At 38.4% G+C, this 72,089-nt stretch overlaps 1 protein-coding gene across 1 annotated transcript; it reads right to left on the reverse strand.

The window, feature by feature from the left end:
- Window positions 1-20,280: 20,280 nt before the first annotated feature.
- brinp3a.2 (bone morphogenetic protein/retinoic acid inducible neural-specific 3a, tandem duplicate 2) lies at window positions 20,281-50,458 on the reverse strand. Its single transcript, XM_026998807.2, has 8 exons — window positions 49,911-50,458; window positions 39,994-40,298; window positions 31,042-31,232; window positions 29,694-29,884; window positions 26,679-26,784; window positions 23,729-23,965; window positions 22,720-22,942; window positions 20,281-21,873 (listed from the first exon to the last, which is right to left on the reverse strand). Exons 2-8 carry the CDS (start codon window positions 40,188-40,190, stop codon window positions 20,757-20,759), a joined length of 2,262 nt encoding a protein of 753 aa, XP_026854608.2. The 5' UTR covers window positions 40,191-40,298; window positions 49,911-50,458; the 3' UTR covers window positions 20,281-20,756.
- Window positions 50,459-72,089: the final 21,631 nt, after the last annotated feature.

Genomic DNA, 72,089 nt, shown 5'->3' on the forward strand with positions numbered 1-72,089 from the left:
AAAAGCAATACAAACCACAAGCATAATGTAAACAGAGTAAGGTCAAAACAAAATTAACAGGCAGACAATACAGACAGGAATGAGGCAAAACACAGAGTGGAACCACTCAAAAACTAAAACAGAAACAGCCACATTGATATGCTCCCAATTTTGCAGTCCTGTCCAGGCCAGGGATCAGGAGTAGTAACAACAGCTTCTCCAATTGAGACACCCACACAAGGTTTAGGTGGAAATAATACAATGATGTGATAAATGTATGTACAACACACAGGCAACTAAATACAATAGCAAAGTGGAACTTTACAAATGTAACAATAATGCACAAACCAAACACACATTCTAATTGGAATGAAGCCAAGTAAACAAAAGAACATAAAAATAGCAACTACCCTGGTCTTGTTTTTAAATATCTTGCCTAATCCTAAACTAGAGCACAAAACAAAAACTAACTGTAAATCTAAACAATACAAAAAATACCTGCATACCTATTGTGTCTAAACACATTTGTACAAACCTATGTAGCAAAAATGCATAATTTTTGCATAAAAACAATTAACTAGTACCTGTGAAGACTGAAGGTTTATTAACTGTAACATGGGTGGAGTGGATAGCGAACAAATGTGCAAAGTACCAGTGCCTTGGACTTGAGAATGAGCAGAATCCAAAACAGGGGAAGACATAGTGAAAGCAATAAACAGGACAATAAATAAATAAAGTTTAATAACAGAAACCAGGAATAAACAAAAAGGATAAGAGGCCAATTCAGGACGACTATAGATTAAGAAAGAAACCTACAAGAGTACTGAGATAACAGAGCAGACAGGAGAACAGAAACAACTTAACGAGCATGAACTGGGAGGGCAATACAGACAAAGAAGGCAGCATCAACTAAAACACCAATAGAAATCATGTAGGACTAAACAAGAGATATTTCTAAGCAACAAGAAAATGACAATAGTAAACAGAAAGAGTAACAACTTGGAACATAGAAAACAAATACAGTGTAACCAGAAGCGAGGCAGAGTCAGAATATTGAAGATACATAGACCTAGAAATGGAAATCACCAACAAACCTGAGATGCAGTAATATACAAAGCTAACAAGACTATAAACAAGGGGCAGGTGAAAACAATGATGGGCATAGAAAACAAACAAGGGGTGGAGAAAACGAAACTAAGGACTGGAACACACGGAAGAGAAACCAGGGAAACAGGAGAAGCTCTGGTCCACAAACATGACAATACCCCCCCCACCCCCACCCCTTAACGTACGACTCCCGAAGCACGTAACAAACCAAATCACGGCAACCTGGGAAAAAGCCTGGAGCAGGAACAGAAGGGACACCAACAGGAACCAAACAGGCAAGACGAGGAGCAGGGACAGGACCCAGATGAGACAAAGGAACAGATAAAGAAACAGTAGACCCCAAAGAAGACACAGAAACTGGGGCAACAGGAGAAGGCATAGGACCAGGGACAAGGCCCCTGACAGGCACAGGGGTAGGGGCAGAAGGAGGAACCGAACATGGGGCATGACGGGACAAGGGAGTGGGACAGAAAACATGGTTGGGACTGGATCCAGGCACAGAGACAAGAGAGGAAAGAAGAGAAGAAGTTTTAGACTCGGGTATAGCTGTGGGAACAGGGATAGGGGCAGAGGCAAAGACAGAGGAAATTATTCAGACTACAACAAGATGCATAACAGGCATGGCTACAGAGACAGGAACAGGTAGGGTAATGCTAAGGCCACAAGGCAGGGTCACAGATTTCATGGAGTTTACATAAACAGGCACAGACACTTGGACAGGCACGAGGATAAATGCAGGAAAAGGAGCTGGCAAAACCGGAACTGGGGACACAGATGAAGATGTCACTAGGGCAGAACTGGGGGCTGGCACAGCAGTCTCTGGGAGCAGAGTCTCAAAGTTGGAGGGGAGTGAAGGTTTGAAACATATCACCCAGAACTTGTAAAACACAGTAAGAATAGTGGTGTTGCCCAGTGAAAGGGATAGGTAACATAGTCAGTGATGTGGGACCAGGGATGTTATGGGACAGGCAAGAGGACTACTTTATTGGCTGGTAGAGTCCTAGGTATTTTTGACTGAGGACCGATTGAGCAGAGTGAAATGAGTGGATGTTCCTGGCCATGGTTTCCTACCAGAACCTATGGGGCAGGAGCTGTAGGGTATTAAACACACCTGGGTGTCCTGCTGAGAGAGAGTGAGAGGAGTGGACCAAGTGTGACGAATGTCATGAAAATGGAATGTTGTCTATATAACTGACAGCAAAATGACTAGACACATCTCTAATGTCATGACAGGATGTCAGGAGATTCCCAGGATATAAAAGGGTTTTGCTTCTGCAGCCAAGGACTGCAGCACACAAAGGGATGATGGGATGTGGTCACATAGAAAGCATGTCCTCCTTGTGGGTTGCATTACACTGGAGGGTGATAGGTTCAGTGTGGTGTATAATGTGTCCAGAGCCCAAGGGATTTCCCATCCAGTGACTGGACAATCAAGCAGAGCTGCATGAGGACAACAGGATTACTGAGGTACATACTTCGCCCCACAACACACATAGAACCAGATCATGAGACCTGTGACAGGGAGATCAGTAACTCCCCACTGGCATTAGCTTCGCAGGGATGATAAAAACAGATCTAAAATATACAACAAAATGTTCTAAGTCTGGTTAGTCCCTTGCTCAACAGGGACATGACCAGCAGAATGTATGAAGCATTAGAACAGAGGTTGGTGTGTGAAGTATGAGCATTGTGGCAAAAATCCACAACAGCCTGTAGGATTACTGTTGTACCCATCAGGTAAAGCCAGCCAGAGAGGGGAAACAGTACTGACTGAAAAAGAGACAAGAGGAAAAGGGAGCAGCCTTGCCTCACCTGGAGTGAGAAGCAAGAGATGGCATGTCAGCTCAGTAATCAAAGGGATGAGTGCAGCTACCTGTCATGTCTGTTTAGTGACCTTGTCAACATTACTGTCCAGTGACTTAAGCTGCCTAAGCATCTGCCTAAGCATCTGTTTCTGTGCCACTATGGTATCCAACAAGGAGCTAGAACCTACTGATTCCATAGGGTGGTGAAATGTTTTGTCTGCGCTACTGAGCAGTAGAAGTGGTTATGGAAAATAGTGTGTTTAATGAAAAATGCAGACAAATCAGAAGAACAGTTCAAAATGAAAGTCATAAACAGGCAAAGATCAAAAACAAACAGAGGAGAATTACAGGGAGGCAAGACAAAAAACTAAGTAAAAACTCAGAACACTAAACCAACACACAGGGAATAACATCTTATAATATGCATATACCTAGCAAGACTTTTCAACGACAAGTTAAACAGAGGGGTTTAAATACACTTGGGATTAACAAAGGAACAAGTGGAACTAATGGACAGGGGAATTAGAACAAACAAGGTCAACAGGATGATCATGGGAAATGGTGTCCAAAATCGACTTGTTGGGGGGAGCAGATGTGACTCTGCTACTAGGGTCTGTCTGGTAGAAGTTTTGCAGCATCTAACCATAGTAAGTTATCTGATTATTTCTTTAAAATGTGTATGACAAAATATCATGCAAATAAATGTATTTTTCTATACTTTCCTTATAAATTTACATTTTTCCAACACAACTTACAATTATAACTGACTACAAATTAAGCAATTGGAGGTTAGGGGTCCAACAATACCAACTGGGTGAGACTTGAACCAAGAACCTGCCAATTACAAGTCAAGTAACATAACCACTGAGCTACCAGTGCCCATAAATATAGCTGTGATCTCTTGCATGCTGCTGTAATCTAGTTCTTGATTGCTTTCAACAGACATAGCCACTGGAATAGTTCACTTAGCATGCTGCAAAGACAAGCAAGACACCATCTTCTAAAGACATTTTATGGCCCCTGATGAAATTTTCACATGGATACAGTGCCCAGGACAATCACTAAGACTTTTTTTTCAAGAGAGCATTTTTTAAAGATAGCTATTAGGATGAGAGTTCAGGCAATATTCTTAAAATTAATCACTATAGTTGCTTTAATTTTACCCACTTTTTGTGAAACTAACAGAGCAATGTTAAATCAGAATCAAAATCAACTTTATTCAAAATTCACCTTTATTCTTTATATTTATGTACTAGGAATTTTGAAATTTGTTGATACCATTGCAGTTCAGTAAATAAGTACTGAATAATAATTAGTGCATAAAGTTCTATGCAGGCAAATGGTATTTGCTATGAGTGATTGACACAAAAGGCATAAGGCATGAGGAGGTCATATTGTTATGATTAGTCAATACTAAAACCACAATGAAGTCATTTAAATATGAATATAACTACAAGAATTGTAGATGTATTGAGAAGAGCTACTACTTTGAGATAGAAGCTGTTTTGGTGTCTTGTGGTTTTGAGTAAAGCACTTTATGAAATCAGACAGGGGCTAAGACAGGTACAAGCTAGCAAACTAACTAGCAAGCTAATTAACATTAGGCAACCAGCTAGTAAGTTACATAGACAGCTGTGAACTCAAAATATAGCTCATTTTGTTGCTTTGTCGCTTTTGTTTCTTATCTCTAACAATTTATGTATTTTCAAAAAGGAAGTAGCCGACCTGTGTGCCTTGCTCTAACTTTACCTGGTAAACTACTCTAGAGGCACACTACCACTTCAGACTAGTTATGTATGTTATGAATTACTAGTTATGTATGTTATGAATTCATAATCTGACATCAATGTGTACTGTTAAATTAGAGTTAGAAAATAAAGATTCTAAGCAGGTTACCTATTCTAGTTACCTATTCACAATGAATTATAAAAATCAAACAAAATTGAGCTAACTTTGCCTTACCATAATTCAAAATTTGCAAAATGTAATATTTTAGCAATTGTTTTTTGTTTTTTTTTAATAAAGGTAATTGCAGTAGCCGAGTAGTGATTTAGCAATTATGTCAACAAAAATATGGATTATTTTATTATATTTTAATGCTTATAAGTTGTTAAAGTTCCTTGTCCTATGCAAAAAATAATATTCCATAACCGCCCATTAATATAAGTCATTGGTGGTCAAAATATAATGATAATAAAAAGTCTATTTGAATCCAGCATTCTTAGCTATTAGGGCTATTATGCATTTGCAACATGAGCTTCATATACTTTAGCTCCATTACTTAGAGCATCATTTGTCTTAAGTGTCAGATACACTTGGCATTAAGTGTCTTAAGTGTAAGTCTGTGTATTGCTGTGGTAGAGGTGGTCAGGTTCAGCAAAAGCCTTTAGACTCAATGTTGCAATCATTTAGTGTCACTGTAGATTAAAAAAAAATCTTTTAAAATCTTTGCCTGATGAAAATAAATTGTTGCTTTAGTCATTCTAGAACTATTGTTTCAGAACGTGAGCAAGCAGAAAAAAAAAGAGTTAATTGCATCAGTTTTTGATGACAGTCACGTCTTCTCACTGGCTTATACTAGCTCATGGCTTCTCATTGGCTCATTTGTTAACTCAGTTCTGTGATGAAGTAGTTGTGATTCAAATTGCTTAAAGATTAAAGTAAATTGTTTTTTATTTGATGACTGTAAGTAATTAATCCTGCACCATCATGTATGGTGTTTTTTATTTTATGTTCTTCAGTTATATTGTTTTCTCGTTTTGCTACTAGGTTTGTATTAGTTATAGATCCATTGCAATATTGTTGTTTGCATGAGCTCACTCTTATCTCACTCTCTCACTCTTATCTCACTCTCTCACTCTTAATGTTTGGCTCTGCTCTTTTTAATTTTTTTTATTTTTGTATTTATTTTGTAAAGGCAGGACATAACCATTGTTGGAAAACCATGGACAAAAATACTTCTAATAGGACCTTGTTTTTCACTGGCAAAACAACAGTGTAACTCCGACACGGGTAAAATAATTCGATCATAGTCAATATCAGTTTTCTATATTTTGGAGGCAAATGAATTTATAAATTAATTTTCTAAATGCATTATTCATCACTGTCCTAGTTTTTGTTATTTATATAAGCAAAAGAAAAATACTGGTTAGAAAATAAACCTAGTGAAGGAAAATCCTTTACAACAGTAATGTATTCATTGGCCATACTGAGAGTAATAATTGCTATTTGTTTTGTTCCCTGTCACTAATTTGTAATCAGCTTTTCCCAATCACTCTGTTTTTTTCTGACTAGTGTGATATAAACCCAAAAACTCAAAAATGGCATGTCCCGCTTATTACTTAACAGGCCTACCTATCGTTTGTTTCCCATGACAGAAAAAATATACCTTTAGTAAAATTATTTTTCATGTAACTTATCACTGACCTCACACATATTGCCTGGAGCGCATGCTCTAATTTATGATCTAAACCATCATTATGTCCTAATACATACTGAAATGTCACAATACTGTACCCCCAGGGCCAATCAACCCATCTCTTCAATTTGAATTCAACTGAGCAATTCCAGTGCGCTCAAGAGAGACCATATATATTATACACATGGACACACACTCACAAGAGCATCTAAAATGTGTGCCTAGGTGATGAATGTCTTCACATTGTTTTTAGAGGCAAATTGTTTCATTGAGTTGCCCTACCTCAGCCCTTCCATTTTCTACAGGGAAAGCGGAGCATGGCCAAAAACCTAAAGGAGCTCATCCCAGGCAAAGTAGTGGCAATTTTATATATTATTCTTGTACAATGCAGGTATGTTTTATGTGGTATCTTGCTAAAAAATGTGTAGGGCTTTTTGAGAAAAATCCCCAAATCAGATCTGAGTTATCCAGAAAGTGACATATTCATCTAATTTGATATCTCACTACATTTTTTGGTGTGCTCTTTTCAGGAGTTCTTCCACATAATTGAATGACTGCAAATTCACACCCATATCAAATGTTGCTTGTCACGATCTAAATCTATTGTTATGGTAATATGGTCAATGCAAGTCATTCATGTACATGATAACTATTTTGTGTTATCTACAATAATCTGGAAGATCACTGATTAAAAACATATTTAGTAATCATCATCATTGATAATAATAGACAGCCATTCATACCTCACAACATGTTTTCAATGTTCCAAACAATGTGCTCCATGGGTAACTTGATTATTCTTTATAATACTGCCCATCCCAATGGCTTTGTCACTTGTGGTCAAATAAAATAATATTTAGAAAGGTGTACACAATTACAATAATTAAGTGATTGAATTTCACAAGAACTGCTTACTTTAAAGTCATCTGGTCAGCTCTAAAAATATTTTCTGCTATATTCTATATTCTAGGGGCCCACACTCCATAGACATCTTTATATATATATATATATATATATATATATATATATATATATATATATATATATATAGAGAGAGAGAGAGAGAGAGAGAGAGAGAGAGAGAGAGAGAGAGAGAGAGAATGAGAGCTTTACCATCTAACAACTAAAGCATAGAGGTATTATGAATATGAACATGCACCATGAAACTGATATTATCTGAAGTGTATTTTTCAATCTGGCTCACACATCTTATTAATTTCTATTTTTCTTAATCGATAAGGTATCCATATTTAACTAAAGCAGCACAGGGTTACTTCTTCCAGCAATACTGTCTTCATATTTCTATAAATCTAAAGGCAGTGATTCATTCGGTTTATCATAGTTTGGCTGAAGTTAAGGGTCAAAGTATCGCAATGTGCATATTACACCCTTCTGAATAAAAGCTATATTACTTATAAAATATATTGTTTTTAAGTAATTATTGGTTTGTTTCGACTTTCAACTGACTTGTGTGATGTTAAAAAGGTGTGGATTCAATTATTTTATTCAAGAAAATCAAAGTCCAGAAAACCTTTAGCACTGTTTCATCCTTGGAGGTTACAAGTTTGTTATTCATGCTCTTGTGCTTATAGGTTTTGTTGCTACCCACACAAGGTCACTCTAAAAGAAACCTGTGAGATGCGGAGATGTGACTCATTGTTACAACATGGATGATCTGATTGGCCAACGGGAAAATCAACTTATCTTTAAATACCTGTGTTACTAATTTGTTGGTCCCCTGTGGTGTCTTGGTCAGTAGTTACAACCCAGCCATGATAGACGCAGCTCTGTAGGGCTCTGAGTTTGTACATCACTGTCATTTGTAGGCTTTCTTTGAGATAGGGTGTTATGAGCTTAAATGTACCCTTTTTCTGTCCCAGGTTCTTTAAATAGGGCCCATCCCAATGGGTTTGTCAAATGTTGCCAAATAAAATAATAAAGTTAGTACTTCACTGTCTAACTAGGTTTTTAGATAGGGCCTTACGAGTGTGTACTTGACAATTAGAGGCTTTAGTCACAGGACCTTGAGTGGTTATATGTAATGCTTCCTAAATAGGAACTTTGAGCTATTACAGACAGCTTCAGAATAGATCAAGATTCATAGATATATGACTCTCATGAACATTGTGAATATTCTTTTTTTTAATTTTGGAGTTATAGAGGTGGGTGCCGTGTTTCTTTGGCCTTTGTTATACTTCTGTTTTTGTGATAGTGAGTTAGGGTTGGAGTGTTGTATTTTATTTATTTTGTTTTAGGGAAATTAGTGATTGAACTGGCTTTAGTTCATTTTTTGTTGTTGTGTTGGCATAAAGCCTATCCTGAAGAAATAGTCCTGTTTGGTTTATATATATATATATAATGTGTATGTGTGCGTGTGTGTGTGTGTTTGTTGCAACACACAAATAACAATACATCATTGAAACCCAGTAGAGTTTCCGTCTTCATGTTTTTTTATGTTGTGCCCTTGTTGTCCTGGAATATCGAGTTCATGAACAGTGTCTGTGTGATCGGGTCGTAACATAAACTGGTGGCTCACCTGTTTGTCTTGGTCTTTGTGTTTTTTGCTTGGCTGTTCTCGTTTTCTCCATGTTTTCACCATGTTCGATTCAGTTTTCACCATGTTCGATTTAGATGTGTTTATTCCTGCGCCTTCTATGGAGCAGTTTGACATGTGCTGCAAGGTGGATTTGTTGCTGATTGCTGACTTTTTCAGTATTCGAGTAAACCTTCTCTACAAAAGTTGAAATCAATTCAGATGTATATAGACAATTGGTGGACAATGAGGTGTTACCTGAGTGTGCTTGTGCTGTGTCTGAGAGTGTGGGAGAGGCTGAGGAATGGCTTTTACCTGTGGAGGAAGTGGAGCGGACGCCATTTGGCTAGCAACCTCAGTTTCGGGAGTTGGAAGTTGATTTGTATTCCGATGCTTTTGAGCATGTAGCTACCATTTTGAAGTGGCTGAGAACAGTGTGGACCCTTCTGCTCTAGTGCACATTAGTCAATAAGGCTCAGGAGGTATTCTCTGCTTTACCTATTGATAAAAGCCTACATTACAATGTGGTCAAGGCTTCTGTTTTGCATGCTTATGAGTTAGTTCCAGAAGCTTATCACTAGAACTTTAGAGCCCATTCGAAAACAGCCAACCAGACTTATGTTGAGTTTGCATGGGACATTAGTGGCTTGTTCAATAAATGGTGTAAAATAACTACCTTCAAACAGCTTAGAGAACTGATACTTTTAGAAAATTTTAACAGGGATCTGCTGGGAAAAAACAAAAACAAACAAACCTTGTCTTACATCTAAATGAGCAAAAGTTTGAATGTCTTTCTGAGACTGCTGTTGCCATAGTATGCGTTAACTCATAGAGTTGTTTTTCCATCTGTTGTATGAGCAGATTGAGTTTGACAATTAGTCCCCAATGATAATCACCGTGTTATGAGTGAGAAACCTAGTAATGATTGAGGAAGTACAAAGGAATCTGAGACTTGTGTATCTTTTTACTGTCACAAACCCAGTCACCTTATTGCTGACTGTCGAGTTTTGCAAGGGAAGAATGTGCTGTCCTCCCCTAAGGAAGTCGCCCTGATTAAATCGGTTAGTCAGCCAAAGTTTATAGGTTGTAATGTTGACAATAAAGGTGTGGAAAACACATTTGTACCTTTTTTTAATGGAAAGGAGGGTGGCTGTGCCAGGGAATATAGGAATGAAATGATCTGTAAGAATCTTAAGGGTGGGTGCTGGACATGCATGAGTCAGACTGGTTCCATGCAGAACCTAGACACATCTTTAAATCCTGATATTGCGCTTGATGTTGAGAAGTCTGCCAAATTGAGTAGACCTTGTAAAGAGAGAGCATAGATAGAGTGCATGATGCTGGTTCTACAGTACTTATGTATATGTGGGGTGATGACTTATTGATATGAAGGTGGACTCCATTGAAACACAGAGGAAATCAGAAGTGGGATATGGCTGATCAAATAGTTGTGCCCCAGGAGAACAGATCCAAGGTTTTAGCTTTAGTACATGATCATTTACTAGCAGGTCATTTGGGGGTGATCAAAACATACAAATATATCTTGCAACATTTATTTTGGCCAGTGTTAAAGTTTGATGAGAGAGACTATTGTCATTCTTGTCACACATGTCAGCTAACCTGCAAACCACATTAAAGGATACCGCCTACTCCACTTCAGCCTATACTTGTGGTGGGTGTTCCTTTTGATACACTTCTTTTAGACTATGTAGGGCCTCTGCCCACAACAAAAATGGGTCATAAGTATATTTTGACAGCAATGTGATCTGTAACAAGGTTTCCATTGCAAGGCTTCCATCACAAAGTTTCCATTTCAGATCATAAAAGTTAAGTCTATAATTAAAGCCTTGATAAACTTCTGTTCTATTTTTGATTTACCAAAGTACATTCAGATAGACCAAGGATCCAATTTTTTATTTAAAATCTTTACCCAATGGTTGCCCATCATGAATAGGTATTGAGTGCATATCACCCTGAGTCCCAAAGGACTTTGGAATGATTTCATCAGACACTTAAAATACTGTTTACAGATAGGATGAGCTTTGGATGAAAGGATTCTTTTGGTTTTATTTGCGGTTCGAAAGACTGTTCCGGAGTCTCTTGGTTTTAGTCCTGCACAATTAGTGTTTGGACATATGGTTACAGGTGCTCTGAAACTCCTGAAAGACAGATGGCTACAAAGTGATGAGCCACAGTTGGGATTTCTGGATTATGTGGATTATTCTGGATTATTTTAAAGAATGGTTACAGTCTTCTTATGAACTCATTAAGGAGTTAATTAAGGTACAATTGAAAATGAAGAAAATATATGATAAAATTATGACAGTCTGTTCATTTCAGCAAGGTGTTTGGGGGTTTTTTTGCCTCAAGTTGGGGCTTCACAGCAAACAAGATTTTCAGGACCATACCTCATCGTTAGTAAGATCAGCAAGACGGATTATGTGATACAAACTCCTGACCGAAAATGCAAAACTCATGTTAGCCATATCAAAAGGTAACATTCCACTGTCACATTGAAAACCTGATGTTCCTTCTGTTGTTGCTATGTTGGAACCTGTAAAAGATGAGGACAATGGGTTAGTTCCTTCTGTGCCAGTGACAGCTATGCATTTGCCCAACTCAAGTATATTACAGGATGTAAACAGTTATTTATCACATTTAGAGTCAAAAAAGTGTTCTGGTGTTAAATCTTTAATCACGCAATACCATGGTTTGATTTCTGATATTCCTACACAGATCTCCAAGATAGTTCAAGACATCGATGCGGGGGCTCAACTTCCAATAAAGCAACATGCGTACTGAGTCAGTCCAGTTAAGCAGGTATATATGCAAGCCAAAGTGTGATATTTAGTAGCGAATGGATTTGCCATTCCAAGCTCCAGTCCTTGGAGTTCGCATCCAAATACTTAAGCCTGATAATACTTCACATTTGAATGGTTATTGGCAGGTCCCTTGACATCATGTGCTTCTAATATATCTGTGTTTGTTACACCTGATGATTGTCTCCAATACCCTGTCTTGGCTTTTGGCATGAAAAATGCACCTGCTATGTTCAAGCGATTAATGAATCACATGTTGAGTGGGATATCCTGGTGTGAGGCTTATTTGGATGATGTCTTTGTACATTCGGCAAACTGGTCTCAACACTTAATGACTTTTGGAACTCTTTTTAATTGCTTGCAGACTGCTTCTCTTACATTTAATTTAGCCAAGCTGTGATTTTGGAAAAGCAACAATTGTGTATCTGAGTAAGGATGTAGGAAAAGGTTGTGTAGAAGTTGTATTTTATTTTATTTTGTTTTAGGGAAGTTAGAGGTTGAGCTGGCGTTAGTTAATTTTTGTTTGTTGTGTTGGCATAAAGCCCACCCTGAAGAAATACTCCTGTTTGGGTTTAGTTTATATTGTGATTATATTTTTTGTTTGGGTTTGCATTTTTGGTGCAACATACAAATAACTATAACAGTACATAATTGAAACCTAATAGAGTGTTCACCTCCGTTGCACCATTGTGGTCCTGGACTATTGAGTTCACGAGAAGTATCTGCGTGATAGGGTCATAACAACCACACAGTTCATGTGTGGTAACATTGCATTCTCAACAATTATGTGTTCTCTATACACCGATCATATACATTCTTTAAACTTGAATATTTCTATAAAACATATTCAGTGTAACCAAAGACTGATTTATTGTTTGATCTTATGGGATGAATTCTAGTGAAAATAAGTTGTCTTCTTGTATAAGAGTGAGGTCGAATTAAATGGCAAGGTTCTGTCTACTGAGTAGCCATGCTCTACTGTGACACATTCTTCCTTTAATTATATATTATTATATAATTATATTTAATAACATTAAAAAACACTAATAAAAGAATGTAAGAGAATAATAATTATTCTCTTACCTGCAACTCAAAATTAACATCTTTAAAAATAGCAGTGATTATTGGTTTGTTAACTGATGATATTTGTAAATCAAGTAGTCTGTGGTGCAGTCATGATTGTCTCTGTAATGGTGACCGGTCAGGAGGCAGACGCATGTGTGGAGAAGAGCGAGATTTATTAAGGGAAAATCCAGAGTCTTAGTCCAGGGTCATAGAGCCAATACAGAGAGTACGAGGATACATGATAAACAAAACAAGGGCTAGGATAATGAAGGCAAACAAGAGAAGCAGACTATAACAAAGACACTAGTAAGAACTAATACATTACATACAAACATTCAGGAAAATACAGGTTTTCAGATAGTCAGACATACATTCAATGAATAGCAGAGACACAGGACACCAGACAGGCTTGTATGAACTAATTAACACAAAACCAGACACAGGTGAAAGTAATAACAGGCGTAGAAAAACAGATGAGGGGGCAGAGAAAATGAACAGAACAGCCAGGAAGCAATGGAAAATGACATGACAGGGAAACCACAGAAACAGGGATGCCAGGAGGGTGGCCAATCGCGATAGTCTCATTATAGAGCAGAATAAATTATTGATTTTGGTCTTCTCACGAGTATTTGGAGAGACAGAATCAAATATATCGACACAAAATGTTCTTCTCCCTAAAGATGACCTCCTATTACCATCATACTACACCTCCATGTGCACATGGTAACTCCTGCTGTAATGTTCATTTTCTTCAGGGACTCATTTCTTCTGCACTCATGGATAACACACTACAAAAAGAGGCATTCATGGACATTTGTAAAATGTGGCATATATCCTGAAGGGTCATAAATGACTTCTGACTCAAGTTAAATTCTCTAATGTGTACATGCTGTACCAAAGGATTGTCTAATAAGGGCTGCATTTACAGGCCAGCCAGAAGAACCCCAAAGCAATTTTTTTGGTAATTTGCTGTGTGCATCTTTAAAACCAGGGACTGATACAACTGAATTTGTTTGTTGGATCTTGCCTGCCTCACCAGGCAGGATAGGGCTTTGGACAGAATGATCTCATTTAGCTCAACATTTTGTGTGTATTAAGCAGCTTGCCTTTTACCTTTTCTATCTAATACCACGCTGCCTATGTTTCAGCATTTGAAGTATTTTCAAAACTGTGCATTTAGGTGTTTTAAGATCAGTAAATGGGCATTATTATTAATAATTATAACTAAACCATGAATTACAAGAAAAATATTACTTTCATTATTACTCTTGAAGTGTTACACTATCACAGAATAATTCCAAGCTTCTGTTTTTGGTAGGTATGTATATATGTATGTATGTATGTATGTATGAACATATTTTATTTATCTATTATTTGCCAAACATTTAAACACAAAGATCCCCTAACCCATTCATGTAAATAAGGACATATTCTAGTTAAACTAGGATATATTAAGCTATTAAAATGTTATGTGTAACCCATAAGTTATAGATGCCATGTGGAAATGGTAATCTAATTTAAAACTATGGCACATTCTTGATCTAAGTGTCTCAGTGTCTTTCCTGGTCACCTTCAATCTCTATAAAATAATTGCAATTAAAATTCATAAACTTGCTTCTACTTCAAACTCATGTATGATGATGCAGAGAACAAACTCATTTAATCTATCATATTTACTTATCATAAATAATTATAACACAACATTTTAGAGTGCCTTTCATTTCACAATCTCTTGCTTTGTTAATATGCAAAGCTATAAGAGATCTATTATGGAAATAAAAGTCCAAGGACCTAGACCTCTTCCTTACTGAAAAAGTTATGTTTACCATCAACCCTAGCTCTCCTCATTCTTTCTCACCTGTTGGCTTGATTGAGTTAGTGGGATCTTTCCTGGACTTGCCAGGATCCAGTGGGAAGCCACATAACACCCAAATCATCTGAAGCCACCAAGAACAATTCACTTTCCAATTTGATGTCACCTGATTACTTAATGTGTATACTTTTAGCTTTCATTATATATACTATCATGTGCAGTTTGTTTGTTGCAAAATAGTACAGTGGTTATGCTATACATATAAACTTTTTTTTTCTTGTCTGCCGACTTGTTTTGCTTATCCTTTTGTATTGTTCACTATTTTGGATTATTTGTTTTGGCTTTCTGATCTGGACTGATTTCTCAACAATGTTTTTGTTATTCTTGTATGTTTTGTTTGTCTCTAGTCACATTATTGACCTGTTTTCTGACTTCTCACTATGGCTTTAGATTAATACTCAGTGAATAAAGCAATCTTATTCACTTTTATTTGGGAGCATCCTGGCTAGTTTTTGTCATGATACAGAATTCTTCACCACCATGCAGATGATGGATCTGAAAGAACTGAACACAGTTGTTAGCAGCCAAGGACTGCTTCTCGTGTGACATCAGCAGTGGTTTGAGAAATTCACAGTTAGCATTCTAACACAGTAACAAGGAGAGTAGCAGAAAAAACTGGTTCATATTGCAGAGAGCATGAAAAAAATCTCTTCCATATAAACATTGAATTTTTCAACCCCAATGGTGATTCTGAATTGCATCTCATCTCCTATACAAGCCCATCTCATTGATCAGCTCAGCCTCCAGATTGAAACCCTGAGAACCACTGTGAGACTGCCTGCCTTAGATGGTGACCTGCTGGAAGTAGGTGTTATCTCTACTGTAACAAAACCTATCAACATCGCGATGAGTGCTCCGTATTCTGAAACTGTAGATTTTGTTGTGACTCTATAATATTGGGACTTCCTTGATTCATCAGACAATCCCGTTATCGCTTGTTTTGGCCTAGAGATACTCTCCTGGTCCCCCTACTGTTATGAGAATTGTTTGGATTTCCCTAAGATGTCTGTCATATTTACCTCAGTGGAAAGCCCACATTCTGCCACTAAGGTGGAAATTCCAGAGTAAACCTGAGCACTGAACATGTCCTTGGATAGCGTAAGGCCCAAGATGACTAGCATAATCCATAACGAGGAAACCCCCACCTACCAGCCCAGGGACAGGGTTTGGTTGTTGACCAGGGATTTCAGTTTTGTTAAGGGTAGTAAAAGGTTGTAGTGCAATGAGTTTATCTACCCTACCAGCTTGATCTGTCTAGTTAGTATTGTATCTCTCACTCTCTCACTAACATGTCCCTTATAAAGACCTGTCATCCCAGGTCCATTGCACAAGGCCACACCCAATGATGCACTATCCTCTGTGTAATGTTGAGCGGTAAGGAGGCGGACACATTTGCGGAGAGGAGCAAGATTTATTATGGGCAAATCCAAAATCAGAGTCGTTAAGGGTCAAAGAGTCAACATGGATAGTACGGGGATACATGATTAACAAAACAAACACATGGAGGCAAACAGGGGAAGCAGGCTATAACAAAGACTAGGGAAAACTCAGGGCTAGGAAACACAAAGGCTAGGATACACGAAGTACAAACCAACACATTCACAATCACATAAGCGCAACCATAAACCATAAATGCAATGAAGCCTAACAATGAACAGCCAAAACACTGATATTCAGACAGGGTTTAAATACATGAACTTAATACTAGAAACGAGGGACAGATGTGGAAAATCAAACAAGGGGAGGAGAAACCATGGAACAAAACCAAAAAACACAAGACAGGGAAAACATGGAACCCGGGAGGGACTGATCGTGACACTCTCAATATTGTTGAGGGGGCCCTGGACAATGCTGTCTGTTGGATGCTGAATTCCAGAAGGAGAACAGGACAACTGCAATACCTGGTAGACTGGGAAGTCTATGGCCTTGAGGAGAGGAGTTGGGTTCCAGCACAGGACATCCTGAATCTGTTGGGTTGGTTACCAATTTGACCAAACTATATCAAATATAAGATGTCAATATAATCAAAGAAAATATTAGAGTTTGTTATATATTGAAAGTATAAATATTCAGTCACTCTTTATTTTCTGCTTTCACCACATCAGTGTCCTTTTCTTTCTGAATCAGAATGCACATTGCCTTGTATTACGAATACATTTTCTCCAGTAAACATTTTAAACAATGCATATTTTCCCTCCTGTAGTTTCAAGGTCTACAGCTGAGTCTTGCCTCTCTCAACTAAGCAAAATGTTCATGTTAATATTTTGTGGTACTAATCGTCACGGCCTCCCTCCCAGATGTTTCTGAGTGAGTGTGTGTGTGTTCATCTGCATTGCCACACCCGCCCTGTGTATCACACCTGTTTCATGTCACTACTGTTCATGTATATAAAGTCTTTTGTGTTGTCGTTGTTAGTTGACGGTGTTTGATCTTATGTCAGCCTGTGAGCTACATTCTTTGTTGTGTGTAAAAAAACATATCACTGTGTTCAACGCAGTTTGTTCCTGCATCCTGCTTAGCCTCCCTCATTACAATCATATATTTTCAGGAGGATTGCTTATATAAAGAATAATTAAACAATTACATGTATGCCTTTGCAGCCACTGCTGTTCATTAGAATAAATTTAAATCAAATTCCCAATAACATTTTGTTATTTTTTGAACACCACAGTGACTACAGTAAAGACTAGGGCATACAAATCACAATTTATGCAATCCCTTACAAACCCCACCAATATGGAAACCACAACTCAGGTAATAAATAGTTGCTGATGTGGTCCTAGTCTGAGCAACAGAATGGCTTTTTTTCTTCTTTTTTTGTGCATTGCTAAGCTTTTCAAAGGCTGCACTGGTCTTTCTGTACAACCTTTTGTTCTATCAGGTAATAAAGCTGAACATTGATTTATTGGCAATAGACAGTTACCTTTTGCCTCCTTCTTTGTTCATTTAGTCCTTGTTCCTCCAGAAACCCTGTCAAAGGAAGCTGTATAAAGCCAGCCATTCTAAGTCACAAAACATCGCTGACCTCTAAATATTTATACCAGAGGGCTTTTCTAGACAGTACAGACAGTATTGACTTACCATTTGTCCACAGTCATGTGGTGGTGTTATTAATCAGTGAGAAATGTGTACCCCCTTTTAAAATTGAACTAGGGTGGATGACTCTCCCTCTGCCCAAATAATAAGAAGTTGAAAATGTGGTTTTCTGGTACATATGGGATGGCTGTTGTTCTGTACAGCCATAAATGTGCCAGCTTTTTCCATTATCAAGTGTCAGCATCAAAACCTCCCAAATCCTGCAGAAATGTCCCCTTACCAAATGTGTCACTCTGACATCCATTCAAATACTGAGTGAAACAAACCAACCATTGTAGAGCTAGGTCTATCATATTTTATATAATACATAATCTTAATAGTGCTAACTGTAGGTGTGCTGTATTTAAATAATTTGCATACCACATCACACTGGCAGATATTAATTTAGGTGCAATTCCCAGAACATTTTCATTTAGCCCATCAATACAACACAGTGAAATAATTGGTGTCACTGTTTTGCTTGCACATTTAAAGCAGCTTGATAAATAGTTTTTGTCAGGCTAGGAGAAAGGCTGCCTCTATAATGTCTTGCCATTTCTTACTGTCATATTTGTCATTATGAGAACAATGTTTTAACTTTTTTTGGCATTACTGACAAGCTCTTATTTCCCATGCTCCCTGTGTACCATGCAGGTTATTGTATATACGGACTAGAACTAACAGATCCCTGCTCACTTGTTTTCACAGAGCCATTGCCTCAGTGAGGAATGGATCACATGTTGCAACAGCTGCACTGCAGCCCTACTCACACAAAACACCTGAGGAGACTTTACCCTGGTGAGCAACCCTGAGAAGTGTCTTTGTCAAAGAGCATCTAGAGTAAATGCTACTATCTGAATATTTTCCTTCACCTATCAGTTGTCACACCTTGCTGCATGTCCATCACTCCATCTCACATTACTCTGACCTCCACATCATGCAGTAAATGCTGATAGCAAACATATTCAGCATATTAGTAAAATGTGTAGCCTCTGGGAAAAAAAAAATATAATGAATCATCTGTACGTGTGTAGTATAATGAGAATGTTGATGGCTATATAAAATTCCCATTATCTGTTGACTGACAGCTCACAAAAGGTCACAGATCTTTTCATCAGATTGCATGGTCTCTAGACTGTTCTGTATTACAGAGACTGAAACAGGAATGGGACTAAATCAACCAAAATGGGAAATAGGGACTAAATACAGAACACTCACACAATAATGACTGAAGGTAAATGACCTCTGCAAAACATGTTTGAGAACAGATATTTTCAACTTCATTACAGACTAAGGATTGTTAAAGCTATTAATTAGTAGTGTCACCAAAGGATCTTGTCATTATATCTGAGCAGCAGAAAACAGCTCTCTCTATGTTCTCTGAAAGACATTTTCTTTTCCTCCAAAAGTTCCAGCTATCAAAAAAACCCAAACAATGAAATAACAAAAAAAAGAGAAATAAATTGCTTAGCATGTAAGGTATGCTACTGGATAAAACAGTATGGTATTTGTGTATGATTGTTTTATTGTGCCAATTTGAGGTAAATAATGTGAACAGATTTATATGTCATTGGCAAGTTTTTGCTTGGATGTTAATGAGCTATGTCAATATGAAAATGTTGCTGATGCAAGCCATGTAAACCTTTAAATTATTTGAGTTATGGTGATTAAAAATGGAACTAAAATACCGAAAAACAATAGTTGAAAAATATGAACACGCATAAAAACAGCACTGACTGTGAAGCTGTGAAACTCCAGTACATGATTACAAGGGCACTATGCATTTAATCAAATCTGTCAGATTTGGGAACATCTTGCCACTTTTGTATTAGCTTAACATGTGGTCATTTAGTATATAATGGCTGAAATGGTGCCCTCTCTTTTCTTCTTTCCTTTTCTTTCCTTCATCTTCTTTTTTTTTTTTTGGACATGGACCCAAATAAAAGGACAATAATAAATCCTCGAAGGCTGCAACTTCTACAAGTGTAAAATACAAACATAAAGGGAACATAAAAAATTAATATACCTCAGAAGAAACTAGTTTAGAAAAAGAGGTAGCACATCAAAGAAGAAACACAACTGAGTACACAGTAACCACCTCCCTCTGCAATTTCAGGTTAATCATTACAAAATGACATGGTCACATCGTAGACCACCCTACAGAAATTTTTATTAGTCCTTATTGTAGACCCAATAGGTAAACCAAAAAAACAATAACAACTGCCTATCCTTCCATGTCACTTTGTTTTAGATATGTAAGGTCACAGGTGAAAATATGAAAGATTATGGTAGTGGGCGGCACTGTTTATATTGGTAAAATGAATAAATATATTGTTTGCTATAGCACAGTAGAACTGGAATGCTAATGTAACATATGCCATTTGCTTTATGAAGGGATATTAATACACAGTGCTTTCACTTACAATTGCAAATGTTAACATTAAGGGGTTAAATTAGGACACTTGGCTGTCTCAGAATAATATTTTGAAATTAAATATGAATTTCCGTTTAAAATGATAGTATAGTTTAACAAACCGCTATGAAATAATGCTAATAAATCTTTCATTATTATTTTATTAAACTCTTATGTCATATTTAATTTCATTACAGTTTTACCAAGTGGTCTCACTTCCTGATATGAAATATATGTCTTCTCCCATTACAACAAATGCTGCTTTAGCTGAATAAAAAGGGTCTAAAGGCTGGTAAATAATGCAACAATAATTATAGTATTATACAGTGTTTTAATAACAATTTATCTACAAAACATACTGACATCACTGTATTCTTTCCAAGAATTGAGTCACTGAAGCAAAATGACATAGAAAAGTTACATACCATTTTATGCAAAAGGTCTCTCCTAGTGGCCTGAGTGCCACTCCATAGAGATAAAATGCCTCAGTTGTTTTGAGTACATTGCTCTAGTTGTGAATGGGAATTTGTGAAATATCAGACTCAATAATTTACTTAGTTTACTTTGTTTATTATGAATCCATAACTCTTCTTTCTCTTTGCAGCTCTGGTTCATGCACTCTTTTCTGTGTGTATGAAAGCATTTTACAGCTATATGGAATTTTAGCTGTTAGCTACACAGTTTAGTTGTCTCATAATCAAGAGTGTTTGGGAGTCGAGTGCTAAAGGCCTGGAGAGAAGAATGAATGCGTACCACTTCATTGGCTGTGAGCTTCAGGCGATGGCGCAACAGGCAAGAGAACAGGTCCAGAGGCTGCTGGCCTGGAGGGGAAAGTCGGTTCACCCGGTCTCGGATCTCCAGCAGCTGCAGCAGGGCTGAATCCTGTGAGCCATGTGTGTATGGATAGTCCAGCTGAAGGATCAGGTCCCGAATGGCCTCTGGGTCAAAATGCATACTATAACCAAACACTTGGATACTGTTGATCTTCATATAGCCCAAGTTCCTAGAGGGGTCAGTCATTTCCAAAGGCTCCAAGTAAGCACTCTCATTGGCACTAGCACCTGCTGTTTTAATGCGGCTCCGCAGGTAAATGTGAATTGTCTCAAAGAATGTCTTCCACTTGTTTCCCAGAGTCAGTGTCCAGTTAAAACACTCCAGTGGAAGGTTCAGTTTTGTGGCCTGCCAGTCTGGAAAGCTGTTTTCACTCACAGGCATCAGCCAGCTCTCTGAGTGGCTCCCGCCAAAGGGATTAATAAAGAGGGTAAGAGCAGGCTCCAAGGTGCTGTTTTTAGTAAGGCAGATCTGGAGGGAGATGCCTAGGAGCATGTGCACCAGGTTGGATTTGTATTTGTTGCTCTTAAGTGTGAGGAGCATCCTCTTCCTCCATGAGGGGTCAAACCAGCTGTTGAGGCGCAAGTCATTGCTAATAAAGATGGCATGGACCTCCAAGCGACGGTCAGCCCTCTGCAAGAGATAGCGGAGCTCAAGGTCCTGCAGGTCAGTTTCAAAGCCCAAGTAATTTTCTGTGGAGTCAGCCACCATTGGTCGACAGGATCCCTGACTTAGCATGTAGCCAGCATTGCAGCTGCCACAGCGAGTGTGGTTGTCGCTGGCACAGGTGGCACAGGCTGGGCCCTCTGCAATGGAGCATGGTGTGGGCACCTGGCAAGAGTTCTGGTCATATGCACAAATGCAGATGTGCAGCTCTTCTGAGAATAAGCCCAGCTGGTTGTTCTCTGAGCAGTAGAGCAATGACTGGAAGTAGTTCAGCCAGTATGACCGTGGCCTACATTTAAAGAAAGAGGGGATGGAATTTAGTGAGTGAATGCATTAATGTGTTAAAAGTGGAGCTCCAGACAATATGTGTGGCTGCTTGCCAGAAGCAAATATAGTCACACAGCAGAATCAAAGTAAAGGAGGTACAAGATAATTTTATTAAAAATCATACTACTTTCACTTGCTTTAGGAGGAGCATTAAAACATCACTGGGATGTATAATGTAGGAGTAGTTTATATGACATTTTCCAAATGTAGCACTTCAGCTTTTTGGGAATCAAATGCAATATATTTAGCTTTATATTTAGCTTTTATATTGAATTTTTGGTGTTACTGACTCATGGCTCTTCCATGTAGAGTACTGATTTTTTTTGTAAAGCAGCAATGTCAAACATCACTGTCGTGCCAATACTGCACAGAATGTAACAGAATGTTACATTAGACTAATAATGACAAATAGCAGAATTTATCAGGCTACAGTTCACTCTGAATTGCATGCTCTAGTTCTACAGAATTCCATATTTTTCCAATTAAACATAATTTGACCTGTACACCAAAATTCAGAATCAGCTCTAAAATCCTCTGTTACCTTTGTTTTTTTTCTCTGAGTTCTCACAGCAGGCTATCGGCAAAGAGAAACTGGTCTGAGGCCTGAAACTGGCATAAAATTCAACACGGACAAACATTAACCTCCCCAGTCCCTCAAGATTTCAGTCTAAAATATGGGCAATTTTCGGGCACCAGCAACAATTTAGTTACAAATTTGGAGAAGGCCACATATTATCTCATTCCTGAGTTAGTCAATAGTTTACTCATCAGCACTTGCATAAGGAAATAACAAAGCTGTTGTGCTCACTTTTCACGTGGTAAGTTGATGAAGGGCTGTCTTTGACATCTCTTGCTGAGACTGAAGAGCTTGTACACAACTCGCTGGGCCCTCCTGAAGAGGCTCTTCATGCTGCTCTCCAGGAGCTCATAGCGCCGGTGGAACATGCCATCCAGCAGCCACAAGTGCTGGATTGCTGAGGCATTGAGAAAGAGGTTCTGAGGCAGTCTCGTCAGGAACATCTTGAACTCATCTGTTGAGAATAAGAGAAAGGAGTTATCTCTCTTTTTCTCTAACTCTCCTTCTCTCTTTCTTTCTCTATCTGTCTCTCACTGATTCTGTGACAGATACAACAACAGTGAAATAAAAATGGACCAGACTGGGGCTGTAAGGACATGATCAACATTTTCTTGCTGTTCCCCACAGCAGCAACAGAAAATAACCATTCCACTTGTGAACACCAAAGTAACCTACCCCCCAACATATTCTCCATGGAAATACACAAGCATTTAATTTTAGCCAGTGGAGCAGAACATTGGATGTCTTTCATATTCCTCACCAAAGGGCACGTTTATGATACCTGAGAAACTACTTATACTTCCACTACTTGCGCTTTCTCCTAGCTCTTATAACATAAACTGTAAAAGTAATGGCACTCATAGATATTTTAGGAAGGAAAAAAAAAAGACAAAGGTATGTGAAAGAAAAAGTAATCCATTTTAATTATACTTCAGCACTAATGGCTACTGCAGCCTGACCTAATCAGACAATGATACTTAAATATTATATTAGTGATCTTATTCATACATTGTCACCATTGTGATGTCAAATGCTCTACTGTCAATAAAGGTATTTGGGGGGTCATTTATCCTACTTGAAATATTGTAAACTAACAGTTCACTTAATGTCGTTAATGTTTATTCAATCTTGTTTGTAAATCATATTACAAGGAAAGCTTCATTTCATAGTTTAGCAGCTTTAATTGCATTACATATAACTTCCCTTGTATGGAATATGGACAATAAAGGTCATATCTTACCTGAATCCTTAAATTCCTTATATAGGAGGGCCCATGATTCAGAGATTCGAAGGAGGCTCTCTTCCATTGTTTGGATATCCATGTAGGGACAGTTGCACTCTGGGAATTTAGGATCACACTTGCACCAGCAGTCATTGTTTCGACAGACAAAGTCTCCCTCTCCATTGCAGGCAATGTAACTAAGAGCTGCTTGCACAAATGTGTCTCTGAGGTAGTCTGGCAGAATGACTTGCAAACCTTCAATTAAAGAAAACAGAAACAGAAAAGTGTTGGGGAAGGTGAGGTAAACAACATATTTACATCTGATCAACCCAAACTCTAGTGTTGTTATATGATGAATTTAACAAAATACAATATACTAATAAACATTAAAAGAATTTGTAAAATGGAAATAATGAAACAATGTCTGACATTTTAAGTCATTCCTTACAGTTATTTCTCAAATTATCTCAAAGTGTCTCTGAGTATCCTAAAATAGCCATGTCAAGACATGATACACATTCAAAAATAAAAATAAAAATCAACTCTATCTCCAGTAATGCAAACCTGGACCATGACATCATCTCTAACATAATGAACGAGGACACCACATGCAGAAAATGCTCAAGCTCTCTGTGTCTTACAAATGCACTGTAGTGCAACTCAATATTTTATTTTTTGACTCACTGCCTCATAAGACTGACCATCCACTTCTCAAGCATTCAGTTATTTTATATTTGTGGATCAGCAAAATCTCTTTCTCTTACTTAACCCGTGGTAAGTTAGTTGTTTCATTAATGTGATTCTTCCAAATTGGTCAATTTCATTGTCTTCACTGAACAGTTGGAGTTGAAACATTTATTCTTCTAGTAGTAATAATAATAAATGATGGTGAAACATTGCAGACTTAAAATAACTCGTTTTCTTCTGATTCTAATATCAGCTGCCTAATCTTGTTCAGTCTTTTTAAGTTTTTAGTTACAATTGCACAGTTTTGCGAATTATCTTACAGACATAACCACCTCTTTTCTGTGATAATCTATCTGAGTATAATTAACAGTTTTCTGAGTCCTTACATCCAAGGAAACAAAACCTGTTTTGATAGCTATATTAATAGTATAAGCTATAACAATATATATAACACTATAACAATACTTTGCTGACAAAAAAAAGTTATTAGCTGTTATTTATCTCAGAAAGCACATAAAAAATATATTTAGATGTGCCATTACATCTGTTTATATAAATGCACCACTTTCTACAAACTTCACACTGCACATGCCACCTTGTTATTTTCATTTAGTCTATAAAATAGATTTTAAATGGTAATTTCACAATCGGTTTATTACAAAACAGACTGCACATTATAAAATATTAAGCAAATACACACAACACAATCACAAAAATATTATTTAAAGTAGACATAATAAACTAGTTTTGTTTTTCAAATAAACAGTACATTTATGAAATCAGATTATTATGAAACTTTAAACTTTGGGTTAATTAAATGTAAACAGGCACAATTTGGATAAACAATTGTTACAGATTAATCCACATTCATTGATTGTATCCATAACCAGGAAATATTATAGTTAGAACAATGAAACATTATTTTTGCTATATACATCAAAAACGTTAACTGAATATAACAAGATAAATACAAGGCATTTGTCATTTTAAGAATCTCTGGATGTATGTGTTTTATTACCACAAAAAATAGCAGGTTTTTTTTACCCTGTTTTAGAGTCTAGGTATTGGGTGGGCATATAACAACTCAGGGCTCAGCCCTGCAGCATAACATTTAAATGCTAAAGCCAAATTTTAATAAACCTGAGATGGAAAAAACATTCAGGTCTTCAGCAGCCCTGGTGCAATAGCCCTGGTATTGGGACAGATGAAGTTAAATTCTGTTCAAGTAGTAGAAAAGTACTATTTAATGAGCAGCCCAATTATTCCACCACTTTCTCCCAGTCCATGTAACGAGATGCTTTGGACTTTAGACCAGTGTTTCTGAGTTCTTCTCTGTATTGATCATTTTCTGGCTTCAGCAAATAAAATGCACCCTATGTGAATAAAGAGTAGATAACCAAATTCCCTTGTTGAGTAATATCTTTTTTCTTTTTTTATTTTGACTTAACAGTATCATTTCCTCTTTTTTTTGGGGGGGGCAAGGGACCAAAACAGGGGTGATGAAGAAAACACATATAAGCAAAATGTTTTTAGATCCAGATTAATCATGTTGTTTAATTATTTAAAGCCAACTTAAAATATATTACAAATTGCAAAACTTACACATTTTCAAATCTATTTGTCTCAATGTTAATGTCATGGAATGCCCGCCTCCCGCGAGGCCTGTGGTTTGGCCAGCCACATGCAGTGGGAGGACTTTCATTTGTGGCCACGCCTGCACACACCTGTACCTCATTTCGTCTGTGTGTATTTAAACCCACATCAGGGTGTGCCGCGTCGTTGGTCATTGTTGATGTAACGTGTTAATGTAAGGTTAATGGTCTTTTCATCATTGTTAAACATTTGCGTGTTCATCGTGTTTGTTTAATGTCAATTATTATATGTTCATGTTCTGCGTTTGTAATATGTGTGAATGCTGTTGTCGTTTTGTGTAAATAAATGTTCGCCCACATCGCTGAAGTCTGTGCGTCCTGCCCCTCGCCGTTCCGCACTCGGGCCACCACGCATTACAGTTAAGCTCAAACTTGATCAAATATAATTTCAATATATAAATATAATTTTAATTATTGTTTCAACATGCAATAAAATTAAAAGGTGACAATCTGTCACCATCTTTTCCTCATCTTATTATCTTCAATTAAATTTCTTTGTGCAAATAGCAAAATTAATGTAACCATTTGACATTTTAATTCAAAATCTAAGTTGTACATTTGATGTAGTAGTACTGTTGTAACACACAAATCATTATCAGGATCTAATAATAAAATGCACATGAAATTACCTTGCAGGTGGACTTTGTTTTCAGGGCTCTGAACCAGAACAGAACTAACAGAATCAAGGTTGTCATAGTTACTGCAACCAAGAGGGCCAGTCCTTGTTTCAGTTACCTGGGCAACAAAAAACAAACCATAGAATTTTGGTTTAAACATTCACACAGGTAGAGTGTGTTACCTTATTTCGAATACCACATGTAATGCTCCTTCAAGTGGACCATTTAACATTGCCAGTGTTGAGAATGTGTACTGAAAAAACAGACAAACAATTCTGAGTGTCTTCACCATGAGTGCTTTGTGTGCTTGCAAAGTCACTAGTGCCACTCACTGTGATAGTTTGCATGTTGTGATGATCTACTTAAAGATAATCACCTACTTCACTGAATCAGTTCAAGGAGAGATGCTTACATGCTGTCACATATGATTTATACATATTTTCCTTCTACTACAATTGATTTACTTCCTTGTTTGATATTTTTGGTATTTGTAAAGAAAATGGCTGCTTATTTATTTGACATAATCAAAAGACTGCTTGATTTAAGCAAGGCACTGGTTCTCAAAGATGGCAAGACTTCTTCCTTATTAACTGTGGCAAATCACTTTACCATTATTGCAACAGTGTTCCCTTTGACTGCCAATGGAGCTAGATGGCCCACTCCCTACAATTGTATTATGAGATCACATGATACTTCTTCTTTATTTTTTTTCTAAGCCTAATGTCTTCATGACACAGTTAAGCACACCTAATTGATTCACATTTTCATGTTCATGGTGGTGGCGCACTTTTATCAATTCAGTGATCTTGTACCATCTGACAGGCAGATTGGAATATTTCCAGGCTCACAGTTAAATAAGGTAAGACAAGGCTGGGCTCTGCCACTCCATCACAAACCCACTGAGGAGTGCAGTGGTACTAACAGGTACAAGGGGTTACCCCCAAGCAAATATGGGTATAAACCTCTGTGTTTTCTTAGAGAATGAGACCTGCTTTGACAATAGATTTTGACCTTGTAAAATATATGTTGCATCAGTCAATAAAGATCACAGTTCAATTATTTAAAGATTAATGTAATATCTTGAGGTTCATTTTCCATGCACAAAAGATTATATGGCAAATCGTAAAAGCTTTGGTTTGGTTGAGGGTCGGTGAGAGAGATGGAAGATAAAGTCTGATTAGATGCATATCCATACAAATCTTTAACTACTGGGACAGAGGACATCCTATTACAAGGAAAATCTGATAAGTATCTGATGTTACTTTTTTTTTTTTTTTTTTAAAGATAACAGTTGTTTTTAAACTTATACTTACTGGCATTCTGCAAAATGACACACAAAATGTATCTGTTTAACAGTCTGTTGTTCTGTCTTAACATATGGTATCAATATCCTGAAATGTTTCCTGAGAGCAGCTGTTGTTGGATTCAATGAATTTCCAGATTTTGGCATCAAAACAGTTAAATCTGCTGTGGTACCTCTGCTCAACCAAACTGCTAAGTACTTCCAGCCATACACTGCATAGCTTGAAAATCCATCTGATAGAGCGGTTTACCTGCAAATGGACAAAACGGACTTCTCCTTATGGAGATTAGTAATATGCAAACAGTTTTGTGTTTTTGTTTTTAAAGATATGTATAAGGGTGCTTTTCATTTAAAACAGAATCTTTTTTTTAAACCATCCTCTATTTTTGTCTTTTTTTTTAAGTTAAGGCTAGAGAAAAGTAATACTGAGGACTAAACACAAGAGGCAAGTTTTTTGTAAAAGCAAATCAACAAATAAGTGGGACTGTGCACCTGCTGTGTTCATGCTGTGCCCTGGTGTGCCTAACAGTAGGCACCAGGGTTATGCCTTCACTGGCAGTTTTGCAGGGTAGTGCAGCTGAATTGGCAAAGCATCAAATCACGAACAAAATCTTCACAGAACAACATGAGTCTTTCCACATTAGGCAGACAATCTTTGCAAAACCACACAGGCGGGAAGTGTCCTGACTTTCAGAAGGTGCTTCTTTATTTAATTTATTTTTTCTTCCACCCTGATGCCCAGAACACCAGCTCACTAACAGGCTTTTCCTCAAAAATGAGTTGCTAAATTTCACCTCTGCAGAGCCCAGTGGGGAGGAGCCAGGAGTCTCATCCCACACTCCAGTCTCATTCAATTTGGAATTCATACAGCAGAACATTCGCTTTTGCCTGTCCCATGAAGACAGCGGTGCGGGTCAGCGCCCGGTGGAAATGGCGTATGTGTCTAAGGCCCCTGCTGCTTCTAAGATTCATTCTCCTCCACTGAAGGAGCTGCCCCCCCCCCCTCTCGCTGCTGCTCCTGTCACTCAAGGAGCACCTAAGCTTTCCTCACAAGAGTGCGTGCCTCAAGCAAGCCACCCCAAGCAAGCGACAGACAAACAGTCCTACACATCTGTGATCTGCTCTCCCAACACTAATGAAAATGTCTAAGTTCCACAACAGTGATGTGCTGAGGTAAGGCACCCCTGTGTGTACTGAAACAGGGAGGGACAGTGAAGGGTTGCCCCACACCTGCTGGGATGGAGTAAATGTAGCCGTTTGTAGAATTTATCTTTGCTTGACCAAAGTATTTAACACAACAGGCAGGTCCTTAAATGGTACAGTTATTTGCCAGTTTAAACTTGTTTGTACTGACATGCCAGTTTACAATGTCAGAATGCATGTGGGAGTTGATTAGTGAGAAGTTTTAAACTAAAGATCTAATCTTACAAATAAGGAAACATTATTGGGATGAGGCTATTACTGCATATGCATTGGATGCAGAGCTAATGTAATGTCCTAATAGTATAATATTAATTATAAGCTAATTGTCAATAATGGCTTCATTAGCACATGTCAAATCTTAAGAATTCTTAATGTTCATCCATACAAGACTGTAAATAACAGAGTTCCCCACACTGTTTGTGGCTAAAGTGCATATGACTAATGATAAGAGTGTGTGTTTGGCAGTAGTGATTAGGACAATTATGATATCCTCTCACCCAGAGATATAACTACTGACCCACCTTGATGGCAGTGGAGGCGATCTGGAGGTGGTGCAGCTTGCGCAATGTGCTCTCGCGGTCTATGAAGTAGGAGGCAGCCAGCTGGTGGAGGGCCTCCAGAGTCACAGCCGTGCTGTTGCTGGTGTAGTCGCTCACCTCTGCTTTCTTGCTAAGCTTTCTCTTATCCACAAATATGGTTAGGGCCTCTTCTCCTGAAAGTGAAAGGAAAATTACTGAAATCTCCCAAGCTGTTTTTGCAATGACAACTCTTCAAAGAACATATTTTCATGATTGTGAGACTATATTATATAGATTATAGATTATATTGTGATCATTGTAGTGGTATACCTTAAATAAGAAATGATGTAAAGTGATTATATGTGACTGAAATGTATTATGGTACTATTTGAAGAATATGTACTAATACATAGTGATGAACAAGTCTGCTATATGCTCCAGCAGAAAATGTCTTCTCTCATCAGTGGGGAGAATAAAGGTGAATATAATGAGTTTTTGATTTGTAGTTGTCATAAATGCATTTGAATAGAATAAACCGAATGTTCTCTTCAATCAAATATATTCCCTTGTGATATCTGCTTCCACTGTTTCCATTTCCTCTAAGAATGTTTACATCATAAGACTCTTTTCATGACCTAAAGCTATCTCCATGTTTTAGAACAGTCATAACTATATTACTTCATGAATGAAATAAGCTCTAGTCTATGCCCAGATATTCAGTCTTTATCAAAGTCATATCTCAGACACAAGGCAGAAACTTGGCTCTTTGTTGTCACATTCTTGCACATTGCACAATATTCCTTGTTTACCAAGGCAATGGAGGTCACATTAGTTGTGCGCCTCTAGGAGTTTTACATAACATGGGATACATACGTTAGTGCAACCTTCAGTAGGCTGAGTCACATGCATTAATCGACAAAGTGTGGGTCTCACAGAGGAAAGTTATTTCAGACATGAATCTAGGCTTTGCTACCAAAAGAATCCTGTCACTGTTACATTGAAGCTATGTAGCTGCATGTGGCTCCCACATTCCACTCTACTCTAGGTAAATATAGGGCACTGGGAAACATGCATGCCACCAGTCTTTCCCTGGTTTAACCTAGTACAAACTAGAGGAGAAATATGTATGAGCACAGATTATATTTGTATTTGTTTTTCTGTGTCTTTCAATACAGACCAGAGCTTACACATATCTGGTTAAAACTGCCTGCAATGATTAATATCCATGCTGCAAAAATATATAGAATCCAAGTATATTTTTGTTTATTCCTCTGGGTAAAAATTGCGTGTCTGTTCTTATGTACATATGTTCTTATGATATGGCTTAGAGCTGCACATAATACATCTCTACCTCCTAGCGTTGCTGAGAGGAGAAAGTGAGTTCCATATTTCTTGATAAGGTTGTCAGTTATTAGCTGGACGGAGGGTCTGCGTCCCAGGAGTCGAATGTTCCGGATAAACTCCGGAGTGAGGGGTAAGGGGGAGTCCAGGAAATCCCTTCGCTCCACAGCCAAGTTATTCACTTTCCATCGGCCAAACTCCCTGCAAGAGGATAAAAGATGCAGTAAACAAACCTGCTTCAAATGATCTGTTTTTATTAACACATCTCTACTCCTGCAGCAGAGAGGGAAAAGGTGAGTGTAGCAGGGCAAACATAACTGGTGCCAGACTGCATCATTGGTTTTAAATTCCAAGAGCAGGTTTTATTTGGAGGATGAACACCACACAGAGGGAGATGATTCAGGACTCATAGCCCTAAGGTGATGTGCTTAATAAACTCATCATTGAAATCTGCACTGACAGGAAGATCCATAGAAGTCTACCTAGCGATGACATCTACAGTATATCAGAATGTTAAAAATAAAGGAAAATCCATGGAAAAGCCTCACAAATGAAGACAAATAACCTTGGTCTTGGGATGCATACATTTTATAAATATTCATCATACACTGGAGAATATTCACCTAGAAACTAATTAGTTATGCTATGAAATTAGGTATAATTAATTGAAGAGTTCAAGCACTTCTGACTAAAGAGCTTTTGCTACTTTTGGATTCAATGTCATAAATTACTTTAAATAGGTTTTCTCCTACTTGATGATGCATTACGTTGTTTACATAAAAGGTACATTTTGCATTCATTTTTAAGCAAATAAATAAGCAAGCTCTTTTGTCACCCCTTCACTTTTCATTTTATTCCTTATTTCCTTCTCAACTCTCCTCATCAAGTGGAATCACCCATAAATTAAAAAAAACCAAGCATTTTCAGAGGGTAATAAGATCTCCTTGCCATGAATCTCACACATCCTTAGAGTACTCACCAATGATGGCATATTCCCCACTTGCCTTTAGTCATCTGAAAAATGGTGGGCAGCCTCATACCCAGGTGATGGATGGAGCTGACATGACCTTTTGAAAGGAGATCTATCACTTTAAATCAGAAGTAATGACAGGAGCCTCCTGACCAGATGCTTGATTGATTCATTCCAGAAAATACTCTTAATTCCTTCTGCTGTTTTGCAATTCATAAGAGGCAAAATAGAATTACATGAAATCACATTAGGATTAAAGTGCATGCTACTGTCTGGTTCAAGTTGTTTTGTTCTGGATAAGATATTTAATAAGATATATAAATATAACTGCTGTGAACCACTCAATATACCTGGCATGAGCTGTTACATCAGATGGGGTAGGGGCTACTGGCTTTATGAAATTTGATGATTTATCTCAATTTCACTTAGCATTATCATAAGCCACATCTTCAACTAAACTGGCAGAGCTGGTTTGGGAGCAGTGGCTAGCCCTCAGCAGTTCAAAGGTTCTGAGCTAGTCCTCAGGAGCTCAAAGGTTCCCTGCAATGTAGAAGTAGGAGAAAATCTCCCTGTCATTTTGTTCCTCAGCTACTGCTGAGCATGATAAGCTTGCCTTTTCTTATCTTAAACATTTGTGAGTCCTTGTGGGTCTAACCCAAAACAGGGAGAGAAAGCAGTTTATTGGCAACTCTATGAATCACTTCCTGAAGCTACATAAGATGTTTATCATAGCCATCATCAGTCTCAACTCCATTACCAATCTATCAGTCTCCACTGCTGACACCTCCGTGGTCACATTTTTGTACCATGCTAAAGGAATCTTTATACTACACTAAAGATACTTAATTGATTTTTTTTCTGAGTTCTCATAAATGCATGTTATTACAGAAAAAAACAATATACAAAACAAGGTACTAAGAGCTAAGAGCTAGAATTGATCTTTTTCTCCTTCTTTGAGATAAGGATGATTAAAAAAAGATTTGGAATCTCTTTAATAAGCTTAACTATCATAGAAGGAGGTAGCATTTTATGACATGACCTTTAAAAAGCAATTTGTAGCTAAATTCCCCACTTCTGTTAGACAGAGAACTGTGAATATTTTATCTTTGTGTTCATCAGTGTCTATGGCAACAACCCTTTGGCAATGCATCAATTAAGCAGGTGGTGTACAGAAAACTCATATTTAGCTGTTATGAGCATAGAATCTTTTTCCAACACTCTTTATGTGATCCCCATAAACAAGGATGGCCATTTGTGAGAAAGAGCTCATTAAAATTCTTTCAAATTCAATCAAGTGAAAAGGTGGAAAATTGAAGTAGGGATGAGATGTTGCACTTTCATTACCCGGACATTGCTATTACACACCATTGTAACTAGAAGGACCACTTCTGGTAATTTATCTTCTCTGTGTCATTGAAGATTATTAAAATTTGGCAGAAAAACAATGCCATGCTTGGAGATAGAGCTGGCTGTGAAAATAATATTGTCACTTTTAATCTTTCCTGGTATGTTTTGCACTGAAATTATCAGCATATTAATAGAGTGGAAATAGGTAGAGAAGTTTGTGTTAAAGCACTGCTCAGACCCTGTGCCATAAAAGTTAGACAGAAGAACATATTCTGGTATTGAGAGATCAGATCTCAGAAATAAGCAATCAGATCTCAGAAATAAGAACAACATGAGACTTCTCCAACAGAGACATTAACCTGTAACACCATTATTATCTGTCTCATTCTCTTATATCTGCTCACATTTTGCATGCAGTGAACGTAGCTGGCATACAGAGATCAGGCAAATCTGAACATTTTGATAGCCTGTCTATTTGTCAGCAAGTGATATAAGGCTTTTTTGCATGTTTCTTGTGAACAGACCAAAAATACCAACACAATCTGTGAAACCTTTATTGTGAAACAGAGTTCAGATAATAACAGCATTTGCATGCTCTGCTGATTATCTCTACCTTATATTCCTTTAAGTATCCCAGTAACTAAAATCCTAAGCAAGTGTTGTGGATATCAAGTGAGATTAATGTGAATTTGGCACTTCCAAGGAGAAAATAAAGCTGTTGCTCATACAAGCTCTCTGTGCTGGAATAATGTCACTTCTCTGTCAAGGAGTGATTGTCCGTTTCAAACACAACCTTGCTCATAACAGGAGCCTCTCAAAGGAATTACGATAATGCAGAGTAATAAGTATTAAGAAGTCACTAATCGCATGGGCACATACGACTATTAATCTTGCAAAGTATTCACTGAAAATTCTGCTGCAAAATTGTTTTCAGCCTATGAAAAATTCCAGCGTTTTAATATCTGAGAATATGGAGGAATTCATAGAGAAATTCCCACAAATCCATAGATGTCAGCTGTAGCTGCTCACTGAAATATTTAATATCTGTCTCTGCAGTTAGGGATATGGTTTATAATGTATTGCTACTAAATTTAAGTGCAAGAGTGTATGCTCATGCTCTAGCAAATGATTCATTTAGCTGTGCAGAAATCAACAATTTTTTATATATACACATGGCAGAATATTCATGTTGCTGCAAGGTTCAGATATTAATGATACATAAATGTAGAAGACATGAAGAAAAATTAGAATTAATTTAAAAACAAAAAAACAGTACAACTGTAGTGGTCACTATGAAGACATCATGCGGTTAACACATTTTTCATCTCATTTTTAGTGTTATCAAGTGTGTCTTATCAATTGTGTCTTACATATTTACTAGGAGGACAATATTTGTGGCCCCTTACTCTACCTGATCTACCATGTAAGCTACAGGAGCACTAATGAATTAATAAATTTATTGATCAGTGTCTGCTGAAATATACATCACATGCTTAGTTCTAGCAATATCAATTTAGAAGACAGATGTGAAGAGCCTTATTATGGCATTTGCTGAGAAGCATGTATGAGTACTGAGTGTTCAGGAGTATTTTTTGTGCTCTTGTGGGTTGCAGATGTCCTTTAATGTAGATTGGTGATTGTGATTAGAGGTTGTTCAGGCTAGGCACACTTCAAAATGTCACTCTCTAAGGCTCCAAGTTAGCAAATGACAATAATCATTCCAGAATTATAATGAATTTCATTGAACTCAGCATTGCGACATGAAACAAACATGTTAATTCATAAATTATGTACAATTCGTGACTTACAGGGTCTTGAAAAATTATTCATACCCCTTGAACTTTTCCACATTTTTTCATGTTACACCTATAAATTTAAATTTTATTCGGATTTTATTTGATAAACCAACACAAAGTAGCAAGTAACTGTGAAGTGAAAAGAAAATGATACATGGTTTTCAAATGTTTTAATAAATAAAAATATGGAAAGTATAGCGTGCATTTGTATTCAGCCCCCTGTACTCTGATACCCCTAAATAACATCCAGTGTGACCAATTGCCTTCAAAGGTCACCAAATTAGCAAATATAGTCCACCTGTGTGTAATTTATTCTTAGTATAACTACAGCTGTTTTGTGAAGACCTCAGAGATTTGTTAGAAAACATTAGTGATCAAACAGAATCTTGAAAACCAAGGAACACACCAGACATGTCAGGGATAAAGTTGTGGAGAAATATAAAGCAGGGTTAGGCTATAAAAAAACCCCCAAGATTTGAACATCTCACGGAGCACAATCCATCATCCAAAATTGGAAGGAGTATGGCACAACTGCAAACCTACCAAGACATGGCCGTCCACCTAAACTGACAGCCCAGGCAAGGAGAGCTTAGAGAAGCTACTTAGAGAAGCAGCCAAGAGGTCCATGGTCACTCTGGAGGAGGTGCAGAGATCCAAAGCTTATGTGGGACAATCTGTCCACAGGCCAATTATTAGCCGTGTACTCCAGAAATCTGGCCTTTACGGAAGAGTGGCAAGAAGAGAGCCATTTTTAAAAACAAGAAGTCTTGTTTGCAGTTTGCCACAAGCCATGTAGTGGACACAACAAACATGTGGAAGAAGGTTCTCTGGTCAGATGAGACCAAAGTTGAACTTTTTGGCCTAAATGCAAAACGCTATGTGTGGTGGAAAACTAATACTGAACATCATCATGAACACAACATCCCTACATTTAAACATGGTGGTGCCAGCATCATGCTGTGGGGATGCTTTTCTTCAGCAGGGACAGGAAAGCTGGTCAGAGTTGATGGGAAAATGGATGGAGCTAAATACAGGGCAATCCTGGAGGAAAACCTGTTAGAGGCTGCAAAAGACCTGAGACTGGGGCAGAGGTTCACATTCTAGCAGGACAATGACCCTAAACATATAACCAGAGCTAAATCCCATTGGGAATCTGTGGCAAGACTTGAACATTGCTGTTCACAGACTCTCCATCCAATCTGACTGATATTGAGCCATTTTGCAAAGAATGGGCAAAAATTTCAGCCTGTAGATGTGCAAAGCTGGCAGAGACATACCCCAAAAGACTTGCAGCTGTAATTACAGTGAAAGGTGGTCCTACAAAGTATTGAGTCAAGGAGGCTGAATACAAATGCACGCTACACTTTCCAGATTTTTATTTCTTAAAAAATTTGAAAACCATGTATCTTTTCACTTCACAACTACTTGGTACTTTGTGTTCATCACATAAAATCTCAGTAAAATATAAATTTTTAAGTCTGTAAGTGTAACATGAAAAAATGTGGAAAAGTTCAAGGGGTATGAATACTTTTTCCAGGCCCTGTACTGCATCTTTGAAGGTGATCAATATCACTGTATTTATTACACACTTTATACAAAGCATACAGTAGTACTTCATCATATAACATTTCACTTATAATACACACTAACATGTGATGTATTTGAACTTCTGTACTTTTATTACTTTGTAAATCAAGAAATTGCATGTTTGAACAGTCACAAGTTAATTTATTAGAAACACCTACCTTGTACTTGCCATCATAGGGCACTTTATTACATACATCTATCATGCGGGTGCATTTTATAAGTGCATGTTACAGACTCAACCCAAACTGGTCACTCTAAGAACTCAGCTGATCAGATATCATCTGGGTGGCAGAACATTCTCATCTCAAAGTAGCAGTGTTATTACAAGTTTATCAGGTACATGGGTGTTTTTGGGGTTTGCTTTTGAGTGGGCTTCCAACCAAAAATATCCAGTCAATAGTGGTCTTGTGGTCAGAAACTGACAACTGAGAATATAGCACTGATGACCAATGAGAACAGGGCACTGATGAAGGACCCTATCTAGACAAAGAAACACACACACACACACACACACACACACACACACACACACACACACACACACACACACACTAATGATTGTTATTTGTTATGAATGAAGGAATGAAGACTAAAGGCATTTGATACTCATAGGCAATAAATACAGTAAATAATATATAAATAGTTTATAAATATATAAATAAATACATACATTTTAAAAATGTTGGAGGGATAACACTTGTGCTGCATTTATAGGTCAGTCACCTGAAGTATTCACAGAACAATATAAAACCAGGTATTTCTGAAAGCTATTATTCAAACTAGGAAAATTTGGAAATAAGAGCATACAATTTTTTTTATATTTAATATTAAATAAATTGTAATATATTTAATTGTTGTACTAATATTTGCTTATCAATTTTACAACCAAGTACTACATATTCCAAAACAGCAGGAGTTGTCACCCAAGACCCTCAAACAAACCAGAAATAGCCTATCAAAAATAAAATTAAATAACTGAATGAGTGGTTTCTTTCCTTAATCATCTTCAGGGGAGACACTGATTAGTCACTATGTTTAAACAAATAGATCATATAGTTCACAAATAATGCACAGCAAAAGGAGAAAACAGCACCATAAATAAAAAAGAAATGTATATGAGCATAAATTATTCTGCATTTGGCTGAATGCAATGTACATACAGTAATCTTATGAAGCATGCAATCTTCTGTTGCTGATCCATCAGGCAATTTCAAACCATGGTGTCATTTTATTACAACTTAAAATTGGTTCTGTGTACAGAGGCACACGGACAGAGGCCGACAGAAGGCTAGGGATATTAGATCATGCAGGTCTCTGTAGCACTTAATTGAACTTTAATGAACTATACCGAATTTGACCCTGAGTTGTTGATCAGCGTTATATGTCATGCTTCTGACACCATTCATGCAAGCTTCTAGAACTCTTTGAATTCCATGTTTCATTTTTATGCACATCATGTACTGTATTAATGTTTTGTGCTAAAATATATCATACATTTGCTTTACTATGGCTTAATGCTGCACTTCGTAAGTTGTTTAGTTGTTGTCATTTCCTAGCATGGAGGTTCTCTCTTTGTACAAAAGAAACTAATCTGTAAGGGGTACACTTGAACACAGTTTTTGTAATAGCCCTGAAGCCTACTGTCACAATGCAGGTAGCTAGATGTGTTGATAAAACACTTAGCAAGAGGAAAGCAGAGGATGCAGCTGCACATTGATCTCATTAGGTTTCAGGGGTCCCTTGCCAAGGACAGTCACAATTTAAACCCAATTTAAGGCTGGACTATTAAGTATATTATTAACTGGCTTCAGTTATCACCAAGAAGTGCATAAAAAATATGTCAAAATCCTTTTTGTCATAGATTATGTAGAAATTCTTTTTTAAAAATCAATTAATCAAATAAGCGTTTGCCCATCACTTTGCTTCACACTATAAGAGTCAATTTCATGTACAGCAGAAGTATTTGTAATTTTTAATGTTTGCAGCTAAATTATTATTACGTCTCAGGACTGGCACACTGGGGATAAACAGCAGACCATGACTTCATCACATCAGCCTTGCATAACCAATACTTCTCATGGGATCCAGATGATTGTGTAAACATGCTGCTTCTCCTGAGCAAACACCTTCAGGGCCACCATTAAGCTATCCATATAATAATTAACTATTGGGTACTATGGGAAATGCTTTTGGAGTGCAGTCACAGTTGTTACTATGTATAACAAAGACATGACGGTGAACCCAAAAGGCACGCACATGCACGCACACCACACATACACACACACACACTTTTATATTTAAGCTATATCTGTGCCACATTGGTTGAAGTGGAATATGGGAGAGTATAGTGGCAACAAACATCTTTTCAGTCAATCATATTACTCTTAAATCTTAAAATCTTTATAGAGTGGTATGTGATATGTCACAAAATGTACGTGTCATGTTATTTCATGCAGCTCTGAAAATTATGTGGATAAATTAGTCTTGAATTCTAGGCAATACTATATTGAATATGAATAATAAATAATCCACAACTCTGGAATACGTCCACCTTCTTGAGGGACATCAATATTTTTTTCTACAAATTACAGGCATATAGAAGGTGACTGGTAAAACAAGCCTCCCAAGTGGCCAATTAGTTTCCTGTAATAAAAACAACATGCTGCATGCCTGATAGATCAAGCTCATACTATAATTTGTTGATTATACATATTGTTCAGAAATCAGCAACTTCCAATAAATGCACTGACACTCTTTTGATGTGTCAGTCAAATGAATATGACATACTTCAAAAAGGGCAGATTCAAACTTGCTTTTTAATATCTATTGTGGTGAAGACATTTATCACAAGAGATGTCTTTACTGGGTTGTAATTGTTCAATACTCAGCTAGCTCACCAACATCGCTGATTGCATCTTAAATTAGGTATGGTTTTGTTTTGTTAATAGACTGCAATATTTCACTGTTTTCCTCATTAATACATTTATACCTGAGCAACATGAATATTCGGCAATGAAGATAGGGGTGATAAAATTGCATAGTACAAACGTTGGACATGTATTGAAAACATCCACATTTATAGCTCACATTCACACATATATATATATAAACACTCTTATGCTGGGAATTAAACTTTGCTAGCAATTTGCTCTTGCAAAACACATATAGGAGTACAAATAACAAAGTCAGAATTATTCCAGTTCAAAGATGAGGAGTATTAGTTGACCAACAGAAGTATGTTTATTATGTATGTGTATCTTACCTGTATATTTTGTACCGGGTGCAAAAACCCTGACGGTTTCTCTCCACAAAGTCAGCATACTCCTGTGAGTGGTGGAAGGGGCCCTTGTCTGAGAGGAGCCAGTCTAGGGGCCCAGTAGGTCCCTGCTCAGCCAGAGTGGCAGAAGCAGCCAACCAGCAATGGAGGCTGAGAGACAGCAGCTTCTTCCATAGAGCCATGGGGAAGCCAGACAGCACAGGCTTTCAGTAGCACAGGCACTGAGGTGAGAGCACACTCCACCACACAGAATGGGACATCAGCATGGCCTCCTGTCCCAGAATGTACACCTGCACACACACACACACACACACACACACACACACACACACACACACACACACACACACACACACACACACACACACACACACACAAACACAAAACAAAAGTAATTAGCCAGAAATTTTCCATCTTTCTTAAGGCTATAAACACTGCCTCAGGACAATGAACTGGACTGAGGAGAAAGATTATTCATTATGGGAATAATCTCTTTATCAAAAATTGAAATAAAATATTCACTCAAAGGCTTTCTATAGATAATGATTGCTTTTTTTCTTCCAGAGGAAAAAAAAAGTATCAAAAAACTAATTTCCTAATTCAACTACCAGCTGTTGTGGTGGGATTATGTTACCATATCCATTCAGTCTATCCAATGTAATGACACAAATTACATTATTACATTAAATTTACAAAAGAAAATCCCTCACAAATTAATACATATAACTCGTTATAATCCATACTTTAAAATACAGTGCTTTCCAGATTGAATGGCTTCATTGGTAAAGACCAACACAATAAATTTGTGTTAGTTATTGACATCTCTAGAAAAATCTATTTGACATACAGTGATACATTCACATTTTATCTTTTCATGCACACCTAAGTCTTTCATACTCTTGGTTATCCATAAATTCATTTTTGAATTGTGCATATAAGTAAGGTGAAATGCAGGCCAAAAAAAATAAAGAAGACAAAGGGGCAGTAAAAAGGTTAGCTTTTATGCCACTGCACAGCAATGATGATTGCTCAAGGGTCATAACTTAGTTCAATTGTCAACTGGAGGCACTGCCTTCATCCTAGAGTGTCTAAAGCTACAATTTCTCTATACTGACAATTTATTTGGTAGGCTTACCAAGAGAAAGCTTGTGATGTAAATGAACCACAAACATATGACCCAAGGTATGCAGATACCTGATCATCTGACTATATTGAGCAATGTCAGACAAGAAGGCCTGGCTCACAATTGAGGTTCCAATTCATCCCAAAGGTGATGAGTGGGGCTAAGGTCAGGGCTCTGTGTAGGCTCTATGTGATTCATCGCTCTAGAGAACACATTTCCAATGCTCCAGAATCCATTGATGGCAAGCTTTAAACCACTCCAGCCAGTACTTCACATTGCACATAGTGATTTTAGGCTTGTGTGCAGCTGCACGGACACTCATTGAATTAAGCTCCTGATGCACAGTTGTTGTACTGATGTTGCTTCTAGAGGCAGTATCAAACTCTGTAGAAAATGATGCATTTGAACATACACAATTTTTATGTGCTATGCACTTCAGAGACGGGCAGCCCAACTTTGTGAGTTTGGGTCGTTTATTGCTTCATGGTTGAGCTGTTGGTCCTGGATGCTTCCATTTCACAATACTAGCACTTATGGTTGATCGGGGCAGATCTAGCAGGGTGGAAAATTCACAAAGTGACTTGTATCAAAGGTGGAATCCTATGAACACAGTCAAGTTTAAAGTCACTGAGCTCTTCAGTACAACCCATTCCAGTGCAAAAGTTTATCAATGGATATTGTATGATTATGTCTTTGATTTTATAAACCTGTTAGTAATGGGTGTAGCTGAAAGCTGAACATAAAGTTTCACATACTTTGGACCATGTAGTGTAAGTGCCTGTAGTTCAGTAAACATTTTTTGACATTTGGTTGAAACTAGGTTCTCCAGTAAGATGAGAAAAAAATCCAGATTCTAGAAGATATCATCAGAGGTGAGCCTGGTTTAAAAATGAGTCATGGCTTAGAGAAGCATGGAAGCAGCCTGGAACACAGGTGTGATTGTTTTTCTTCAAAAGGCCATGGAAAAGTTGTTAGGATTCCAAAATATGGATTCCAAAACATGCCAACAAGTTTTAGTTCTAGTTGACTCTGCCTGGAAGGCTAATGTTGAATCTTCTAGCAAGACAATGATCCAAAGCATGCCACAAAATCCAGACAAAAGATTCACTGACCACAGAATGAAGCTTCTGCAGCAGTCTTCCCAATTGCTTGACCTAAGCCCCACTGAACACCTGTGAGCTGAGCTCAAGAGAAGTGCTGACAAGCAAGGACCAAGGACTGAAAAATCTGGTGAAATTCTGTATGAATTAGACGTCTGTGGTGCCTGCTTCATATGCATTCTTTAACTACATCCAACATATAAGATAAAAAGAGACTCCTCATATCTTAGCAAACAAGATTACAGTATTTTTAAAATCAGTTTTACCTGACTGAAACATTGTCTCTTCAGTGTAATGTTAAGATAATAAAAACAATGATATTTTTCAAAACCTACTTTGGTTAGCTTTACCATGAATGACAATACTTCTGGAGAGTATTCCATTAATGATACATATAATGCTCCCACCTCCTCTATCTGAAATCTGTTTTTTTTTTTCCTCTTACTGTTCTACCTTTTTGTTCTGGTCCTGCTATTATTAATTTCCTTTTTTTGCCATGTGTTGTCAATCATTTCCTGAAGCCACGACTGAAGCAGATGTTGGAAAAGAGGCTCATTACTATATTATGATGACAACTGTCTGCCATGTGAGCAGATGTGTGGGTGGTCCTCAAATTTCATCCCGCTAATATTGTGTATCTGTAAAGACACATAGAGTTTATTAAAAGTGTTTAAGTCATAAAGAGGGTCTTTTGGTCTAAATTCATTTTTATTTCTTGTTGATATTCACATTACTGAAGGAATGACACTTCATATGCTGCATTGTGCACCGAAATAAATAAGTAAGAGATTCAAGCATTTTTTAGAATGCACGTTATCCATACAGGGGTTTAATATTTTGTAGGTTTACTTCATTGATGCTGACTAGAGTGGCATCAATTTACATGTAATTTAGCTCCGAAAGCTTCCTGATTATAGGGCTTTTAACTAGAGACAAGCACTAAGTGGACCTAGCTACAAAATATATCACCAATGGACCAAATAGGATAGGGTACATCAATGTTTGGGTTCCACTATTAAGACTATAATTAACCATATAATCCCGAGAGTACTATGATGAGCAATTTTCAATACACTGATAAAAATTCAGTGCTGACATTTATCACATAATAATGGTACTGTCACATGTAGAACCTGACAATTTCATATAAAATATTCAGGATAAAATTTAAATTGCATCAGAAACATGTAGGAATCCCTTGTGGTCAACTCACTGCCTTTATCCTTATTTAAGTCCTCTTTCGTATGCTGTGCTTCTAAGTGCTCATCTCATAAAACCTCACAATGTAATAGTCTGATAAGCAGATCCATAACAGGTTGAACACAACTCCAATCTGGCCTACAGCACTTCTGCTGTGATTATGGCAGATTTAAAAGCTGGCTTTTTTGCTGCATGACATCCAATTCTTCAACATAGACACCCGCACTCCTCCATGCATAATGATGAGCCTGCTCCAATGAAACACAAGTGCACAGCAGGGATCCCAGAACGTAGCATTATTTCGACGCTACGGTGAACCACAGAAAAAGGGGTGTGTAGCAATTCAGTGTTCCTCTGCTCATGTGCCAAATCATTGTTTATATGGTGCTCTTGAGAGCTTCACATTGATATTCTATTCGAATAACTTTATATCTTTAATATTTTCTTACTATTAGTTCTACTGAGTATTTAGTAATGCATCTGGATAAATAAAATCAGTATATGTCACTATTTTAAAGTCAATGAACAAGAACAGATGGAATAAAAATGGAATAACCACACCTAAAACAGAATAACAGCACCTGTATGACAATACAATGTAACCTGTTCTGCATTAGGCACCATGTTAGGCAAACTGATGTGGAAAATAAGCTATGAGAGGCAATAAGATTTACTTCAAATTTCCACTACAAATCCATCTGTGGAGATCCATCACCTTAGGAAAACTTGTGCACACTGAGTAGTGCTGACCATGGAATTCAACACACTACTACAAGCATTACAGAAGTGAAAATAGTTCATTTTTTCCCCAAAATAATATCCACATAGCTATCTAGACCTACAGTTTGACCTGCTTTATTTTGCTTATTTTTCTGATGGTATGCTGATTCAGGAAGATTCCTCTTAGCAAAGTTTCATATTTTTGATCACTCTTCAAACAAAGATCAAATGAATGCATAATTATTCATCTATGCAGAGCTACTGTTCCTTTATAGAATGTGAACATCTATAATCATATAACCCCACTCAGAGACAATGAGAACAAAACTGTAGAAGCACATCATTTGACAGTCAGTGCCGTTAACCAGATTCACTCTGAACTAGAAGCAATAGGAATTATTTTAATTGTAGGTCTTGAGTGAGCTGCTCTAACCCATTTATCTTCTTATATAGTCAATTTCTTCTTTAGTGTAAAATAATATAATCCCTCTTTTAAAACATAATTTTGGCTTAACTCAAACTGTCACCCACCCCTGTTACACTATTTCTTTTTTCTCAGTGATCTGTGATGATGACACATTAAATGGTCAGTTAGCTGTGAAGCAACCTAGCATCTTATTAACACATTGCAAATTAACTGTCTGTTATAGTACAACCATCAACAACAAAATAATAAAACATAATACTTCAGGTACTGTAATAATGAGTCTCCAGCAATGCCACCCCCATTGCCCCAACTCAATTAAGAGCCAAATTTGTTTCAAATATTTTTTTTAATTGCTCTCAAAGGTTATTTATAAAGACAGAAATATATATTCATTTTAGCATTGCTGCTTGACACAACTTTCAATTTAACTTTGTTTTGAGAACATTTATACCCAAATGGCAAGGCTTATACTGGCCAGAGAAATGCTCTGTAATTTGTCATGTAAATGGTAACTATGACAAGGTCCTGTGTCCTTACCTAGAGGGTTAAATCATTTTGAGAGCATAGCTATTTCTAGTAATAAGAGGGAATAATTTTATATAAATGGCAGTCAAAATGGAAAAAAGGCAATTTAAATAGTGTACTATTTTGTTCTGTTTGCATACTCACTAGTTGCAGACATTCATTTGTACTTTAAGATTAAGGACAGACAAAGGTCTCTCTCTCTCTCTCTCTCTCTCACACACACACACACACACACACACACACACAAAAGGGAGAAAAACCACAAAAGCATGTGCTTATTAATAATCAATATAATTATAATCTGGATTTATGGCAATTCCTTTTGTGTATAAATTAAAATGGGTCAGAGATTGAAGAATAAACCTGTTTTATATATACATAAGTATATATAGATTTTACCTATCACTACACTGTAATAATGTTTTTGTCATTTATGTAACATGCTAATAGTTTTCAAACTTTTTTGTCTTACAGCAGAAGATTATTGGTGTTCAAATCAGACAGGCCTAAATTAAAATTTGCACTAGACAGACAATCCAAAAACAACAGAAACCACTGCTACCCCATACTCATCAACAGCTCCACTCACTCGTATCCTAATGGCATGGAATTCAACTCCACCCTGCATAGCAGATAAACATTCATTCCAGTGTCAGACCAACTGCATGCAAAGCTATTGCTTTTCCAAATGGCCTTGAGTAATGAGATTTGGGAACTACCAAATCTGAGTTCTCTCAACATCTGTTTGAGTCTCATGAAAGCTCTTTCAAGGTGCTGAGGTTTGACAAACTCTCCTGGGAATATGCAAATATGCAAACTACTTTTTAAATGACATTTCCTTTTTCAAGTATGTCTGATGATAGTGAATGAAGGGCTTTGGGTGTTTGAGAGGAGAGGCTGATTAAAAGATATCAATGGAGGCTCTTCCACAGGATCCAGTGTGTAATTCTGACATATGAAAGTCTGTCTTCAAGCAACCCTAAAATCCATCTTCAAAGTCAACTACCGATAAACCGAGGAGCCGATAAACTTTCCATACTCCCTTCTGTGCTGAGTAATACGTTTTTGCTCCTAATGAACCCTCTTCTTATGTAACCCATGACAGTAAACAGTAATATTCATTAAGTGGTATGGTAACAATCCTTTGTAAAAATAAAATGACTGCAAGTCATAATTATTTATGTAGTGCTAATGAGTTCTAAAAGAGGTGTACAAAAAGACAAAGGTGGGAAATGTAGTGCATCAAAGAGAACATAAATGTCAATAAAATAAATATTAAACAAACAGAAATAAAACAAAAATCTTAGTGAATAGTATGCAGGACTGAAATCCATTGCATCAGGTAATGAATACTGCATCAGACATTCTGTCTAACCTTGCTGTATCTTTTAAAAACAGAAAACAAACTAGTTTATGAGACCAAAAAATAAACATAAGAGCTCAAATGAAAACCAAAATTCAGATCCCCATGAATTCAGTAAGGGCAGGTATTCTTAACAATGATAACAAATGGCTAGTGAGTATTGCACTTATGCCACGGACATAGGGAACAGGAAAATGAAAGTATGTTTTATTTCTAAACAAGGTAAAGGTACTGTAAGACTAGGTGTACTTTTCATGCTGTGAACAGAATAGGATTTGTTCAAATTCCATTGTTTTCTCTTAGTTGCATCAACAGGCACCACTTTAGACAGTGTATAATGAATTAACACTTGCTTTTGATCTTGTGAGGATTGGTAAAAAGGTCATTTGAATTATTGTCTTTGTGTGATACATATTGTCTTGTCTGTAAATTTATCCTTACAGCTACTGATATATAGACAATATATTCAAATGCAAGGCATACATTTAGATTTAATCAATTAACCATGACTGTTAAACAGAGCAGTTCATTGAATTAAAATGTGTGTAATCGGAACACATATTTTGCAATAAAACACAACAAAGAATAGATTACAAGTTCCATAAAAATCTCTTTGAAATGTGAAAGGAGAGGAGGTGAAAAAGTTACCACTTTATTGCTCTCTTGCTTGTAAATTTAGTACTTTTACATTTTTATTTGGCCACATATCACTGTGTGGCTTAAAGCAATGCAAAGAAAAAGCATCTATAAATGCCAGTAAAGCATATCTCCCTTAAAAATGAAAAAAATGATCTCCCTTAAAAATGAAAGCCAGACAACCTGGTGCACCTGGTGGAAGAGACCTAGAGGGTCCCCCTAAAACAGACAAAAAAAATATGGTTGTTTTGTAACACACTGCACATATATGTGAATAATTTTGTGTGTTAAAAAATATACTACTTGGAATGGAATGTAGTTGAATAGTCAGGCAGTTTGTCAGCGCAACTTAAAACTTCCAGGATTTGTCATTATAATTGCACAAAAATAAGTAAACAAATAAATATAAAGCTCTAATCAGTAAACCAATCTTCCTAAGCCTATTCTTTTCTCTTGCATGTCTCACATAAGGCCCAGAGTCAGGACAGATTCAGTGATCTGCCAGTTTTCTTCATTATCATAAAATAATGAGCTATAGTTGCTCAGCCCAAAGCCTCTCTCATGCTCAGGTCTGCCCGCCTACTGTATGCTCAGCCAATCACTCTCCAGGCCAGGGGTTTCTGATGCAGTACAATAGCTGTATCAGAGCATGAGTGCATGAGTCATTCATTAATCTGAAGACTTGTTAGGGAGCCACTTTACCTGTAGATAGCCATTTGAAGAAAAAAGGCTCCAATGAGGCACACTATGGCACATTCACTTGACTGAGAGAGATCAGTCTGGCTCCCCCAGCCTCTGATCTCGGGCTCCATTACACATTTGGATGTGCTGAATGAACCATTGAGAACAAGTAGATAGGATAAGATACTGATGTTTGTGTATGCTGTTTTAATGGTCGATATAAAGACATTAAAAATGTAGCTACCAATGTGGGAAAACTCACACATTGAAGCAAACCAAGAAATGTGAAAGCAGCTGTACTTATCGACTTGGAGGGCTATGAACCATAAAACAGACATATCTTACATACATACATGGAAACACCCACTACATTCATTCATCACTGGTATGTCATAAAATATAAAACTAGACTACAAATTATTCAAACTATTTTAATATATTTTGAATTCAACAAACAAGTTTATTAAAAACACCTACTTCGTAAATGCAACTCAGATGTGTACAGTTAGGGAATATAGCCCATTTGTGCCATAAACAATTTCTAAACATCTTCTGGATTTGATCATTGTTCAGTTTCTAACCACAGTGCTGCTTTTGTCTGGATATCTTTGAGTGGCAGACCACTCCCAATATGTATAAAAACTCGAATATCACTGCTGGTTCTGATACACTTGTTCCAATGCAGCTGCCATGTCAGTGTGACTGCTGAGCTGAAAATGTACCTCCACCCAAATAACATAAAGTCACCACTGATCATTTGGTCATTAAATTAAACATTGATAAATGAGGTAGAGGATGGCTGATGCACCATGCACAAAATCAGAAAGACTAGTCTGTAACTGTACATGATAGTAGTGTACATAATAAAATGAGTGTATATGAATCATTGAAGGAAAGAAATTTCAGCAGAACACACACACACACACACAAACATTTGAAAGAGCAGAGCATTCATGTCATGCTCTAAGCTCTGTATTGTGCAGGCTTTGAAGTTGGATCAGGAGGATGTTGAACAGTGTGCCCACTGTGGGTAATAAACAGACACATAACAGAGCTCTGCTAAAATCCTCACAGGGCATTTGCTTCTATGCTCTTTCCATTGGCCAGAGTCTTCCAAGCACTGTGCTGCAGCACAGTTGCTCCATCTGTGACAAACTGAGCTGATATACTGCACAATATCTCACCAGATCTCACTGTGATGCATCCCAGTGCTGCCAATAAATACAGTGAACATGATTTACGAATACAGTCTTCCATTCATTCTACACAGAAACCATGTCTTCAATGTAATACAGAATAAAATGCAACAGTATTCAGCAAGCTTGGGTCTCCCATTTACAGAGTTCTGAATATTACATGAACATGATGGTGTATTATACTTCAGTTTAACCTTGCTTGTTCTGTTTCTTTGGTGCAATACCTCATAAAGTTGATTTATTTGGAGGAACTGCTAGTAATCATTGCTTGATCTTGATGCCTTTGATTGAGGCTTAAAGGCATACATTTAAATGGGTCAATCACTGGACAAATGGTTTGTGAATAGTTTAAGATGGTATTTCATGCATCACTAACATTTGTCACAACAATTTCACCTCAAAGCTCGCCACTTTTGGGATATTTGGTCCCTTGTGGAAATATCAACAAAAAGTTATTGTGTGTGTGCATGCACAGAGGAGTGTGTGTGTGTGTGTGTGTGTGTGTGTGTGTGTGTGTGTGTGTGTGTGTGTGTGTGTGTGCGTACAAAAGAGAGGGAGCGAGACAGAGACAGGCAGACAGACAGATAGAGAGGGAGAGAGATTGCCTATTAAATAACAAATGGCATTAAATACATGAAACACATCAAATGGCATCAAATACGTGTTCTTGGGGGATTGTACTTGTAGTTCATTAGCTCAGATAAGGCGTGTAATAAGCACAGTGTGCTCGCGTATGTCTGCTCATTGCTCATTGCTCACCGTGAGAATACAGTGGAATTATGAAACATAAACTTACAAAGTACAGTATACGTAGAGTGGATTCTATAGTTTACAAGTATTAATACCCGACGGACAATTAAAGAAAAGCAAGCAAACAAACAAATAAACAAAAAACCCCAAAACAAACACACACAAAATCATCGTAACTCACCAAGGCAAAGAGCAGTATTCAAAGTTCATCGGACCACGTCCCATTCCTCGCTGAAATGTACACATCATGTTTCCAACGCGACCAAATTCATCAGACGACTATTTTGCTTCACAATTTAAATCGAATACGCAGGGAACTGATGGAAATTCTTGTGTCAGACATAAACCCAACTAAAGTCAGCGCCACAAGATTTCAGTCCGTGCTAGTTCCTTAGTCCACTGATGAACTTCTGTAACAAATTGCTTCCATTATGAACGAGAATTAGATTATCCGATTGCTATTTCAATGTTCCTGGGAGCGGATTCAGTGACCTTTAGTCATATAGTGACATGCCACAATCACAGCGAGAGCGAAATAGAAATAGATTATCGGTCCAACAATTAAGAGGAAACGTGAGGATGTGACGCTAAATTTACAGCCGCGACTGACTGCAACACGGAAATGCTTTACAGTGCAAAATGCCTATGAATCGCGATTAAATTCCTTTATAAAGTCAACGACAACTGTGCTCTGCCTGACCCTCCTACTCCGCATCGTCGTCGTCCGTGTATGTGTCAGTTTGTGAGGGAACCAAATTTCAATGGACAGCCGCTAGCAGACACGGATGCCTTGCTTCTTTGATGCTCCCCCCGCCCCAGTTAGTCACATGTTTAAAACACAAGTAGTCCTCTGTAATGGCTTTTTGGAGGATATGCTTAAAACCGTTGACGAGGTGGGAATGATAACTACATTCGAAGCTAAAGAGCCTTTTATTTAGGAATAATCAATGTTTTGCCCGTTACTTACCAAGTGTACTATATTTAGATGTTTTATGTGTCTAATATAGTGGAATGTCGAACTTTTTCCCAGAAAATACATTTAATAAAGTTTTAATATTAATGAGGATTGTTGACACTAAGTGTCAGAATTGTACCAGCTGTGCACCAAAACCTGACTGAATGACTAGTAAATGTAAGTATTCCTCAGAAGTAACGTTTCCCTAAGACAAAGGATAAACTTTATGATTAGCCAGCCATTTTGTGCCCCGTTATTCCCTTCTCTGGAACTTGTCCCCACCTGTGGAAAAGATATGGGAAATAAAGGCATGTTTCTCAATTTCTTCCCAAGGCATCAATTCACATTCACTAATGAATGTGCCACATCATTTACAGCCTTTAGCTGTCACTTGTTTTTCCAAAGCAAGATACAATTGTGCCTGAATACAATTTGTGCAATTGAGGGTTAAGGGCCTTGCTCTGGGGTCAACAGTGGCAACGGTGGGGCAACTGACAACCTTACGATTATAAGTTGAGTACCTCAACCACCGAGCTCCCACTGCCCAATACAAAGCAGCAAACAAAAGAGCAAATGTTCACCATTGCTACCATTGCACATACACCTGATGTTAGATAAGATCTTTTTCAGCTGCCTGAGAACATTACTAGAAAACCTGCAATGTTCAGAATGAGCACTAGCTTTTAACGACAGACACAGCACAAATCCATCACTGAGGTTGGCAAAGAGAGACTGTTTGTCTTCTGGTGATTTGCAGGAACACTGATCTGTGCCGTGGGTGTTATCAGAGAGCAGATCATGATAGATGGACAAAAGCCATAGTGAACCCTCTCTGGACTGTCAGCAGAAATGGGAACTGTCTATGGTGCTGAAACCATACTACACATACTATTTCCTAGTAAAATGTTAATTGTATGATTACACATGGCTTATTTCACTATTTGCGTTTAGTGGTTTACTGTGGATAAGGAAAAACTAATTGTAAACAAGATATGATATAATGCCATGTGATTAAATTGTATATTTAAATGTATACCATTTTATAGTTTGCGACCTTGAGATTGTGAATTTTTTTGAAGTTACTTAAAAATCTGTTTTATCATTTTTATCATATTACTATGTGAAACAGCTATAGGTAAACATGAAACCAAATATTATATAAATCATTATCATTTATTTCAGCAAAAAGTGATCTCATGGCCCGAGAGTCTCTAAAATCAGTGTAGTTCTCTTTGTGCCTGATGATGAAGCAAATGCAAATGATAGATCCCACACACAGTAAGCACTTTAATAGGTATCAAGATAAATGGTTGACGTTTGCTTTATTCTTTCTTTTCACCAGATGGTAGACTGGCTGTGATAAATAGACATGTTAAGTAGTCTCCTAGTCCTGGCTCTTTTGATGCTAGTGCTCTTACACTAACATGACATCAGTCATGTCATTGTGCTATTCTGCGGAGAGTCAAGGAGTCTCGCACATGTTGTGACATTGAAACTTTAAGACAAATGATCAAAGTATTTACCCTAATTACCTTCAGGGGTTTTAGCTTAATTTACTTCATCTGCACAGAATTTCAATAAATAAACCTACTGTGGCACAATCTATTTCTGTTCTAGATTTAAGATTTTGGACTTGCATGTGGTATAAGAATCAAATTGAGTTCTTCCTTTGTCCCTGAGCACACCAGGTCAATTGCAGAATGGGAAAACTTTTTTTTTTTTTTTTTTTTTTTTTTTTTTATGCCAGACCAGTTTAATGTTTTCCAAATCCCATTTAATTTGACCTTGCTTTTCCTCAATGTCCCTGGGTGAATACAGGGGACACTTTCAGATGACTCAATTCCGTGAGCTGGCAAAATGAATTTGGCTCTGTTGTACTAAGCACTCTGTGACAGGGTGCAGGGAGGACATAAGATCTAAGTGCATGTTTGGTCGGTCTTTATTCTCCATAAAAGCAAACAAAGAAGCACAGCAGTGAAGGAAAGTGAAAGGGAAAAAAAGCACTGGAAGCTCAAACTTGAGGTACTGAGATTCAGCAGAGCAGCAGTGGCTAGGGAATAATGGGCATCACTGACTGAGCATTCCTCTAGACTTAATTATTAAAGAAAAAGGTAAACACAGGACAGGTAATTAGGGTATTGGAAAAAGGGAAGGTGCAGTGTGTTTGTGTGTGTGTGGCAGTGGGCATGTCCAATGAGCTGGTTGCATGGTGCAATGTTACAGTACCTCCCACCCCTGAAGGTCCTGCCAACCTCTGAGAGCAGAGCCTGCCTGGACAATGGGGAGCTAGCTTAGACAGTTGTACCTGATGGAATGAGGTTACCAGGCTGGGATCCAGAATCCGTGATGAAAGCACCTAGCTTCTCTCCTCTGTGCCATATCCCTCTCACTTTATGAGGTACTGCAGCTGCCTTCTTCACTTCCTGGAGTCCAGCAAGGCACTAACCTTATAAGCAAGACACCCCCACCCCCCCCCCCCCAGAACCAGTGGTGGTGGTGGTGGTGATCCAATGGAGGTATTGTTCACTACTGTGGTCTCATGACAATGGGCTTCAGAACATTTGTGTGGAATGACTGTCAACTCTGTAGGTGATGGTGTTACTGCAGTGAATGATGGTACAGACCTGGGTACTTCAGGACCAGCTTGCCAGTTAGTCCCATCTAGCCAGGGGGGTTCCACAGGTACAGTAGGGGCTGGTATCCATTTACACACTTTAAGGGGAAGATCCCTGTACCTGAATGGTGGTGAGAGTTTTTGGTGTACACTGTCCAAGGGAGATAGGAGTTCCAGGTTTCTGGGTGCACTTGGCAGTGAAGGCAAAGGAACTTACCTAGCTCCTGGTTTACTACCTCAGCAAACCTGTTTACATGCTGTTCACGTGAGGCTCACATTGACAAAGTCGACAGCCAGATAAGACCACGGACAAGATGTTGTAGGGAGGGGGAACAGCTTACCAGCATGTGTAGTTCACACACTTGGCACATGACAAAGAATCTCCAGATCCTTGTTTGCTAGCCACTGTAACAATGTAATGATGAATGTTTAGGACGTGGACGCATATGCGGAGAAATCGAGTTTTATTATGGGCAAATAATATGGTTGGTGAGCCAATACAAAGAGTCTGGGAATACATGATTAACTAATCGAAACAAAACACTAGACAAACAGGGGATGCAGGCTATAACAAATAGGTTAGGAATCAGACAGAGGCTAGGATAAATGAAGGCTAGAATTAGTGCAAGGCTAGGAATCACAAATAACTAGAAAATATATACAAGGGCTAGAAGATTACACACAGAGGCTTGGATTAACACAGACTAAGAATCACAATAAGCAGAAAAACCACAGGGAACAAGATGTGGTTTAAATACAAGTATAAATAAGAATTTAACAAGACGCAGGTGCTACAAATGAAGGGTGTAGAAACATGGAAGCAAAACAAAGACGAGAGATAGGGAAATCATAACAACAAAGATGCTAGGGAGTGGCCAATCATGACAGTACACCCCCCACCCCCAGACCAAAAACAAGACTAAGACAAAACACTGACAGGAACAGAACGGGCAAGACAAGGAGCAGATAGAGGAGCAGACCCAGGGGCAAAAACAGAAGCAGGAAGTGCACAGACAGGCAAAGGAACCGCAGAGAGAGGAACAAAAGAGAAAGAACACAGAGAATCTGGATACTCAACAGGATCAGCCAAGGGAACAGATGTGGGAAGAGACAAAAACTGGGGGAACAGGAGCAGACAAAACAGCATAACAACCAGGAACAGAAACAAAAATGGGAGCAGAACACAGAACAGAAGACTGAGGATGAGAAGACACAACAAAAGATGACAAATGACAAGGGATGGCTGGGGGCACAAAAGGATGAGGAAAACAACAACACAGAGCAGGCCAGAGACAACAGGACAGGAACAAAAACAAACACAGGCACTGGAACAGACACACAGATGTGCACATGGACAGAAACAAAGGGAGACACAATAACCAGAATGGGCACAGAAACAGGCACAGGGACAGACAACACAACAGGGGCAGAAACAAAACCAGACATAGGAGAAGGCAAGGCCCACAGGGAACAGAAGACACAGGCCAGGGCAGGATGGGTGGGAACCAAGGGGCAGAAGCAGCAGGAGACAAAGACAGGGGCGGGGAGGGTCCAGGAGTGTGGTCACGGTCTTCGGAAGTGGCCCAAGGGTGTTGGGAGAAGCTGAGTGGCATCCACTATGCTGAGAACAGGAACTGGATCAGGTTGGGTGGTGTACTTCACACCAGGAACAGCAGCTGGAACTGACTGGGTGGAGTCCCTCATCCCAGGAACAGGAATAGGAACTGGAAGGGTGGCTTGCAGGGCAGCCAATTGTACAGGTGGGGTGATCCTGAAGGCACACACAGATACAGAACCCTCTCTGTGATTTCCAAAGCTTACTTGGGCTGTGGGTAGCTTGCAATTGCACTTGAGAACACTCTGAGTACCATAAAATGGGTCATCTGAGCCTTCACTCCACCTACTCACATCTTGTGCTGCAGGCTTCTCCACCCTGCAGCATTGGTCAAGACAGGCAGTGGTTAACGTACTTGACTTGCAATTGGAAGGTTGCTAGTTCAAGTGCTGCTACTGCCAAGTTGCCACTGTTGGGCCCCTGAGTAAGACCCTTAACCCTCAATTGCTCAAATTGTTCTCAGTCATAATTGTAAGTTGCTTTGGATAAAAGTGTCAGCTAAATGTTGTGAATTTGAATGGGCAGACTCATAGCACTTACCTGGTGTCTTGTTGCAAAAACCAACTGAAACTACCCACTTTGCTTGCTGTAAATGATGAGATGCCTTTGTTACCAGCAGTGCTGGGGGATTTGGTGGCACTTGGACTGTATGGAAACAGCTGGACTTTCTTCCCAGCAGAACAACCACATACATAGTTATAGTTGTTTCAACAGTCCAGGGTCAAAGAACCAATATGACAGCATATGAATAAATAATTAAGCTAAATAAATGAAAGATTAAAGATGGCACTGGCGAGGTTGGCTGCCGTCATGACTGCTCCGACCACACTTTGCACTTTTTTCGTTCTTTGCACAATTTTCGCCCTCTCTTCTTCCTTTAAAACCCTTCCTCTACACCACAATGCATACACAGCTCATGTAAGAGATATCATACACATCTCATGTAAGAGGTATAAGAGACGCTCTTATTTCTATTGGTCTACATAACACTTACCTCAAGCCATCTTTAACCCTGCACCCAAGTGGGCCGAGTGAGATCCTGAGGGAGAACAAAGGACACGATGCGAGGAAAGGCCTTGAGGGAACCAAGCCGACATCAGGAACAGGCTGAAGGCTCAGGCACACCAAGCTCCCTTACCTAGCATCCTGCTAGCCAATGTTTAGTCTCTGGATAACAAGCTCGATGACCTCCGGGCCAGGATAAAGTTCCAGAGGGACATTCGGGACTGCAACCTCCTCTGCTTCACTGAGTCATGGCTGAACCCAGCAGCACTGAGCCAAGCTATCCAGCCAGGCGAGTTCTTCTCGGTACACAGCATGAACAGGATGGCAGATTCGGGGAAGGCGGTGGAGTGTGTGTTATGGTAAACAATAGCTTGTGCAACAATGCCAATGTTGTTACTCTCAATTGCTCTTGCTCACCCAACCTGGAGCTGCTTGCCCTCAAGTTTCATCCTTTCTTCCTCATGAGTTTACATCGTCAACACCATATACATTCCACCGCAGGCGAACATGGACACTGCACTGTGTGAACTTCATGAGGCTCTCACAGTTTCAGGTACATCACCAGGACGCTGCACTTATTGAGGTTGGGGATTTCAACAGTGCTAACCTCAAGTGTACAGTGCCCAACCTTTATCAGCACGTAACCTTCCCCACCAGGGGAAAGAGGACACTAGATCACTACTACACCCCATACAAGGACAGTTATAAGGCACTAGCTCATCCACTATTTGGTAAGTCGGACCACGCCGCCATCTTTCTCATACCAAAATATAAACAAAGGCTGAAACTGGAAACTCTGGTTCAGAGGAAGATTGTGAGCTGGACAGACCAATCGGTAGCCACTCTGCAGGATGCTCTGGATGACGCGGACTGGGACATGTTCTGGCGCAAAACTGATGATGTCAGCAAGTTTATGGAAGCAGTAGCTGGGTTTATTGGGAAACTGGTGGATGTTACGATCCCAAGAGCCACCATCAAGATGTGACGTAAGGAGAGTGTTCAAAAGAGTGAATACCAGGAAGGCAGCAGGACGAGACGTCATCTGCAGCAGAGTCCTCAAAGCCTGTGCAGATCAGCTAGCTATGGTATTCACTGACATCTTTAACCTCTCCCTGACGCATGCTATCATCCGATCCTGCTTCAAATGATCCACCATCATCCCTGTCCCAAAGAAACCTCAGCCTTCCTGCCTCAATGACTACCGCCCTGTTGCCCTCACATCGGTCATGATGAATTGCTTTGAAAAGCTGGTCAGAGACTTCATCACCTATTCACTGCCAGCCTCCATTGACCCACTGCAGTTTGTATACCACCACAACTGCTCCACTGACGATGCAATTGCACATCTGCTCCATATCACGCTGACCCACCTGGACAAAGGGAGGGGTAATTATGTTAAAATGCTGTTTGTCGACTACAGTTCAGCATTTAACACTATCATCTCCTCCAGACTCACTACCAAGTTGGAGGATCTGGGACTGCATCCATCCCTGTGTGACTGGATCTCCAACTTCCTAACATACAGACCACAATCAGTACATGTAGGCAACTGTTTCTCATCCACCCTCACCCTCAGGACTGGAGCTCCCCAGGTTGTGTCCTAAGCCCCCTGTTCTACTCACTGTACACCTACAACTGCGTGGCCACTTCCAGCTCTACCATCATCGTCAAGTTTGCTGATGATACCGTCGTCATGGCCCTGAGCTTGGACAACGATGAGAAGGCCTACCTGGAGGAGATTAAATACCTGAAGAACTGGTTCCAGAAAAATAAATCTCCTCCTAAACATTAGCAAGACAAAGGAGCTGATTGTGGACTGCAGCAAGAAGCATGAGTGGAACTACTAATCTGTTAGTATCAATGGAACCATGGTGGAGAGAGTAGACAGTTTCAGGTACCTTGGAGTTCCCATATCGCAGGACCTGTCCTGGTCCCGCCACACCAACTCCCTGGCAAAGAAGGCTCATCAGCATCTTTACTACCTCAGACACCTAAGAGATTTCAGACTGCCTTCCAAGGTGTTGCGGAACTTCTACACCTTCACTATTGAGAGCATCCTCATGGGAAACATCACATTCTGGTTTGGGAACAGCACAAAGCAGGACAGACAAGCACTCCAGAGGGTAGTGTTTTCAGCAGAGCACATCACTCATATGGAACTTCCTGACCTGCAGACCAAGCAGTGTGAGACCAAAGCTAGGAGGATTGTGAAGGACCCACCCATGCCAACAATAAGCTCTTCTCTGTTGAGGTCAGGGAAGCACATTCGCTCCCTGAAGACCAACACAGAGAGACTGAAGAGGAGCTTCTTCCCACAGGCCATTCAGGCTCTAAATCAGGGCAACTGATTGAACTGATGAGACCACTCTTTGTATGATGTCATTGTAAAAATTGTAAATTGTAAAAACTGGAAATTGTACATTGCATATATGCAAATTATACATTCCCTCTTCATTCATTGTGACATATTTATTTATTCATTAATCCACATCCATTTCCCAGTATCCTCGGCCATGGACAGAGCAGTTACATTTCACTGGCAGTTATACTGTGTATGACTATGTGTGTGACAAATAAACTTTGAAACAAAGCAAAAAGCTTTGAAACAAACAAAGGATAGGATTAACACAGTGGCTAGGAATAACACAAAAATGTATGGATTGACACATGGAGGCTAGAATAAACAAAGGATAGAATTAATGCAAGGCTAGGAATCATGAATAACTAAGAAATACATACAAGGGCTAGGAGATTACACACAGTGGCTAGGCTTTAACACAGATTATGCAGGTGACCTGAAAAACAAACTAGGAAAAGAGCAGCGGAGTAGCTCCCAGTTACTAACTCATTGTTGCGCTGTGTGGGAGTTGTTTTTTTTGGGGGGGAAAAAAGCCACTAGCTTTAGTTTTGCTTTTTCACCTGTCCACTGGGACAACACGTCCCCCATTCACACATCAGGCTTCTGCAGTACTTTAGCACTGGTGAAGGCCACCTTATGTGCAGTGAATGCCTCTGTTGCTACTGAGGTCCACCTCAGTCAGGGCACTTGTATGTGCAGCAAGTCTGTCAGGGCCTTAGCCAGGTTGCTGAATGACTAGATGAACCACCAATAAAATTGGCAAACCCCAGGAACCACTGCAGATTGCTGCACACCTGTTGCTGTTGTCATCTGGTCATTACCTCTGCCTTACCAGGCTGCATCTTCACACAGGCCTTCCTGATTATGAAGCCCTGGAAGTTCACCCCACAGTGGTGAAACTTGCACATCTCCAGCTTTCAATATAAATTATTGTGCAGAAGAGTGTTGAGTACCTGACATACATCATGGACATTTTGGTTGTCGGATGTTGACAAGATCAAGATGTCATCAACAATACGTATAGTCAGGAATGCTTTTAGGACCTCATTGATGTATGCTTGAAAAACAGAAGGCAATGTGGTGATGCCATAAGGACGAAGCATGTACTCACAGGGTCCTGATACTGTGCTAAAGTCAGTTTTCAATTCATCACCTTTATTATCCCTAATTTTATAATCACTTGGTACATTCAGTATTTAAGTATTGTTCCCCCCTCAGCTATTTGAGGGCAGTAGGGACCAGCAGTATTAGGTAGGCATACCTCACCAGCAGGACATTTAATCCTAAATTATCTATACATGGCCTCAGCCCACCATCCATTTTTGTATATAGAAGACAATGGCTAATGCAGGTGAGGTTGATGAGTGGATGTCACCCTATGCTAAAGTCTCCAGAATATGGTGTTCCATCACCTGCTCCTTGTTCTGGGACTGCAATTAAAGGCGAGACAGCGCTCTCCTTCTGGTTGCTATCACAGTTGTACTCATGATGACAAGGGAGCTGGGCAGTCTTGAGGGACAGGTGGGAGGTCAACATGGATGTGGCTACAGATACAGGAAATCTGTGGGTTATGTGAATGTAACCAGAGAAAAGCTAATGTGATGGGATGGGGAGTGGAATAAATAAAAATAAATGTACCTGGGGTGTGAGGCCTTAGTTTGCAACCAGATGTGTGACATGCGATTTCACCTGTGCCAACAGGACCACCAGCCAGTGCATTAATGTGCAGCAGGGATGGTAGGGAGATTGGCTTGATCCTCAGCTTCTTGAAGATGCTCTGGTCCATCAGGTTGCCTGCCACACCTGAGTTGATCAAGGCTGAAACCAGGGAAGTGTGATCCCTGTGTGATGCATAACATGTACACAGAACATTGCAGATGACGGAGTTGCACTCACCTTATCTCTCTTGCCAGCCATGCTTTGCACTCCAGCTCCACCCAGCTGCATGGGCTCCTTGGAAACTGCTACCTTTTATTCTGGGAACATGAACTGCCTGAGAGGGGACAGTTCATCTCATCTCATCTTCATCTCATCTTATCCAGGAGGCAGTCATACATGATGGTGACATGTACGATGGTCATTCAGTGTTGCTGTCTTCTGTTTGCAGGCAATCTTTCCCTGCAAATCTCTGTGCAGTCCCTCAACAAAGGGCTGGCTCATTCCAGCATGCATAGGCTGCCAGAATCCAGAACACCATAGCATAAATGCAGGATAGCCAGGACCAGGACTTGCCCTCCCCTTAGGGCAGCTGATGATAAATGCCACCTTAGTGTGGTCAGGCAGGCATGGCTGGTAAGCAAAATACACCTCACACTGTAGAATGAACAGCTCACAGCCTTTGGGGTCCCCACCATAGTCCTCAAGGGTGGCGATTTGGCACTGCGTCCCCTCAGCTGCTGAGGGCCTCAGGCAGCTGACCAGCCCGGGTGGCTGAGCTCACAGAGAGGTTTTCCATGCAGTGGGCAAGGCAGTCAATGACACACCAGAGCTTGCCAAGTTCCTGATGCTGCTTAGCCAGAGCAGTGGCCTGGAATGACGGGACCTCTGTCCAGTCTGGTGCACTTGCTGCACTCCCATCTGCTGGCTATGCATTCTGTGACAGGTGAGGGAGGAACATGCAAGTGCATGATTGGAGTGATTTTATTCTCTATAAATGCAAGTAAAAAAGCCCAGCAATGAGCTGGCTAGAAAGTGAGAGTGGAAAAAAAGCACTGGCAGTTTGAAGTGAAAGTTCTGAGATGCAGCAGAGCAGTGGTAAAGGCATGTAGTTTACAGCATCGAAGAAGCAATACACAGCACTGGGCAAGCATTCCTATGAGCTTAAATAGAAGAGAAACAAAAAGGCAAACAACGACAGGTGAAGGCAATCAATAATAAGGGAATTGGTAAGAGGAAAGGTGCAGTATCTGTGTGTGTGTGTGTGTGTGTGTGTGTGCGTGTGTGTGTGTGTGTGTGTGTGTGTGTATGTTTGGCAGTGGGTGTGTCCCTCAAGCTGGTTGCTTGATGCAGTGTGACACTCCCTAGCGCTATTTGTCCAGGCTTGTCACTTTACAGAAAACCACCATTACTACCTGTTTTACATATAAATCTGGAAGAATTATTCAGCACCCTCAGAGCTGAGGGGAAACATATGATAGGATTGAATTAATGCATGCTATCTCCTTTTCCAATTGTCTCATCTGGTGGCACATACAACATTTGAATGAAATGTGCACATGTTCATTATCAGGTGCTGAATTATGACTAAAGTTTAATGAGCCTGAGTCTTTTACTGGGGTATGGTATATATAGTTCTTTTCTTTTTATGTGCTATACTCATTTCTATATCCCAAAGATGCTTTTATTGATTTTGGTATTGAGCTTCCATTGCTGAGAAAATTCAGTACACCACTTTGCTCTGGGGGGTGATTCTTGTAAAAGCTTATCTGAATGAACTGCTACACATAGAAATCTTTTTAATATCTGTTTGGTGCAGCAGGATATTTTGTTCAACATTAAAAATATGATTTAAGTAAACTGATAAAAGACATTGCAACACAAGCAGATCATACACTAATCTTCTTGTTCAATGAGGTGGTAGTTCATTTCAATGGATTTCCACAATTGGAAAACAATAAAGACATTTTGTAGCCTGAGGCAACTGGGACAAACTCAGTATCTAACAATGGAGATAATAGTTTGTTTCACTAATAATAACTGCATTACTACCAAGGAGACAAAGGCTACCCTGCTCAATCAGGCCCATTGAATTTTGCATAATCCCTTTGTTTCTGATTTTACAATGGGAGAACAAAAATGTCATTTGCTTGACATTGTTAAAAATAATTCAGTAATATGGCAATGTTGAGTATCAGAATTCAGGTGTTTAAACCATTATTGTGGGAAAAAGGCAATTGAGATACACCTCACAAGAGGCTTTTTCCAGACTGAAGAGAACTAATGATTCCTAAAAATTATTTAAAGCTTTTGTAATTGCCCTACTGGCAACTTTGTTCTCTTCTGTTCCCACTTTTCAGAATGCATTTTTAAATACCAGTTCATCTTTAAATACATAAAAAGTGTAAGTTAGAGGTATTGTATTTCAATTAGAGTACAACATCCATAATCAGTGACCTACAGCTGTAGACATTTCAGATTCACAATTTTTATGAATAAGTGTTGAATAGGACTCTGCCTATGAGTGAATTCCCTTCATGAATATACCACTGTGCTGTACTGAGTACTGAAGATTAAGGAGATGGTGTAGCTGAGACTGAGATGGCTGATACCCACATGGCCTACCTGGCAGAAATGTGCCATCTGTCCCAAGTTTCCTCTCAGAGAAATTAAAAACAAATGTCTGGCTACCACTGCCTGTATGGTGCTTGGGACAAGCATCTTTTTTCTCCTTTTTTTGTGAAATGAGAGTGTTGCACTTTCTTTCAGATCCCTGGCTTAGCTACTACTGGTAAAATCAATATTTTGGACAGTCACTTTACAACCTATCAACAGATTGTAGATTGTACAATAGAATAACTTTTCCAGAGGTTAATTGGATAAATCTCTGAGGAGCAGGATGACAGGGGTAATTCAGGGACATACGTCTGACTACTTGGTAACAGTATTGGGGAGGGGTTGAGAAAAAAGTGCATGACTCAGCATATTATATTGCTCTATTAAAATTCAATTTATAGCCAGTTTCAGACACACCTCAACTTTCAAACAATATGAAGGCTGCTAGCTGCCCATTGGAGATGTAGTGTACACTGCAAATTTATACATTTCATTGTAGAATAGTGAGTTAACCTCATCACTACCCCCAACACTTCTCTTCATCTGCTGGCTCTGTAGAGCACTATTGTCTGATGGTGACATTTTAGAGATGACCTTATAAAAATGTAAGGCAGAAAGATTATTGCAAGGACTCTGTTTACAAGTGTTCTAAAAAAAAAAAATACATCCATTGTAATTTTAATATCCTAACATTAAGTCCCTTGGAACCAAATGATTCATGAAGATTATTAACAGCAACAACATAGAAAAAACTAACAGATGTGAAAAGCAAGATATTTTGAAGCTGTTCTGGTTATTGTATATTATAACTGTTTAAACTGTGAAAACAAAATATGTATATATCTTTGAGCTCTCAAAGCATCAGAAAAAAAGTAACATAAAAAGCCTGTATTTCACAGTCTGCATTTGTTTTGTATGTATTTCTTGAATTATTCTGTATTTGGTGGCAAACTAGATTGGACACCTGTTCTGCTGCAAGGGGAAATGTATGCAATGACCATTGTTTCCACTCTGTCTCTTAGTTGTTTCCCTTTCCTGTCACTGCAATGGCATTTGGGAATGTTAAGGAAACTGTGATTGACAGCACTGGTAAATTACTGTGAAATTTCAGGAGAGGTTTTTCCGCAAGGGAAAACTGGCTGTAATGCTTCTCAAATCAGCCACAGGCATTCCCATGTTCCTTTGGCGTAAATTAACAGTTCTAAAACAGCCCCTTGAGCCTGGTGCTAAACAAAAACGAACGTGGCTAATGCCAAGTTAATTAACACAGACCCAGATGCTCAGCCTTATGAATACTTGTACCACCAAATAGGGAATATTCCACTCTAGATGTTTATTTTGACGCTAATGCCTTGGTATCAGTGGGACAGGCAGTGTTAGCTCTCCTCAGCTGCTTTGCTCATTTGGTTTTACCCGATTGCCTCTCTTGAACTGCATGATTAAATTCAACATCCTGGCATCTCAGCACACCAGTGACAGTCTGATTAATATTGGTAGCAGAGACTATCAGTGAAAGCACTGAAATTAAAAGTGAAACTTCAGTCAATGGCAGAAGAAATCAAGGTCAAAGTAAGAGGAAAAAAAAAAAAGTAAGTTAAACCTTTCGAACTTAATACAGAAATTATACTTCCTTCAGATGCAAGGGGGTGATGTACTGCAGACTGATAATTAAACTCAAATAAGACAAGTGTGAACAATCTAGTTCACTTTTTTATGTTTTAAAAAAGCGGTCTCACTGTTTGTTACAGAACAATAGTATAAACAAAGATTTGTTTGTAAAGTACTTGTTGTCACAGTATCCATTAATTATATTATGTCCCCCAACATGGGAGCCTCTGTCATAATTTAGTGGCAGTGCACGTGGCGTTTGTTTACATTTTTTTGTTTACATTTTACACCACGGCCCTCTCAGGTGGTGTGTGTTGTGCCTCGTCGGCCACTCCGCCTAGGCATTATTGTTATTATGTTTGTTCTTTCTAAAGCCCTTTCTGTTAGCGTGTTCATTTTTTTGGTAATTGATATTACTGTTACACCGGATTTCTTTAGTTCTTGTAAGTGCACTTTTATGTTTGGTTCATTCGTTTCATTAAACTCTTCATTTCTAAACTTTGCTTCCTCCATTTGTCCTGCATGTTCCAAGCCTCTGCCGATGTCCATTAATATTCTATAATTATATAATTATAATCTTAGTTCAAACTGTCAGTGTTAGTTATTAAAACAAAGAAGTAGAATCATGGTAATAAAGATAAACTATATTTACATATACTGTACAAAAAAACATAGTAAAATGATGTTTTTACTATGTTGTACATTTTTAATTTCAACCTAAAGTTTCAATACATAAACTACGTGGTCACTGTAGTGAGGAGAGAGGTGAAATGAAGAGTACTATTAACTATTATTGGTCCACATTTATCTCTTACAGCACAGTGTCATTTAGTTTACTTCCTACTGGCTTTCTACAGGCAGGTTTGACATCACAGGTTCTTTCTAAAAGATTATGCAACATGAACATATCTGGGAGTGTACATTCTGATTGGAGGAGTGGTCATATTCTCTACTCATATGCTGGTACATCATGCATAGAAAAATTGAAAAAACTGATTTATTTGAAAATAATGACTTGTACATTCCATTACTATAGGTCTCTCAAGATGGCAGGATGCAGAAGGTGGTAAATTTGGTTCTTGACATGTAAAATGATAATAGTAACTGTGCCATTTTAATACAGCACTGAAGCTGCTGTCATCTAACACACAGTTCTGCTCTCTCCACCTCTGGCAACCTTCACATACCTTTATAATTTATATGAATTTCCTTATGGCGAGAAATAGGGCTCAGTGGGAAACATTTTCTCAGTATTTTAGCTCAAATGTCAGTAATGATACAGTGGTGCACAAAGCACCTTCAAGTGTCTTACAAGATCATAAGTCTAACACAAATGTTTCAGCATGGCATTACATGTGCTAGGATGATAGTGGTCATTGTCCACCTTTCTGAAGAGAAAACTCAGATCATTTAGATAAAAATCAAGTGTGCCTTTTTGCCAATCATCAACTGACTAGGGTAATTGGAAAGAGATAACATTGTGTATTCATTGCTTTTTTGTCTTTATCAGGATTGTTTTTATTTTTTTAAGGAGATAATTAAAGGTCATGGAAACATGGAAACAAGTGACCATGCAAACATTTTGGAAATCTTAGCTTCAGATAGCTGGCTCTAGTACATAATCTTTTAATTGACTTTGCTTTGCATGTCAAATCTTTGTAATTATACTAGAGAAAGGGCCACAAAGAGTGAAAGGTTCTCCACCATCATCAAGCCCAGAAATACATAGGAGACTGCTACCTTCCCAGTATATTAAAGACACAATTAGGATTCTCTGACATTATTAAGTTATTTTAAATGAAAAAAAAACAGAGTATTCTGAACAATAACAATCTTACAAAGCCATACCTACAGAACATATAAGACACACATTATTAGGTATAGGCTGGCTGGTATTAAAATGTTCTATCCCTATTACAGCAGATTATCATGATTTTCAGTACTATTGCAAGATTGGAATTGAAAGTGTTTCCTTCCTTTGCAGAAACACTTTCTGAAAATTCTGCAGAATGGGTTAGAATTCCTTCCACATATTTTATAAAACAAATAATCAAACAAACAAAAGCATATCATCTTCTGAGATGGGTAAAATAACTCTGAATTGCTATATTCTCCCTCCACCATATTTTCTTTAAGAAAGATGTTCCCAAGGTACAATCCCATATCCTGGTGTGTACTTGGCAAGGAGATTAAACCAGAAAAATATTTATTACCACAGTTACAATAAAATGGTGATAATTGGCCACACTAATTGGAATCATAAAATGTAAAACAGAATGATTATTATTGGGAGTTGAACTGGAATATATCATTAAAACTGGTAAATGCCCCTTCAATATGCATTGCATTGGTCAGTCAACATATAGCTGAAACTGTAATGGCAGCAATATAATTTGTGCAATTCCTAATTTAAGATGAAAAGAAAAATTAACCAAATATGATGTCTTTCAGCTATTTTTATTGTGTGTCAAGTATGCTGGTAGTCCTTGTCATATATACAGTTGTGGCAAAAATAGACTAGCACAATCTTTGGTTTTCACAAAGCTTGCTGCTTCAGTTTTTATGGTGGCTATTTGCATTAACTCTAGATTGTGAAGAGTGGTAAGATGAATTGCAATTAATTGCAAAGTCATTCCTTGCCATGAAAATCAACTTTACCACAAACATTACTGCATTCCAGCCACTGCATTTCAGCACTGCCACAAAATGGCCTGTTAACATCATTTCAGTGATCTTCTAGTTAGCTCAGGAAAAAGTGTTAATGAGGACAAGGCAGCTAATATCACTCTGTCATGCTGATTAGAATAGCAGACTGGGTCTTAGTGCTTGAAGTTTTCTTCTGCTAACCATGGTTACCTCCAGGGAAACATGTGCAGTCATTTCACTGCATCAAAAGGGGCTTCACAGGCAAGGACATTTCTGCTTGTAAGATAGCACCTAAATCAACCATTTATAGAATCATCAAGAACTTCAAGGAGAAAGGTTCAATTGCAGTGAAAAAGGCTTCAGGGCTCCCAAAACAGTTAATAAAGCATCAGGACCATCTCATAAAGAGGATGCAGGGTTCGGGTCACCACCAGTGTTGCGCTTGCTCAGGAATGGCAGAAGAGAGGTGTGAGTGCATCTGCACGCACAGTGATGCGAAGCCTTTTGGAGGATGGCTTGATGTCAAGAATGACAGCAAAGAAGCCACTTCTCTCCATGGAAAACATCAAGGACAGACTGACATTCTGCAGGAAGCATAGGGATAGGACTGCAGAGGAATAGGGTAAAGTTATTTTCTCTGATGAAGCCCCCTTCAGCCTGTTTGGGACATCTGGACAAATGATTGTCCAGAGAAGAAAGGTAAGTGCTACCATGGCATCCTGAGAACATTCATGTGTGCGGTTGCTTCTCATCCAAGGGAGTGGGCTTGCTCAAAGTTTTGCCTAAGAATACTGCCATGATTTAGGAATGGTATCAAAACATCTTCCAAGAGTAACTTCTCCCAACACTACAGGAGCAATTTGGTGATGATCATGACAGAGCACCATTTCACAAGGCAAAAGTGATAACCAAGTGGCTCGGTGAACAAAACATTGAAATTTTGGTTCCATGGCCAAGAAACTCCCCTGATCTCAATCCCATTGAGAACCTGTGGTCAATCCTCAAAGAAGGGTGGACAAGCAAATAGTAACTGTGATCAACTCCAAGCACTGATCAGGCAAGAATGGGTTGCCATCAGTCAAGATTTTGCCTAGAAGCTGATATCCAGCATGCCAAGGTGAATTGCATAAATCTTAAACTGGATGTATCTGTCAATAAAAAGTAAAAAAAAAACATATGAAATGCTTATAATTGTACTTCACTATACAAAATAAACATCTAGCAAAAGGATCTAAAAAAAAACTGTGGCAGTAAACTTTGTGAAAACTAAAAATTGTCAGTCTCAACTTTTGGCCACAAGTGTATGCTTATTCAGTAATTAAAAGTTAGACTTGAGCTGTTGGAGTCCAATACTTTATTTATTCTTTGTGTAGTAGCAGCATCAAATCTTTACATTTCATATGGATTTCTGAGAAATAGAACCTACTGGGAAACATTCTCCACAGTTTGTTGACTTGGATGTCGGAAATTGCTGGCACCTACTGAACCTAAAATATGTATGCTTTTTACCCTTACTGTAGAATGTACACCATTGATTTCTGCAGGGCACAATCAATCATTCTGACTATTTTAAGTGAGTGCCATGCATCACCTATCAGGCACAGGATATGCAGGCTTCCACTGAGACATGCACATAAGGCCAGCTACCATATCTTTTGCAAAGTGCTGCTCATACAACATCATAGGACAGCTAGCTGTACTCAGAGGAGTGTGTATGAGCTGGCATATGCTGAGGACTGGTGACACTGCTGCAGATCGATAAGGCAGAAGAAGGAAGCCATTCTTCCCATATTTCCAATCCATTTGTAACCCCATCATTCAACAGCACAGCACATGCCTTCAAGTGGCAGAGTCATGACTTTAGTCAAAATATATTGTAGTGCACTTTCCAGGGTCTGTCTTGTGCATGAATTGTGTTATGATGCCAAAAGAAAATCACAAGGTCAAGTTTTCCAAAAGCATCACAGATGATCTTGGGTCTGACTCTCATGCTCATCTCATATCAGTAATAAGTGCATCTGGAAATGTAGGTTAAGGTCATTCCAGGTAGAGGTAAGCAATTTCTGTGCTGATATAAAATTGTTCTGCAGTGTTGATTAGGTAGACTAGTCTAAAATTACTTTGTAATTATTACACTTAATGATGGTTATCTTGTGTAAATGTTCAGACTTCTTTTAAATGCCTGGGGATTATAAATAGGCCACTGTGTGGTACAAAAAAAGACAACCTCCCTCTTGCCATATCTGCTATATATTGAATATGATTTAAATCTGAAAAAACAATAAGCAGCAAACAACACCAATAATAATGAAACACCTGAAAGAACAAAATACATTATGATTCTAATGTGGTGGCAATAAAAATGGTTCTATTTCCATTCTTCTATCACAGTTCAAAGTAAGCAATAATATATATTATAGTATATAATTATAATATATATTTATACCTTGCAACAGACTTTAATAATTTCATGGGCCACACTAATATTTGTGAGGATGCTCTTTTCGGGGTGGGGTGGGGGGGGGGGGGTCAAAGTCACAGCTTTTTATTTTAGCATGCTCTCTTTTAAATGATGGGAAATTATTTAGCAACCTTTAATTTAAAAGGAGAGGTCACAAATGCCAGAGCCACATCTAGCATTTTACAGGCTTTTAAAAACTTCATTGTGCATTGCAGCAACACATTGCCAAAGATTGCTTAACCTTTCTGCTCTGCTTGTAAGATATAAATTGGAAGTCATTTGTAGTCTGCTTGTTTCTCACTAAGATATTAATAGGCCTTAATGGATCACAGTGATTTAACTGTAAACACTTTGTTTAGAGACATGGGCATGTGATTTTGTGGTGCTTGTGATGGAGTCTTATGCTTATGATAGTTTATAATGGATTTTCAGAGAAGTGTCCTAAATGCACAGGGTTGCACAAAAAAGCATAGCCTTTTGTAAATTATTTATTTATTGCTTGTTTTAGTTTGGGATTGTTTGCTTTGGTATGTTTTAGCCCTATTTATGAACTTCTGTGGTTTATCCCTGCCATTTCTACGTAGATTTGGAAAATGTCTTTTTAGTGAACAAAATATTAAAATCTAGTTTCTCCTTTCTTCTTGAATACAACCACAAATAAATCATATTTTTGTGCATTATCATTGAACTATAGGTGAAATTTAGAAAATGTTGATATTTTATGACATTCTACCAACAGGAGTCCAGAGAGTGCCAAAGAAGTGTATGTGTTAGCTAGGTTTTCAAGGAAGGGTTTGCTATGCCGGAATGGAGAGGTTCCTCGGACACTGGTTCTGTTATGGCCAGACAGTGATGCCTCTGTCCATCTGCCAACAAATTCCCACCAATATATTTGTCATTAGCAAAACACCAATATTCAATCAATAAATATGCAAGAAAAAAGAAATTGTGAAAAATCTGATAAATACAACACTCTGCATATCTATCTATATGTCTCCCTATCTATCTGGCTGGCTGTGTGTTTATGTATAACAATTTGGATTAAACATTAAGTGTGGTATGACTTTTTGGATAGAAATTATAATTTCATGAAAAGGCGCAATAGACATTTTTCTGACTTAGTCGGGATACCAGTACTTTGTTAACATACAGATATGTCAGTACCACATCATACAGCTAAAGCATCTGTCCTCTGTTGTTGGTCAGGGCAGAACATTGACCAATGCCAATCAAAGCACTGTGACTTTGGAGCAGATGACATGAGAAAAAAGGAGGAAAAGAGCCCCATCTAACTAACTCCTATTTCAGCTTCTGCATTTCAATTGGATTCCAACACTTTCATCCTCCTCTGAGACTAGATCCTTGCCCAAGGCATCAGACTCATTGCAGGTTACCCCTCTTCCAAGGAAAAATTAGATATTTTCAACCAGTATCTTATGTTAATTAGCTGGCTTCAGATATAGTAATCAGCAATGTTTTGGACTGCAACATCGGGCCATCATCTTATTAAAGCCTGCATCCTACTGACAGAATCTAATATACATGCAAGTTGGAGGGGAGCAGTGACTGATCCAAAACATGAAATATGTACAAAAAATAGAGCTTCAATTCTTGCTCTTTGAACATATTATTTGCTTGAAATCCTATCTATGTATCTGTCTATCTTTCTGTCTGTTTTTACATATAAGACATACTAAAGTGTAGTCAAAACAGTGAATTGTTTGAACATAGATGACAATTTTATTTTATCTTATTTTATATTTTACTGGTATTAGAACTAATCTAAAGACTAAGACTGCTGTATATTCATTATACAACAAGGATGCTTATTTGACAAATTACTGTGCCAACAGATATTGTGTCAACAGGCTAATTATTATCAGATTAAAGGAAAATTACCATTTATATGACACCTTTCAATAGAACATTTGTGGAGCAACTATATAAATGTTGCAGAATTAATATAATGTTTTGAGAGTTCAGTTCTATGCTCATGGTAGGTAAATATAAGCAAGCTTCTCCATGCTACATGTTGCTGTTGCATTCTTTCAGATGTTTCTGATGTCTATCTACAGATTACAAACTGGAAAAAAGCACAATAAATGAAGATACACATGACCAGTTAGCAAACATTTGTTGTAAACAAATGTGCATATATCCATGACCAGGAATGAATAATAGCTGTGATGTGCTGCTAATGTCAGCAGTGCGTTGGAGAAAGATGATGTTCAGTTTTGCATCCATAAGAGACTGATCACATTATGCTTCTTTAGACTCTCTTTGAGCTGCCTTTAAAATAGGTAAAGGGTTTGATTGATATCTAAATTTCTACAACATATGCCAAGTCAAAAGCAATCTTGTTATTACAGAGTTCTATTTACCAATAATGTACTCATTGCTTTAAATTACAATAAGCAATATTGCTGTTAAATATGTTAACCTCCAATTCTTCTTCAGGCTGGGTGTATGTTGCTCTTATACTTAGAAAAATTCAACACAAACATTCTTGGTGATTATCTGGGCTCAGAATGCTGATTATAATTTTTCTCTTTTCACTCCTTTTTCATTACTTGCTTAATGCAGTGTAGGCCTGCATTAAGAAAGCAATTTTCTTTCTTTGTTTATTTATACCTTTTGGAAGATTAATTCTCAGAAGCAGAGGTTAACAAGACTGCAGCATGGAAAATATTAGTCCTGGGGAAAAGAGGATGCTCTTTGTTTTAATGAGTGCTTTCCATGGAACACAGTCCAGCTGTGAGTGCCTTCATCTTGAATTCACAAGTCCTGCTGGCAGTGTCTCAGATTTATCATTTATTCAACCTCTC

Source organism: Electrophorus electricus, chromosome 3 (assembly GCF_013358815.1).
Source record: "Electrophorus electricus isolate fEleEle1 chromosome 3, fEleEle1.pri, whole genome shotgun sequence".
Classification (NCBI taxonomy): domain Eukaryota; kingdom Metazoa; phylum Chordata; class Actinopteri; order Gymnotiformes; family Gymnotidae; genus Electrophorus; species Electrophorus electricus.

Excerpts from the sequence above, each read along its gene's own strand:
- brinp3a.2 (XM_026998807.2), bottom strand. The coding sequence starts at position 40,190 with ATGGCTCTATGGAAGAAGCTGCTGTCTCTCAGCCTCCATTGCTGGTTG. Across the intron at positions 29,885-31,041 it reads CCTCTCAGCAACGCTAGGAG|GAGAAGAGGCCCTAACCATA; the intron begins GTAGAGATGTAT and ends TTTCACTTTCAG. Across the intron at positions 26,785-29,693 it reads TCGCCTCCACTGCCATCAAG|GTAACTGAAACAAGGACTGG; the intron begins GTGGGTCAGTAG and ends TTTGTTGCCCAG.